The following is a 72,089-nucleotide window of genomic DNA, read 5'->3' as shown; positions in this document are numbered from 1 at the left end:
TACATAATCATTTATCAGTTCCTTACCTTAGAATGAAGTCTTCAATTTTTATACGTGTTGAATATTGAAACACTGATGGAGAACATATATATCAATGCATTATTGATGTATTTTATATGGATATGACACATTTTGTATTTTTATATGGATATGACACATTTTGTTTATCAACTCATCTACTGATCAAATTTTGGCTATTATAAGTAAATACTTTTTTAGACTGCTTCAACTCAGCACTTTTTATCTGCTACCTGTACCACTAACCTGTTCTACTTTATATTATTTTTTTATATGGAGTATCTCTTTCCCAAGGACCATGATCATCCAGCATCTGCCTCACTTGTAAGTAGAATTACTGATAAGAATCATTATATCTAGCTTGTCTTTTGAGATAAAGTCTTGTTAACTTTTTTCCTCAGATTGATCCTGAACCACAAACTTTCTATTTCCATTTCTAGTGTGCCCAGAATTATAGGAATCTACCACCATTAAGATTCCAATAATTAATGTTTAAATGTTTAATTGTAAATTTCAAATGAATATACACTTTCATGTGTTTTGAATTTCTGGGTCATATTATAACTCTTTATTTTTGTCAGTCGTGGGGCTCTGGGCTTGGGCACTGTCCCTCAGCTCTTCAGCTCAAGACTAGCGCTCTACCACTTGAGCCACAGTGCCACTTCCGGTTTTCTGAGCAGTTTATTGGAGATAAGAATCTCACGGACTTCCCTGCCTGGGTTGGTTTTGAACTGCGATCCTCAGATCTCAGCCTCCTGAGCCACCAGCGCCCAGCTATGATAACTCTTTAACAGTGTAAGAAGTGATGAATAATTCCACAAACTGGCTGTCTTGCTTTATAATTCTACCAGCAATATATGAGACTAAAGCTATGCAGTAATTTTTGTATGTGTGCATGTGTTATAGGTTTAGAGAAAATAGTAACTCACTACTATATGGTAAGAGAAAACACAGCAGCAAATCCTCATCCTGCAATTGATTGGATATTTCTGCTATCATATTATGAAAATAATGAATTAGTGAAAAAGAATTTTAAACTCACCACAGTTCCTCTATATTCTTTAATGTGTCTTTCTCTTCTTTAATCTACAGATGTATGATAGAAAATTAATAGAGAAAGATTGGACATTTCAAGCAACGTAAACTTCTAATCTACTTATTACACTTTTGCTTAGCTGTTCTAATCAAGGCTGGCATTCTACTTCTTGAGCCACATCTTCACTTCTGGCTTTTGGCTGGTAATTTAGAAATAAGAGACTCAGATTTGTTTGCCTGGGCTGGCTTCATGCCTTGCTCTTCAAATCTCAGCCTTCCGAGTAGCAGCATGTGATAAGCCATGAGACACTCATAATATTTTCATTTTAGACAGTAAGCTAGAAGGATAGAGGCATGTACTTATTGTTAATTTCCCTGTATAGAATTTCATTTACTTTATCTATATATCAAACAGTTATACATAGTCTTTTGTATGTTCTTCCCCCATGGTATAACCCCTGTTTTCCCAGTATTTGATTCTGGTGCCCTGCATCTTGTATATACATATATCTAATCTGGGGAGGAGAAAGGAAATAATAAAATACTGAAACAAGGATACAGGTTGACCCATTGTAACAATAAGATGTACAAGACACTATGTTGAAAACGAACTTTACAACTTCAGAGGGGGAGGGAAGAGTTGGAGAGGTAAGGAAGGAATGGATGGTAGGGGATAAACAAAGGAGCGGGTAACAATGCTCGATAGGAAATGTACTCATTACCTTACTCGTGTAACTATAACCCCTCTGTACAGTTTCTTTACAATAAAAATATATATTAAAAATAGTTATATATAGTCATCAAAGGCAACAATGAGCAAAGCCAATATGATCCATGTCCATTTCTTTGCAGTCTTAGTACAATTGTTAAAGTCCTGTTCCTGGAGATATGCTTGATAGTTAACAAATTTAACCTTAATAGTCTAATATAAATAGACAGGGAATCAATTATATAATGTGTGGACAAAACAGAGTAAGACAAAGAAACTCTCTCTTTAATCATTAAGTCTATTTATCATGAGACTGACCAATAAACAGGTATTTCTTCAAGTGTGGTAAGTATCTTGATATGGGTGATTATGTCTCCTTTCCAGTCAGCAGAAATGGAAACATTTAAGAGAAGACTTTATCAAGAAAGTACCGTCTGGAGCTGGGAAGGTGGCTCAGTGGTAGAGCGCTTGCCTTGCATGCTCGAGGCCCTGGGTTCGATTCCTCAGCACCACATAAGCAAAAAGAAAAAAGCCGGAAAGTGGCGCTATGGCTCAAGTGGTAGAGCGCTAGCTTTGAGCTGAAGAGCTGAGGGACAGCGTCCAGGCCCAGAGTTCAGGCCCCACGACCGGACCCAAAAAAAAAAAAAAAAAGAAAGTACCATCTATGTACAACTTCAACCACAGGTATTCAGAAGTTGAAAACGAAGCAAACTGAACTGAGCAAAGATGCATGTGGCTGAAAAGGTCTCCAGTGGCAGATGCAGGAAGATCCAGAGTTTGAAAGTCAGCTGAAACTTCTGTTTACACTGTCTTAAAAAAAAAAAAAACAAAGAAAGAAAGAAAGGAAGGAAGGAAGAAAGGAAGGAAGGAAGGAAGAAAGAAAGAAAGAAAGAAAGGAAGGAAGGAAGGAAGGAAGGAAGGAAGGAAGGAAGGAAAGAAAGAAAGAAAGAAAGAAAGAGAAAGAAAGGAAGGAAGGAAGGAAGAAAGAAAAGGGAAAGGAGGAGGAATGGGGAAACAGTAGGAGTAAGGGAAAGAAGAAGAAAAGAAAGGGAAAGGGGAAGAAGTAGAAAACAAAGAGAAGAAAGAGAGGGGAAATTTGGAAGATATATGAAAAACCTGAGCTGGTGCACAAAATTATGAGAGCATAACAGCCCTGTGAGCTTGTTTCCTGGAAGCCAGAAAAGACAATATAATCAATTTTGTCAAATATTCATGAGAATTCAGGGTGATGTCTGAGAATTGATCATCAGCCTTAGAAAACTGGACTTCACGCTTACATAGATTTTTTTTAAGTTTCTAGAAAGGAAAATAGGAGAAAAATTTAAAACATCCAAAAACATCATTGTTAAAGGACTTTTGTAAAAGACATGAGAGATGAGGAAAAGGAGAAATCCAGAAGGGAAAGTGGAGTCAAAAACAAGTTTTAAAAAAAACACAAACAACAACAACATGTTTATTTCCTGTGTGGATCATCCAGAGAAAGGAAATGTCTACGCAGCGCAAGAAGAAGAAATTGTAGCAGCCGTATTTAGAGTAGGTGAAAGAGGAACAGAATCCACTATACATGAAAATGGTTAGCCTTTTCTAGCTGTGTGGTGATAAAAGCCAAATAAATCAGTACATAAATAAGTTATATCGACCCAACAAGAATTTGTAGTAATTCTCTTCACTTTGATTCTCTTAGTTCAGTAGAAATGTTAACTGAGAACCTAGGATCAGGATGGAGAAAGTGATCATTAGAAATTGAGGCAAAAAGTTGTAAAATAATCATCCAAATCTTACAAAGAAACTACTCTGGGGTTGATATATACCATCTCACTTGAGGACAGTGATCCTATATTTAAGATGAAGCTGACATTGTTCTGTATTTTCCCCCAGCCACCTTAGGTTGCAAGTGGAAATGCACAGAGACAGTTAAGCAGTTTACTTTAATGTAAGCTTCTGTTTTCTAGCTGAACATGAGGAGTGGGTGCCATTTTCATGGAAGTGGTCATCACAGAATGTCTTTTGAAATCTATACCAGTTTGAAGCCTATATAATTGTAAACATCTAAAATCTAAGCAACCACTAAGTATTATGGTATTGCTTAACACTTCAGGAAAAAGTTTTATGGGAATCTATTCACTTTGAGTTCCACTGACAGCTGATTGTATTCTCTACTACTCTTTAAATAATTGTTTCATTTGAAAAATCAAACTATCAAAGTCTTCGAATATCAATAGAAGTATTGTGATACAGGTTGCTCCAGTCATGAGAAAAATCATTTTAAAAAACTAAACTAAAATCACACAACGCAGTAATGTTAAATTATCCCTGAGTGCACATTATTTAGTTCCTCATTAACTTAATTGTTTTCCAGTAAAAATGAAATGTGCAATATGCAAATTAAATAATATTATGTGTCAGAGTTTAAAAGAAATATTCATTTAACATTGGAAGAGTTTTTTTTTTCCTCCCAGGAAATCTTGTTCATTTATTCTACAAGAAGTTTTGTTTGTCTCTATTTGTTCAAAACATAATACAATTGTGAGACCCAGTGCCTGCTGGCAAAGTTGGAATAGCTGTCAGCAGGAAATGGCAAACTAATAATAAGTGCTGGAAAATATTTATATTATAGTTTACCGGGAAGCTGAATGTAGTTTTGTGTTTCATTAGTGCTTTAGGCAGCACATAGAAACATATTTGTGCCCCGTAAGAAGTGGCTAGAACTCTAAATACTATAGTAAGTTATCTTTCAGCTCTCTGCTGGAAGGGGGAGGGGGAATTAATAATAAAAAAGCCTTTTACAGTTGAAATTTAAGAAATTTTAAACGAGACCCATAGGGTAGTAATTAGCAGCATCTCACATTCAGTGTTATTGGACACTAGGCTCCTGGATCAACCACTTCTGTATGTGGCCTCATAATTTAGCTCTGGTTCATAATTTTCAATAACAGAGCCATTCAAGAGGGTGGGGTGGTCGTAAACCACCAGAGGACTCAGAAGTATAGTGATGTTCAAGTACAACGCTGTGTTTATGTACTCCCCAAAGTGTATCAAAGCTCAGATCCAGAGAAATAAAAGAGAAGTCAAACAAAACAAGCATTAGACTGCGTAAAATAAGGTATGGACAAGGGAAACAGGTGAGGCATTGTTTAGGTGGCTAAGGTAGATCAATATCTATTCTTGCAAGCCAGGAATCCTGCCTGCTTACCCCTGGTGCCCTGCAGATCATCTTACGGCTTGCAGACAGACTGTCGCCTAACCCCAACTGACAGACAACCTATTTCACCCCTGTAAAAAATCATACCCATCTTCTCTCTTTGTGATTCACTGAGGGGAGAAAAAACTATAACTGCCAAAATAAAGTCATGACAGATTGCTTTTACCACACTTTCTTGTCCCTTTTCATTAGCTTAATTTAAAAGAATCACTTCTAATTCCTCTTATGATTTTAACCTACTCAATAAAATGCAAATGTATTATGAAAATAACAATGTGTGTCAGAGTGTGCAGGAGGGTGTTTTGGAGGGTCCATGAGGAAGATTAGCACATTTAGCACTAATAGTAAATAAATGTAAAGTATCTGACACATAATAACCACTCAACAGTATAAATTAACATTAGTTTCCCTATCTGAATAACTTTTAAAACTTAGCAGAGAACCTTGCAAAGACACAATAGATACTGAATAGATGCTGACTTCCACCTCATAATTCATAGCAGAGAGAGGCAATATATCAACCATTTTACAAATGTGGCTGACATGCTGGTGATAGCTGAACTTTGACTAAATAACAGGAGGTCTGATTGTTCATATCTTAGGACATAATCACATGAATTTGCTTTATACTGATTATGTTCTCACCCAAACTTTTAATATTTTACTTTTCCTATGCAGAAAATGTTTTAATTCCAATGGAAAAATAAAAGCTGGAAGTTCTTCCTAAAGAAAGCTTTTTAATTATATCAAAAATAGCCAGTTATAAAACAAATAGCCAGTTATAAAGCTATCTTCAATTGGATTTAGATTGTGTAGACTTCCATGCATTCTATCATTCTATAAGTTTCAAGTTCACATATATAATTTTGTTATTTTTTTCACTTCACATGTTTAACTAAACATTTAAGAGAACACTTTTCCCTTATATAAGAAGAGTAGTAATTACCACAAACACAAAATCTCCACATAAAGAAGAAATTATCTCAAAGGCCAGAAATAAAACAAAAAACATTAAAAAAAAAAAAGAATCAGTTCTTCTAATTTTGCTTTGGTAAATGAGAATGATTACACACCTTCAGTTCTTTTCATATGCAAATAATAATTTATAGATATCAATTTGTTACATTTTCAAACAAAAGCTTTAATTTTTCTTGTCTGAAGCAATAAAACAATGACAGGTTAACTTATCATTAAATAAACCGCACTAAAAGCCAAGAATAAGAACTTTGTTTCAAACTTTGTTTCTTTAATCTTCAAAGTAGAAAGGTCATATTTTGTAGACTGGTGCCTACTCTATCTCTGTGTAATAAGAATATGTTTTTTCACTATGTGACAGTTTTCTGCCTACCTCTTTATGGTAGAAGAAATTGACTTGCTACATTGAAACGTTTGATATAACTCCTCCTGTCTTTTGAACAGGTTATTTCTGGATTATTTTATAAACAAGTGGAAGATTAAATTAATCAAATACATTTTCCTAACTGGACAAAAGTATGATTGTATTAATTTAAGATATGTAACTAGAATTTAAAGAAAATATACATCCCACTAACTTAAAATTGAGACACATGATTAGAATGTGAACAAAGTATTTGAAATTGCTCTCTTCAGGATACCAAAGAGAACTTTCTGTTCAGACTTAAAAGTAAGATTATTTTAAAAAAATAGTTTAGATTAGAATTTCTCCCTCAATGCACTCATCTACTTGCAAAGCTAAGTGTGAAAATTAATTGACAGTTTACTAGGATATTAAAAACGTACTTTAAGAATAAATCATTAGGGCTGGGAAGGTGGCTCAGTGGTAGAGCGCTTGCCTTGCATGCCTGAGGCCCTGGGTTTGATTCCTCAGCACTACATAAGCAAAAAGAAAAAACCTGCAAGTGGCACTGTGGTCAAGTGGTAGAGCGCTAGCCCTGAGCTGAAGAGCTAAGGGACAGCGCCCAGGCCAAGAGTTCAGGTAACACGACTGGACTCCCCCCCCCCAAAAAAAAGAATAAATAATTATAATTACACTAAGGGATTCATTTCACTTGTGACTTATTTTTCACAGTTCCAGGACAGCAGTTCTGAAATATTGTGAGCTCAACTCTAATAAGCAAAATACAATGAGAGCCAAGTGCCAGTGGCTCTTGCCTGTAATATTAACTACTCAGGAGGCTGAGATTTGAGAATTGTAGTTTGGAACCAACCTGAGCAAGAAAGTCTATGAGACTTTTTTTGGGGGGGGGGGGCGGTCACTCATGGAGCTTGAACTGGACATGGTCACTGTCCCGAGTTTTTCAGATCAAGGCTAGCGCTCCACCACTTAAGCCATAGAGCCATTTCCTGTTTTCTGGTGGTTAATTGGAGATAAGAGTCTTACGGACTTTCCTGCCCGGGCTGGCTTTGAACCACAATCCTCAGATCGCAGCCTCCTGAATTTCTAGGATTACAGGTGTGAGCCACAGGTGCCCAGCTTCTATGACACTTTTATCTCCAGTTAACCACGAAAAAGCTGGAAATGGAGCTGTGGCTCAAGTGATACAGTGCTAGCCTTGCACAAAACAGCTCAGGTTAGTATCCAGGCCCTGAGTTCAAGTCCTGGGACTGGCTGGCATGCACACACACACACACACAAACACAGACAAATACAATGAGGTAAATTCAATGTTATAAGTACACATATTATAATATTTAATATATATTTAATTACAATATTTAATAGATACAACCATTTGAATATCAAAGTTATCTCTTAACTTCACAATACAAAATATAGACTTGCTATAAATCCCTGGCCAATCAATTTTCACTAATTCGTAAGTACAAAAAAAAAATAAGCTGTTTGTTAAAGCATGCATTGTTAGTGTCCTTATTATCTCTGTTTGTGTTTGTTTAGTTAGATAAACAGATGAAACATTTCTTATCCAGATGTGGCAATTTCGTTGCTGTCAGTTACCTTTCAAGGATCATAGAAGTTTTGCTTTTAACACATTCCCTGGAGTACCTACATGTTTTCATTATAAACCAGTAGTTGAGAAAACATGTCAGATGCTAAATTCAAAACCCACCGTGAAGAAGACATGAAGAAATGTAACAAATGTTTTAGAAGAAAATGTCTTGAAGTCAACTTACATAAAATCTTAAATGACTTGCCAATGAATTTTAATGAACATTTATGTTGCACTCAAATGCTAAATAATTTCTGCTTAACAACTTTAGAACTGAAATTATTTTTGCCAAATATGCATAAAACCTTAAGCTAAAATGTCTATGTTCCACAATATAAAACTTGAGTGGTAAAACTGTGGAATTTGTAAAACTAATTCAGATATAAAAGCAAAGGAGCAAAAATGTCTCTAGAATACTTAACCTCTTTTAATACTTAGTGCATCATATGAAATCTCACACAGGCCTTGCATTACTCAACATAATTGTAGTTTACATGAATCCTCATTAGCTTGTATATCCAAATAGATGAAAAACTTTAAAAATTTGTAACTAGCTCACAGTTATTAGAGTACATGAAAATTTCAGGAGGTGATGTACAGGCTACAATAAGTCAAATTGTTTTCTCAGTAGATGTTTCCACATCTTTGTCAATTATTATTCTCAAATATCAAGAAGATTATTTATATGATACAAAAATGAAAGAAGATAAATAATGGGATAAGCATCTAATGGATAAGATCAAAAGAATTTCAGCATAGTGCTTATATAACTGCATAGTTAGTAAAGCATTTGTATTTGATGAAATAGAATTCTAATTTCTGTTGATTATGTGTGTGCATATATATATATATATGTGTATATATATATACATATATATATATATATATATATATATATATGGGGAGAGTGAGTGTGTGTTTCTTTTGTTTGGTACAACAAAAACTGGCTGTCTATCCCACACTGGCCTCAAATTCCAAATCTTCTTGTTTCAGCTTTTGGAGTGCTGAGATCATAGGCCAGACTACTTCTGCCTTTAATTCTACTTTATAACAATACATTTACTATCATTTTCTCATACATAACTGTTGAATTAGGAAATAAACACATTTCAAATTATAGAACTGATGAATATATAGACATTTAGTTCTGGAGACTTAGTAACTTAGTAAGGCAGGTGTTTACCTAGCAAACAAACTAAACTTATTATGTTATTTTGTACTAAATTCCTTTTATTCAGGTAAGTTTGTGAAATATATTTTAAATACATCAAAAGTAGAAACAATAAATATTGATTCTAAATATTATTAGTGTTTTGGTTATCAAAAGCAAGCATATAATGAATATATAATCATCTAGAAATGTTGGTCTTTCAATGTACTTAATAACTTAAGTGTCTTTAAATTTACTTAATAACTCAAGTGTCATTTATCCCAAGGTGTATCACAAATACTGAAGAACAGAAGTATTTCTTCACTTAGCCTCCATATTGACAATGAAACCCTGGGCCTTGAGTATGCTAGTCAAGTGTTCTACCACTTGAGCCATGCCACTGCCCTTTTGTTTGTTTTGTGATATAGGACCTCACTAACTTTGCCCATGATGACCTTGAACTCCAGATCTTCTTTCTTCCATCCCCCATGTAGCTGGGATCATAGGTTTGTACTTCATACTCGCTTTCAAATATTGCTTTTGATAAGAATGCAAAAGGATGGTTTGATCCCTATAAAAATATCAAAATATAACACCACTTTCACATATACATATTATGAGAAAAATGTAAGCATTAATTCATTACAAAAGAGAATCATATAATTGAAAATACTCAGTGGAGTATATGAATATAAATTATACCAATATATAAATTATATATATATAATTTATGTATGCATACATACAAATATATAACCAGTATCCAAGAGAATATTGGTATTAATTAAATATTTTATTTATTTATTTATTTTTGGTTGGTCATGGGGCTTGAACTCTGGGCTTGGTCACTATCCCTCAGCTCTTCAGCTCAAGGTGGGCACTCTACCGCCTGAGTCACAGCGCCACTTCCAGTTTTCTAGTAGTTTATTTGAGATAAGAGTCTCATGGACTTTGCTTGCCTGGGCTGGCTTTAAACTGTGATCCTCAGATCTCAGCCTCCTCAGTAACTAGGATTACAGGCATGAGCCACCGCCACCGGCGCCCAGCTTAATTAAATATCTTAATAGAATAATATTTCTTATCATTTATGTTGCGTTGGGTCAAGTTTAAAATAAGCAAAACATACAAATCATGTTCCTTAACAATAGTAACACCATCAAAACATTAAAAAGTCATTTGGAAAAGCACTGAGAATTCTTGTGCTTAATAATAATGCAGAAAACTTTCTCATCAGTGAAGTGTAACTTCTTTATGAAAAGATATATTTTGGAATATCATAGCAAAGCTTACAATGTGTACAAAGTTTGCTGTCACAGCAATTCGTTGTAGAAAAAAAGATGTACTTAAATCTATGGGTGTCAATCCACTTCTTTTCTAGTGTTATAGATACTTAGAAATAGCAGCTAAGTATAAAAAAAACTCTTAAAAGCATTGACTTTTGTACTTCACTCCAACAAAACAATTTGCTATTTGCTTATTTTACAGTTAATCTCCATGCTAAATCTGAAAGTGTGCTCTCAATAACAACTGTAACAAAAGAACGTTGGAGTAATGACACAAGATGATAAAAGCAAGGAAAAGGCTCATTTGAGGATTTCAGTGTATATGAGGTTTAAGTAGAAATGGAGATGGATAAGGGCTTCACAGAAAGTTACCAAAAGAATTCCTATGGAGCAAAATATATCAGTTTGTGGTAGACTCGAATCTCTCACAAGGACTTTCCAACATGAGCCATCTTCCCATGTAAAATGATGTGCAAATCAATTAGCTAGTCTAGTGTTTGTTAATCACTTTGAATTAACTGATGAAAACTTAGAGAAGAATTGTAAGACTAAGTTTTGCTGGTGGCCATCCTTGACTTATTAGCAAAACAGAGATCCTTGACTTATTAGCAAAACAGAGATCTTATGATGTGTTCAACAAATCCATTTCTTTTTACTTCCTGAATACACAGCTGAATACCATTCCCAAACTTTCTCTGAAGGTTGATGGCTTTACGGGATTTGTCTTCAAGGGCCTTCCATAAACATTCATCCTTCTGTACCAAGTAAGAGTGGACACAGTAGAATATTCCAGTAGGATAGAGTCCTTCTGCTATCCTTGAATGTCTGAATGGAATTGAATGGTGCCAAAACTCACTCCACCTCCATTCTCCATCTGACCTATATCTGTATTAAGCCAGTAATATTGGAGAAAGACTAGATGATTGTTATTCATTCACTTATTCCTCTGCTATTGTGAATAATAAAAACTTATGGAATAATAAAATCGAAGACTTGGAGAAAAGGGAAAGTGGCAATTGTGTTGAACATGAAAACGAGTAGGAATAGTGGCTAGAGCCTATACATTCTCAAGTACTCACCTTTTTGTTGAAGTCTTGCTTCCCCAATCAATACCGCATTTATATCATTTTACTACAATACATCATTGTTCATAAAGATGAATGCTTAAAGTATCTTTTTTCACTCATTTTCAAAATATTTTTTATTTTAATTGATATAGTATTTTACAGCTTTATGGTATACACTGTGACATTTACATGCATGTATACATGATCAGGGTAATTGGTATATCCACCCTGTCAGGATTTATGATTTTTTTTGTGTTGGGAACATTCAAAACCATCTTCAAACATACAATTAATTGTTGTCAATCACAGTTATCCTAGCAGGCTCTAAAATATCCCCACTGCACCTCTGAGAGTATTAAACATCTTCTTTCCATGTTCCTCCTCAAACATCCTTCCAACCCTCTGAAAACCTATATTTTGTTCTCTCCTTCCTTATGGAAAACCTAAAAATGAGAAAATGTAGCATTTGTCTTCCTGTATCTGAGTTCACCTAAAGTCCACCAGTTGTATTCCTAATGCCCAAAATGACAATTGCATCCATCCATGGACACTTAGATTGACTCCATATCTTGACTGTTGGGAATATGACTACCATAAATTTGTTCATACAGATAGTTCTTTGATAAACTGATTACACTTCCTTTGGATGCATGTCAGTAATAACAAGACTGGATCATATTGCAGTTCCTGGTCTCTATTTTTTTAGGAATCTCATTCAGTATTGATGTATACTTCTACGTGAGATTTCTCCTTTCTCTATAGTGCTGTTTGTTTCATTTTGGTCCTGTTTTTTGTTTTGTTTGCTCTTTTGATACTAGCTCATCTAACTGAGATAAGATATTTCATTTTGATTTGGATATCTTACCATGCTCTGGGCATAGTGCTAAGCACTTTATGTGTAATATTGCATTTAATTTTCTATAGGAGAGTTTTTTTTAACATGTTCATTATGTGAAAGAAGCTGATTCTTATGATAGTTAAGGTGATCTCACATTTAGTAAGTGGTGAGTCCAGGATTCACATGGTCTTTTCAACTCTGTATCCACCTTTTACTTCAGTGTAGGTGATAGTTGGTCCCAACAACTTAGTGTATGATCATTGGTGATTTTTTCCCATGACTTTCCTGTCACAAATAGAATTACAAAGTTGTGTGTGAAAGTCCCATGTCACAGGAAAGGCTGAGATGAAGCACTGAACTTGTCCAATATAACCTTGGATCTGGTTGTCATATTGGAAATTTTCCACCTTGATTTTTTGACAGAAAAATCCTCATTTTACTGACTGAAATGTTTGATTCTGAAATAAAATAGATCATTTATGAACAAAAAGAACTTCACTGGGATCAGATGTAGCAGTACACACCTGTAATCCCTGATACTTGGGAGAAAGAAGTAGAAGTATCATCATGGAGGCAAAGCCAGGTCAAAAATATGAATCATATCTTAAAATTAAATAAGAACAAAAAAGCAAGATGACTTAAATGGTAAAGAACTTCGTTGCAAAGAATTAATTGCAAAATCCCAGTATTTTGAAAACAAACAAAAACTTCACTGAATCACTGAAGGTCTAAGAAATTCCTTACTTAAAAGTAGCCTAGTTGGGTGCCTGTGCCTTACACCTATAATCCTAGCTATTCAGGATCTGAGGATCATGAAAGGCCATGAGACTCTTAACTCCAATAAACTACCAAAAAGAGCCAGAAGTGAAGCTATGACTCAAGTGATAGAGTGCTAATCTTGAGCAAAAGAAGATCAGAGAGGGGCTGGGAAAGTTGACTCAGTGGTAGAGTGTTTCCTTGCATGCATGAGAGCCTGGGTTCGAGTCCTCAGCACCACAAAAGCAGAAAAAAGCAAAGAGTTCAGTACCCACAACCGACAAAAAATATATATATATTTGGAATATATATATATATTTATATATATTATATATATATATAAATATATATATATATTTGGAATGGTAGGGGAAAAACAAAGGAAGAGGTAACAATACTTGATAGAAAATGTACTCATTACCTTACTCATGTAACTGTAACCCCTCTGTACAGTATTTTGACAATGTGGGGAAAAAAAGAAGCTCAGAGATAGTGCCGAGGCCCTAAGTGCAAGCCCCAGAACTGGCATGTGCATGCACACACGCGCGCACACACACACACACACACACACAGACCAATAACTGTATTTGAAATTTCTGTGATTAGTGTATTTTGTGAGATTGGATGTACTTTAAAACCAGATCATCAGAATATTATTTGAAATGTGTGGATTTAGAATGAAGATATCTTTATGGTAAGATTAGTTAGTAGCATATTGTTTATATTGCCTAAAATTCATTTTTCTATAGGGTTGGCCTTGTCACTGGGATTGAAGTCCAAATGAAATGAAATCCCTTCCCTTATTTCTGAACTATATTTTTATATTGCTTTTGACCTCACTTTATCTATTCTCATGCCTATTTTTTCTGTGGATATTTTACGATTTTCAGAGAAAACCTGCTGCAGAAGAACTAAGCTATTCTTTTAAGACAACTTTGTACATATTTGTTCTGATCTATGTCAGGTTCATCTTAAAGTTTAACCATCAAAATGTTGTTGTCTCTTGTTCTTTTTCTTTCAGATTTCATCTTTGTAACTCATGATTATCATCTAAACCAACTAACAAGAATGAAGACAAGACACAATTTCAGGATGAGATATTTCACACTGAAAAACCTTGGGTGTTTATGAGAAGTAAATGAGGATAAATAATAGCAGCTGTTTTCATTTTCATTCACTTTGAATGGAGGCATAAAGCCACAGGATTCCATTAATCACCTTAACACATATCTTGTTTGCTAGTGTAAAGCAAGTGTCCCAAGAGGCACCGTGTCTCTTTACAATGGTATCAAACTCCATACCAAACAAGAACTGTTGCTCTGGAAAGAGGTGTAGCCAGAACAAATAAATGGTGGCACACAGGTCAGGGTGAGATGGTGCTATACTACTTGCATACCATTAATGAAACCTCTGATGACGATGACATTTCCAGCTTTATGGTAATATAAAGCTGGAATGAGCATAATGAGTGAGCTCCAGGGCCCAGTCCACTTCTGGTGTTCCTTTTATCTGATGCCTAGGGGGTCACTAGTTCACACTGAGTTGGAAACAGGTATGGTAAATGACCAGGATGCTTGCTTCAAGACCAGAATGATTGAGACCTGAATAAATATTTTTATTCCTTTATTATTTTTCTTCTCTATTTGTAAGTTCTTAGAACTTATCATTTCAGGTTTGGAGGATACTATTTTTTAAGAGAGAGAGATTGACGAAGCAGCTTTTTCTGGAGACACATCATGAGCACTGGGAACGTTTCATCCTCCTGGGTGGTTTTCTGCTGGAAAACATCAGTTGATACCAGTGTAAGGATGAGTGGCTGTCCTTTCAAGCGTCCTGGATGTTTGTGCCTATGTTCATCATACTGCTCACTGAATACACCACTGCAAATGGCAATGTAAACAGAACATGAAAAAGATGATCAGTACAGAGAAGGCAAGAATACTTTATTTAATATTTGTACCAGTGTCAGGGCTTGAATTCAGGGACTTGGTGCTGTCCCCTTTTCTTACACTAGGTAGGTTCTTCACAACTTGAGCCACAGCCCCACTTCCAGCTTTTCAGTAGTTAATTGGAGATAAGATTGTCATGGACATTACTTCCCCTGCTGGCTTTGAATCATGACTCCTCAGATCTCAGCCTCCTGAATAGTGAGGATTACAGGAGTGAGCCACCAGCCTATGGCTGTAAAATGTCTTAAAAAGGAGAGAAGTAGGGATAAACAAAGAGGCTGGACACAAGTATCTGAAGCCTGAAATCCTAAATACTCAGGAGGGTAAGATCCAGAGGATCTTGAATCAAAGCCAGCCTTGACAGAAAAGTCCTCAAAACTCCACCTCCAAAAACAAGAAACAAAAAGCTAAGCTGGAGGCATAGCACAAGTGGTAATATGCCAACTGTGAAGAGCACAAGGTCCTGAGTATGGGCCTCCTCAATATGAGAGATGGGAAGAAAAGATAAACAAAAGACTGCACGAATAATTTAAAGTATATAAATATTTTGTTTGTGATATACTGAATTGTACTTTGTCTGCATGATTACATTCATCTCATTTTATTTTTATTAGTAAGACTAATTCAATCGACACTAAATGAAGAAAATTCCTTTAGGGTATGCAACATGTATGATGTCAATCTAAAAACTTGGTAAAATCTGAATACTCAATCTACTTTTTTAAAAATGCAAAACAAATGTGGACACTTTATTGTGCATCCTTGAGCTCAGGCAAAGTTACCATTCCCCAGCCTTCAAATCTGATGATCAAAGAAATTAAAGAAATCTCTTTCTTTAAAAAAAAAAGTGTCAAAAGAGTAATTTTGGAAGAAAATACCCCAAAACTCTAATTGTCTTGCTCTTCAATATTTAGCACTTGTGCAACTAAAAAAGATAAGAACAGTCAACCAAACTCACCAACCACCATGGATTTTGCTTAGTTTCTGAAAATAAACAATTTGCATCACCTTAACTAAGACAAGTCAGAAGAAATAAGGTCTCTAAAAAGAAACAATATATGTTATGGAGGAAAAAACCTGAAGAAATACTTATTAAGATATTTATAATAAGTGGTCATTGCTGTTAGGCAGAACTAATGAAGGGATAAAAGTCAAAGAAAAAGAATGAAAATTTAATTATGTCCCACTGAGTAACAGCTCAGAGTTCTGGCCCAAAAGCTGTACTTTTGGACATTGATATTTGGTTAGTGGTTTTTTGTTCATTTGTCTGTTTTGTTTTTTTCCAAACAGTAACTAAATATTGTGTACTGGTGGCTCACGCCTGTATTATTAGCTATTTAGGAGGTTGAGATCTGAGTCTAAGTTCGAAGCCAGCCTGGGCAGGAAAGCCCATCAGACTTACTTCCAATCAAGCACCAAAATGCTGGAAGCAGAACTATGGCTCAAGTGGTAGAGTGCTAGCTTTAAGCAAAAAAAAAAAAAAAGAAAGAAAGAAAAGAAAAAAAGCTCAAGGACAGTGCTCAAGGCCTTGAGTTCAAGCCCCAAGACCACTAATCGTCATCATCATCATCATCATCATCATCATCACCATCATCATCACCATCATCATCACAATCACACAACAACAACAAATGAGCTTTTCCTATGTTGCTTAAAATAATTATTATTTTCAAGAAGTAATCTCTCACTTGATTATAACACTGGAGGAAGTTACCCTCTCAAAACACATTTTACAAATCTTATGTAGGTATATTCTGAGAGACAAGATTTTACTTTTCAGTTTGAAAAATTTATTACCGTGTTAATTCTAGTCATAAAATTGCAATTTTGATTCTAAAATCGGTGTGTCAGAAAGAATGAAGTACTAATCAAAGTTAGGGGAAATATTGTACCTGTTGCTCATTATCTGAGTGGGATGATTGGTCTGTTTTCCTACACAAAGATGAAGGTTCTTTGAAGTTTTCAGAATTTTCCCAATGTGAATAAAAAGTCTTAACTTCCTGAATATCACCTGTCCAGTTCCACAGGACACACCTGTATTGCTGTTCCACACCTGTGGAAGCAGTGCATCAGACAACTGTTAATCAAGGATCACCTCCCTTCAAAGTGACAAATGCTTCACTGCTCACACAGCTTATAAAAATAGCATCTTCAAGAAGGTGTCTCCAGAGCTTCCAACTTATCTTGCCAGTCCTGTGGGTTTAACACACATTTTTGAAAACTAAATTTTCATTACCATATTTATAGGAAGGGCGTTAAAAAAGAGGTTAAGTAATCCATTCCAATTTAGAAATAAAATATTGGCTTTATTTCCACTTTGGTTACCAGGAATGTTAATGTCCAAGGCTGGCTTTTAAGACTATTAATGAGCCCTGGAAACATTTTTTAAAAAGGTATGGATTGGGTAGATGTAATGAGATATGATTAAAGGCAGAGGCACTGAAGAGGGTTGGAGAAATTCCTTTCAGAAAGAGTATAATTAGTGTCTGATAAAAAGTATTTAGTAGAGAAGACTATTTTAGGAAGAAAGGTTAAGGTAAACATATACTTTATGACAAACCTGCTTAATTTTCTCCCTTTGGTTCTCTTACATATTCAATATTATGTTGAAGTTTCATACATAAATAATGTTTGTCAAATACTTGTTTCAATTCTATCAGACAATTAAAGTGTTTTAATTGCCAGACCCAGAGAGCAGAAAATGTGTTGAAACATCAAGTTCTACTTTTCAGTGTACATTTCTTTGTTGATTTATGTAATGTAACTAATAATATGCAACTTACCCTGGTTTAAAACAAACAAATGAACTTCTGAAAAGCTTTCCATAAGTTGCTAAGCAACTCCAAAGGCACATTTTATTAATTTAACAAGTAACATTTAAATGACAAATCCTTCAAGACAAGTCCTAAATCCATTATATAAAAAGTAAAAAAAAAAAATCGAAGCAGATACCTTTCTGATTTTCCAATTCCAAGGATGCTCTAGGCAACCAGAGATATTGCCATTTTCAGAGTTACATTTGGCTCCTTAAGCCAAAACACAATTTCAATTGAAATGGTCACTATAATGTCCTGGGATCCATAGTGTAGCTTGAGAGAGTTAGAGAAGATCCAGCTTCAATCTCATGTTTGGAGATTTCCAACCTCAGCAGTACTGACAGTTTGGATAGGATAATTTGAAGTTGTGGGAGGCTAGCCACATCCATAAGTTCTTCCTACCACATGCTAGTGGTAAGTGGTCCATAAACAATTTGGCAGACATTGCCATGATGGTCACAGAGAATTGGGCGGGAGGGCAAAATCACCCCTAGTTTAAAACTACTGTAGCTGAATAGACTAAATGAAACCACAACAAAAGCAAAAACATGATGATACTTTGAGGTTAGTCACCACCAGTCAATATGTAATATCCTTAGCATTACCGATGATGAATAGGGGATGGTACAATTCCAGTGGTACTGCTGCTGTTGTTCTATTCAAAGCTCATTCCTGATTTCACCCTTTCAATAGAATTTCCAGGGTAGACAATTCGGAAAATGGGCATAATAATGACTCTAACTAGAACCGTTCTATAGCAATATCATATTACAGAACTGAACCCAAATCTTTGCTTCTGCCTCTTCTTACCTAATTTCCCCTACACTCAGTAACTAGTTCAAATGACTAAAAATAAATAAATAAATCTCAGTTTAAATCATGCCCTCATATCATAGAGCACCATAGGTCTTTGTCATACAGAATCTCCTTTGCACAATCTTTAAGGTTTTCTACAATATACCACCAACTAACTCCTCATTGAACATTTTTTTATGCTTCACTTTACACCACCTTTTTTGTCCTCCCACACAAACCACATGCATATTCCAATCTTCATACATGACATAGAAAGGACAAATTCATTTTCTCCTTGAAAGTTTTCCTAATTAATCCTTCCTTTACTTATCAGTATTATATTCCTGTTAAGAGAGTGACATGACTGCAAATTAATGTGAAGCAATCATTGACTGAGTGTCTTCAATCTGCCAGACACTGAACATTGCTTAGTAGCTGTTTCTATCAATTTACATTTCATTATTTATGCCCAACTAGATTGTAAGTTCCCAGAGGATAGGAACAGGTTTTATCTGTATCCCTCTGGCACCTTTTAATAATGATGCTAATAAATATGCTTTACATTTGATTAGCAATTATAACCTTTCAAATTACTTTCATGGTTATTAGCTTATTGGTTATATAATTTCACTATTTTACAATCAATGAAAGCGGGACATAAAATGCTCTAGAGAATAGTCTATGGGCTACACAATCCCCACTTAGTAGAAAAACACATTTAACATATGCTGATTTGTTGGATTCAGTATTATAATTTCTTTGAAGGCTACAAAAAAATTCTGAAGGGATTTTAAAATAAAATTAATGTAAGAGAAAAAATGGAATAATGCTGAATACAAGCACAAGTGAATTAAGGTTGTCAAGGGTTAAATTATAATACAGAACAGGAACGCAAAAAAGAAATGGCTTAGTTTTTGCCTCAAATTGGTTACAAGAGATTAACTTCATTTCATAAGGTCTTGACCTCTTCCCAGAAAGCAAAGCTGTTTTAAAAGACAGCAAAATGGAAAGGACAATCTTACATAAAGGTTAGCTTCCAAATCCTAAAAAATCACAGTATTTTGCCTCATATATATTAATGAGTTCAAGAAAATAGTTCCAACAATGATTAGGAACTCCTCCCACCACCAGTGTGCGGGAGGAGTAGCTACATATCAACGTGCCTTAAAAACATCATTTATTTATCAATCTCTCAAACTAAATGCAAGAGAGCAAAGTCACCTGATTGGAAGACACTAACCCTAAGCACCACGTGGCTAGAAGCTGTTTCATTCAAGTAGCACGCCTACTAAGGGCACCACTTGGGCCTCTGACCTTGTCCCTGCAAAGGGGAGGGGACCCTAAGACTAGGTTCCTGTCCCGAATTCGTGCAAGGCAGAGAGAAAAGTGTCCAGAAAAGAAAATTTAAAAATAAATAACTAAATAAAAAAGAAAACTTGGATCGGGACCTTTTCTTTTTGCCTCTAGCCCCTCTATTTCTAAATGTAAGGCGGGAAGAAATTATACTGAAAACAAAGACAAATAAAGGGAGCAAGTTAACCCCCCTCGACCCCGCAGCCACCCTGAAGGTGGGGCTCTGTCCTTCTATCACATGACCTCAGTGCTGGAAAGCCCGGGAAGGGACTCGGGACTTGTGTTGCTGGGCGCGGGGAGGGTCGTGTTCTCGCGGAGGAGGCCGGAAATTTGGGATCAACCCTCCGAGGTGGGAGTGTGGGGGGGAACTTGGTACATCACTGGACACCAGGCCCCAGAAGGCTTCTGAGGGTCCCCACCAAAACCAAGGTGGCAGCAGCGTGCAGACATGTGGCAAAATAAGAATTTCTTTTTTCCTAGTTGGGGTGCTGACAGCGACAGCGTTGGCTCGGGCGAAACGGGACCGACCGGAGGGGACAGGGAAGGGGGACTCCCCCCGTGCCAGCGCGCGACGCCCTGGGGGAAGAACACAGCCAGTGGATTCGATCCAAGCACCGGACCTCAGGAAGCGGGCACCGTGGCTCACCGGGCTCCGGCGGGGTGGGGGAGGAAGGCCGGGAAAATGCTGCAGAGAAGGGTAAGGGGGTGTCCTCGACGAGCTGTGGAGCCCTGATCCCCACGCCCTCCCTCCCCACGCCCGGACGCCGGCGGGCGGGGAGCCCGGCGCAGGGCTCCGGGGACTGCGGCAGGCGCCGGGCTGCTGCTGTGCTTTGTGAGCGCACGGCGTCTGGGGCCGGTCCCTGAGCTCCATTCAAATGAAATGGTCCCCAAGGTCTTTCTCCACCTCCGGTGTGGAGAGGAGTCGGCCAGGAGCACAGCATTGTCCCCATCTCCCCTTGCCCCGCCCCGAATTAATTCTGAACTTTAAAGCCAGCCCTTGGCAAAAACAAGGGCAAGAAGGAGCGCGCTGCTTTCGGGATCCTCTCCTCCCCCGTCCTCAGCTGAGTGGTCCTGGCCCTCGCCGACTGGACCCCATTCACTTGACTAGCACATCTCAGGGGTCCGTAACACGCATTCCCACTGCCCCCAACCCCACCCCCGCCCAAACACTGTAAAACCTCGGAGACTGCGTTTGTCAGCGTTGCGTGCCAAATAGAATCCGAATAGAAGTAGAGAGTTCCTTCCTGATGTTAATATAGAATGCACCGTTCCTCGCTGATCTCAATGTGGGCCCCCAATGCGTGGAAGGGGAAAGTTTCTGGCCTAGGCGCCAGTGATAAAGAGTTTGTCACATCCGCGTGGATTATAAAATGAGTTTTGGAATTGGCGCTGTGGCTCGAGTGGTAGAGCGCTCGCCTTGAGCTGAAGAGCTGAGGGACAGCGCCCAGGCCCAGAGTTCAAGTCCCACGACAGACAAATGTGTGTGTGTGTGTTTGTGTGTGTGTGTGAACTCTTCCGCCAAAATCAGACTGAGTATTCGGTTGTGAAAGGAAATGGCTCTCCAGGAAAAGAAAAATTACAACATGTTAAACTTCACCCTCTGTCTCTGGGCGGGTCCAAAGAGAAGATGGAAAATTTACATTAATTTCCAAAGGTCTAATGACCCAGAGCATCCCTCATAGGTTCATTCCTGCGTGCCCACACTGCCATCCTGGGAAAGAAGCCCGGGGATCAAGAGCTGCAAAACGGAGTGGCCTAACAACTAAAGACTGTTGATAGAGGAGAGAGGAGGGGGGAATGGAGAAGATGGAAAAGAAAAAAGGAGGAAAAAAATGTGTTCATTTACACATTTCCTGTGCCGAACAAAAAAAGTCCCATCATCAGCAAAAGAAGTCTCTTCCTCCAAAATAGCAGGCGAAGGGGGGGGGGATTAGAATATGCATAAAATTCCTTCATTTTCATTTGCAGAGAGCATGGTTTCCGGCAGATTTGTATTGAAATTGCTCGGTTAATTCCAATCTCTTAACTGTATTGTACTTTAATATCTTCTCAAAACTCACCTAAAGACTATTTCTATCCTCCCACTACCCTATTTCTGAGCTGCTTTTTCCCCCTGTTCTGTCTGGCAATGCGAATTTCATTGATGAGCTTGTAACTTTATTTTTTTATTTTTTTTTTTTTTTGCCCATCCATTTCTTTTTAGAACTGGACTACTACATAGAGCTCACACTTCAGTGCTGGCTGCTGGCTGTGAAGCTAGAATAGAGTATGTTTTTTTAAATGTGTACATAAAAGAAAATAAACTTGGTAGGACCACTAGACTTCAGAGTCCTTTCCCACTCAGCTCAGCTGATACACTTTCTCCATTAGCAATCACTAACATCCATTCCTGAACCAGCCACCCTTGAACACCCCCTCCCCTTAAGACTCGTGATAAATAATCACACAACTTATTCAGGTGACTATTACTGTTCACAAATATTCAGAGAAGCAGTCCATTAAATCCTTCTACAGACCATTACTAAACTATTCCTTTTGTCCCTCCTACAATAAATCTGGTTGTATTTACCTTGAAATAGTCTTTGTTGGGAAAAAAAAAAAAGTTACTATCACTTAAAACCATTCCTTTTCTGAAATATCATATCTTGACTTGGGCTTACCTTTCACATTTTAGAAACTGTATATATTTCCTTTATTTAATGACAGAATGTAAATATTTTTGAAGAATGAAATTTCTATATCATGGCTTAAAAAGGCATATAATTCAAAATCCATTGAACTCTGAATTCCTTCCTATTACATATCCTATTGCATACAGAAAGAGAACATGTATCTGCTTCCTAATACAATCTAAACAGATTACAGTGATTCTAGATTTCCTTAAGTGTTTGAAGATTGCAAGTAAAGCTCAATTTTTGTTGGTTAAAAGGTTAGAAATGGTGGTATTTTTTGACTTTTAGGGTTTTCATATTATTAAATATGGCATGGTGTATTATTATATACCTGGGATTTGTTATTCAGACACCAGGCTATAGAAACTTCTTAACTTTGTTAAATGAATACATAAACTTTTCCTATTCCTGAGTGTGCAAATGACTACTTTCATTATTTCCTTACTTCCTGTATCTTCATTACAAAAGCATTAAACTTTTCTTCTTTTAGTTATGAATCTGTTGTCAGGTTCTCATTCATATGCAATTAAAACCAAAGTATTAGAAATAAGTTCTTAAAACCTATACTTGGAGGGCATGTAACAGAATCGAGGGTCCCATTTAGAGGCAATGCTGACTTCCTTGGATTTCTTTTTTGAAACAAATGATAGTTTGTTTCTATATGAAAGGGACAATTCAAACAAATAAGAAACAATCACAACTGTGTATGATTCCCTGTAAATATCATATAATTGGAATTAAGTTGTATGGTGGAAGTCCTATTTTAAGTTGCAGATGTATATTTCAGTTAGAGTTAGAGTGAATTAAGTAGGTGTTATTAAACACAAGGCTTGGGAAGAACCTGGGATAGGAAGAAGGAGTAGCTCAATATAAAAAGTGCCCAAGGTAGACTTAGAAAGAGAGGTAAGACTGAAAATCACTGTGGTGAATTTCTCTCCAGAAATGAAAGTTTCTTGCTGTTTGTTCACCTTTAGAGAAACAATGTTCTCTAAAAGTTTCATTTCTTTGGATATGAGAAGACTAGAGAGAAGTGGATGAAAGGAATGTTCAACCCCTCAACTATGGAAATATTGTTCTGAAGCAGAGAAGTTGTCCTCTCCTTCCACCCTCTCTTGTTTAGCTCAACTATAGTTTGATTTCATGTTAGGGGCTGTGTGTTTTTGCGGGTGTGAAGACAATATCTAATAAAAAAAATGATTCTTCTGCAAGGACAACTTGGTTGTTGATCTGTATGCCTTCGTTTTTTGTATTTCAAAGTGTGCAGAGCTACATTTCTTAAACATTTTTTCAGAACATTAATCTGCAGGAAGGCAAAGCAAAGCACACTTCAACACTTCCTTTATCCAAAAACTATCTTCCATTGGTAAGGTCCTTCTCCTATTTGTCCCAAGTCAATGGCCTGCCAAGGAATTTTTATCTCAGTCTCTGCTCTCCTCTCCTATAATTGTCCTTCTTCCCCTAACCAGCTTTCTTGTCCTTGCACAAATGAAGGTAATTATCAAACAACCTACTTTAACCCTAACATCTGCCTGATAAATATTGAGTCTAATTTCCTCTCCACCATTCTTCTTATTTTGTTTTATTTCTCATGGGGGTGGGGAACTGGTTGCTTCTGTTCGGCTAAGGAGGGAATTGAATTGCTGAAGATAGAGATTCGTGGCAGATTCTTTCCACTCCAGTCCCAAGAGCTAGTGGCAGTTTTCTCACCTAGAATAATAAACCTTGGTAGGCTTACAACAGGCTTCACAACAGGCTTTGCTTTCCTTGCTAAACCTCCAATCTGCTCTTCTCACTTTATTCTATTTCATGTCTTCATTATATCTCCCAGATCATATAAGATAAAAAAAAAAAGATTCATTCTGAGGTGGCCTGGACATTCATTTTCATGTTCTGTTCTATAGGGCAAATATGATTCAGATCTTTAGATTGATGATCTCTTTGCACTCACAAGAATATCAGTTACTCTACCTTTCTTAACCAATCCAGTCTAGTAGACATGCTTCCACATTAATATGGTAACTTGCTAGCTCACCTCTATCCTGAAGTCACACCATCACTGTACCTTAGAGTCTACCTTCTCATGTCTGCCTGTTCTCCTTTTCTTTACAGGTTGATTTATTTAGGAATGGAATATTCAAGGGAACTTGTCCATACAATGAAGGGAAGTAATACAAAAATAGCTAGATCTACCACATTACACCAAGGGAATGTCTATTTGGAAACTTGAATTGAAATGATAAAGGAATAAAGGAATCATCCATTTATCCAGCAAAACAGGAAGTCAGAAACTGACATGTATTCTATCTTCATCCTGTCAACTAGAGAAAATATTTTAAGGTTGTTTCTGCTATTTTTATTTGCAGTAGTATTAATGTGAACAGGTTTTTTTTACATTATTGTTGAAGTTTCTTTTCATTTTGTTGTTGTTGAAGCTATTATACTATTCAACAGAAGTTTAGGAAGATTAGTCAGATTAATTAGTTTATTGGTAATTTAAAGCTGAAAACTAGTAATTAAGCCAAAAACTATAAATGATCAGGGATGATTCATATCAATGTAGGATTTGGAAAGAAGAAACCCTAAATTTTGGATATAAAATTTGGCAGCTGTGAAATAAATAGGTTTGAGAATCAAAATATGATCCATTTTTTTTTTAGTCACTGAGCCACTTCCCTTCCCTCAAATTCAGCTGAGAGCCTTCTGTGGATTTGCTTTGTAAATGAAAAAAAATAATTTGGGGAAGAGCAAAAAACAAAGATCTTATGCAAGGTCTTTATGTTAAATGCTGTTTCACCTGGATTTTTTTGGGGGGGTGCATGTAGGGCCATCCTGGAACTATAACATCACTTCCCTTCAAGCCTTCCTCCTTCATCTCCTGGCTCTTCTTTTCCTCTCTGAGGACAGTATAACCTCTCTCCCAGAGAGATTCTATGGAATATAAATTCAATAATGCAATTCTCTCTACTACAAGCTTTCTTTGCTCTCCTTCAAATATAATTAATATTTTGATAGTGTGGTTATTTAACTACACACACACACACACACACACACACACACAGAGAGACACACACACACAGGCCTACCCTCTAGCTTTTGCTGTTTGCGCATCTGAAATAGAAATGGATGCAGCTTTCAGTGGTTCCTAAAATTCTTCAGCTCAGTCAGCTCACAGAGAAGAACTCTGTTTTTAGGTAATAATTGCAGCCTATTGGGCCTGAAAATATTTTAAAACAATTGAAGAATGCATGTCACTGGTTTCTAGTGGCTATGTCTTTTGTGAAGTTTCCTAGAAAACAAGGGATATTCTGAGCTGATACTCTAATATATGTACTAGATAACAGTCAAAAATCAACGAAAGTACTGTTCTAAACCCTTGGTTGTCTTTCCCAGTTTTTGATAAAGGAAACAAAATTTGTTTTCTACTTTATCCAATTGGGACTAAAGGGACACAGATATTAAAAACTGATCTCACACCCATAATAACAAAACTATAGTGATTTATATGAGGAATCTTTTACTCCATCAAACAAATCAGCTCTCTGCATTTGAGTGATTTAATTCACTTAGTTGCTATTGGTTGTTTATAGTCATATTCATATGTAAAATAGGTGGTCCAAAATACATACAGATATGTAGATGGGCATATAGGAGTTAATTGAGCAGATGCTCAATTTCCATACTTAAGTGTACTACATTCCTATCATTTTATTTCTGAAAATTGATTAACATTTTAAGAGGACAAATAACCTCACAGCTTGTAAGGCCATCATATGTTTCCTGTGCTTAATAAATAAAATACACAATATTCAATCCAGCAAAACTTATCAACTTTGGTCTCCCTATGATATTATCAATAGGAAGAAGCTAGATATGTGCAACAAATCCATTGATTTCCAAAGACCACAGCCATTTCTATAAATATGTGAATATAGATAAGATGCTGGCAGGAAGAAGTTGTTACACATTTCTTCACATTTTTAGTTTTTAGAGGTATGTGTTGAAGATGTACATACGTATGTATACATATATACATATACATACATATATTAAAAAATCTTTTGAAGTTTTACTCTCTTTTCTCTCCATTTATTGTTTGGAATTGTGGGGGGGAAAGTATAAGAATGAACAAGAAAGGGAGTCCATGTGGCTGATCTCAAGTACATCTTTTGGTGAGAAATAAAATCATGTCCCCCATGCAAATCTGCAATAAAAAAAGGGAGGATGTGACTCTCAAAGAACTCACCCATTTTTCCCCATTGTTTTAGATGGTCAGAGGTCCCTTTCTCACAATTCTCTAACTTTTTTCTTTGAAAGCATAAATTTGAGACGCACAGAGTAGCACACAGTACTAAAATTTAGTTAAATTCCCAACAGAGAAGGATCCTTATAGTTCTTCAGCTTCAGTCTTAGTGTGGGGCTAAGTTACCATCCCAGTAGTTTTGACACAGGAAACTAGATATTTCCCTCTAGTGAGCAATAAACGTATAGATAAAGGTAAGTTTTTGTAAGAATATTATTCACCAATGATGTGTGAGCTTTCAAAGAGAAAATTTCCCAAGAGCTTTCCTATCTGTTCCGGTTTTTTCTTGCGTTTTTTCTTTTCTTTTTCTTTCTTTTTTTTTTTTTTTTAATAAAAGAGAGACACTACTAATTCTCTTATTCTCAAATAAGGTTTTGTTTGGCTCAGATTAATATTAAAGAAGATCACACACACGGCTGAAAAATATTGTTATTTTTCTTTAATGGGGAAAATTGGAGTCCCGCGTGTCAGATCTGTGGATTTCCGAAAGGCAATGGAAATGGTACTGACATCACTTTGCGCTTTAACAATCGGATTTGGTCCGGGTACAAGTTGTTTGTTTAACCCGACAGCTCTGTGCACCCCATCGCACGCTTTGCACACTCATTAAAACGATTATTCACGACCTGTCGAGTGTTTTCGGGTTCATTCACAGGAAAGGCTTGGAGCGAGGGAGAGCAATTCAAGTCCACCCTGTCCACTATTCGGATGCACGTGAGGACAGCCGAGCTGGTGCGTGTGTAGAAAGGCATGGGGAGGGGAGGTACACACGACTCAACTACAAATCCTGTTCATCCCAGGGCTCCGGAGGAAGCTCAATCTGCACCGAATGCCAAAAGTGCTCTTACGCACCATTTTGCTATGCTCACTTCAAGGGCTTGACACAGGACAGAAAAATAAAATAAAACAAAGAATTCCTCCTGCTGCTCCTCCCTTCAACTTCCTGCAAAACTTTAAATCCATCCCTGCCCACCTTCTGTCTGCAGCCTTACTTCTCACAGCAGACTAAGTCATTTCAGGAACACTCCACCAGGATAAAGGGATTTATTCCTTTTCCATCTCCGCAAGTCCTTCCTTCTCAAAAAGAGTTGATTAAACTTGTTCTTCTTTACTTTTTTTTCAATAAGGGGGGGGCGGCAGAGGCAAAAAAAATGACTGCTAGACACATTTGGTGCATGTATTCTCAACTATCAAGGTGGAAAGGAAACAGCTTACATCCTTAAAGAAAAATCTTTTGGAATAAGAATTCAATAGCTACTGATAATCTTTATTTTTGTTTTCCTTTATCTATATTTTCCTTTTTTAAAGTGAAAATGATAGGTGAGTTTATTACGAAAGGATTACACTTTAGACTAAGGTGTGTCCTCTCTTGGATGAGACAAACCTTTTCAATTTTCAAGTAACCTTTCAGTATTTTGTAATTAATTGCAATATAAGAAGCCAAACAGGAACACATCTTACTCTTCCAGTGCTTATAAAAGGCTCTAGGTCTCCTATTTGTTCAAAGGTGTCGTGGTATATCCCAGTTACACATGCCTAACTTCATATAGTTATCATGACAAATCACATAATAGAATATATGAGTATATGTATGTGTTTAATATATGGTAAGAAACTCCAGAATGTCTTGTCCAGCATTAAGGACAGAATTCATATTTAACAGTTGTGTTTAAACCAGTGCTATATAACTATATTTAAATGACTGCTCCTTGATTTTTTTTTCTCTTCAGCAGCACCAGTAAACCCAATGACTAGCATATTGTCAAGAGGGTAACCTAGACATGCCAACTGCAAAAGACCTCTCATACACTCTTTCCATTCTATTATGTCTGCCACCGTAAAAATCAATTTGTTTCTGTTTTATTGAAAAAACACCTATACAACGTGTGAATTCAAGAATGGAAGTCTTCAAGCAGCATGGGATTCTAATCAGAACCAGTTTTCTAATTACTAAAAAGCAAGAATGACTAAATAATTTTGCAAACTGGTTAGGGTGCTATAATTCACTATCAGGTTTACTTTAAATGGATCTGTCAGGTGTGTTTTGCTTCCTATATAAGCTCCTTCATTAAAAGCAACCGGTGATAATAATCATGAGGCAGATGCTGAAATATGTAAGCAAATAACTGAAAGCCCCTGCATAAGTAAACACAAATCAATGTAGTAATAGACAACACTATTGACATGGGAATGATCGATTTTAGTCTTTCCAGTCTGCAAACAGAGCTTCTAACATATATTTAGAAGTACATATTTCAACTCAACTAATACTAAGTGGAAAATAGATAAACAATGCCTGCTGCCAGTTATACCTGATTCCACTTGATTATTTCTAGAGTATTTTTGACAGAGTAAGAATACTCAGGTTTTCTCCCTCTAAGAAAGCTTTGCCAACCTTTAAAACTACATCATTAATTATAGAAATTATCAAAGTTCAAATAATAAAATTACCACCTTATTCTTGCTCTGAATTTTTCAACCTTCATCCAGCCTCTAATTATTCATTCAGCAGATTTTAATAGGAAAAACACATAATAGTGCTCATTATGGTTTTTTTAACATTTAAAAAATAGTATAGGACTATTGGGTTTAGAAATTCTTTGGGCCTTTTCTTAGAATAAATGAGAAAGATGTCATTTTCTCAATATTCCATGAAAGCTCGTTCACCTATGCCTCAGTGGGTAAGCTTTATGAAATAAGCAGGAGGAAATCTTTATTATTTAAAGTTTGCCTCAGGTAATAATTGTAAAATAGACAAGTGTCTGACGCAAAAGAAATAATATTTTGGATTTCTAGAAATTTACACCAAAAACAATATTTCAGATTTTTGCTAAAAGTTCAATTCTGTCTATATCTCTCTCTTTTTTAGAATATTTATCCCTGGAGGTCAGGATGGATTTAGATTATTAGCAAGCACGAGTTTGAGTAATTTAGCTTTGAGGAGAGTAATGGAAATTGTGTTTCAATATTTCCTGCACCAACCCGAGGTGCTTCTTTACATTCATCTTTGAGTCTAGATTGCTGGAGCGTAAGATTTTTAAGATAGAATTCCATATTTTTGAAGTTAAATGACTTAGTAATGTTGCTGCACATAAATACTGTGTTTGGTTATTCTTATTGCAGCTCAGAACCAAGTATCATACCTGATGTCTCTCATTCCCACCCAAGGCAACCGGAGTCAAAAGAAAAAACATCATCAGTTATTGTTTAGGGCTAATTTAACAGATAATTTAACTTCAAACAACAATGATCAGGTCATTAAATTTTGGAGCAATGAGAAAATGAAAGAACCTAGAGACAAGTCTCTAACCCCATTATAGTTTTTAGTGTCCCCCCTTAATCAAGAGAGGCACACACATCTGTGCAGCGAGATATGATAGCACCTTAAAGGCTCTATCCAAAGAATGGCGCAAAAGAAGATAAACAGGGAGAAGAATCAAAGAGGAGAGCGAGGGAGACCGCCGCTGAATGCTAGCGGTGCAGGAAAATTCACCTGCTGCAGAAAATGAATGTCCAAACGGGTGGTACCTGAACTTGCGCTTATATCCGAGAGGGAATCTGCAAACGCGCCACCAGCCTTTGTGGTCTCTCCCCCCCCCACCCCCGGGCAAAGGACAGGGTTCTCTAGGATAGCTTCCCCCGCCCCTGAAAAGACGGGGACAGCTCCCCTTACATCTCCCCACACACATCATTTCGTGAGTTATTTGTTATTATTTAACATGCCTTTTTTTCTGATCACATTTTCAGAATTCCTGTCTACTTTTAAGTCTTGGTGGAGAAACTTGGGAATTGGGAGCGCGGGCGGACGAAGGGAGGGGTCTGTCCCGCACTCCCTTTTCCTTCCAGGGGTCTTTGCCAGACAGTAGAGGATGGCTAAGAGACACAACGGTCTGCTCACAGGAACCCCGGATCTTTTGTCTCCCCAAGACAGGGTCCTCCCCGTCCTAAGGAACTCTCTCTCGGAGAATCGGCTCGCTGTGGCCGCAATGGCCAGTACTAGCCCTCGGCCTTGGGCCCATACGGCTTGGACCAAGAAGAGAGATGGGGGTAAAAAGATAATATGGAGAGAAGGTGTCCATGTAGAAGAAACCACTTTCCTCAACTAGCGTATCAATGCTGAGATCTGAAACTGCACCGAGTAAACAAAAAGAAAACAACTTTCAGAGGCCTCGGGGGGTGGGGGTGGGGGTGGCTCGGAGGCTCAGAAGAAAAGAAACAGGTTGGGACTCCAGCCAGCCCGGCTCGGCAGTCCAATTTTCCTGGCAACAGACGAAGTGAGCTACCAAAGTCAAGGCAAGAGCGCCCTCGCGTTGCTGCACCCAGCGCAGCGCCCGCTTCGCCCTCGGTAGGACCCCCGGCCCCAAACCTCCCCGGCCGCGCCAGGAGCTCCGCCAGCCACCGGACAGCTTGCGCCGGCCCGGAGCGGCAGCCTAAATCTCTTCTCTGCATCAGTCCAATAAAAAAAACCGAGAACACCACGCTGCGAGGTTCCAGCCGCACGACCTGCAGTCCCGCCATCGTGTGCACCCTTCTCCACATTCACCCAGCAGTCACTGGGGCGCGGGGAACCACCGCACGGTCGCAGCCCGAGCCCCAAATTCGCTTCCGGTCGAGACCACCTAAGTTCTGGCGCGCGACGCCTTGCGCGCAGCCACTCGGGGACAAGCCCAGCTCTCGAGCGTACGCCGCCGGTTCCTAAGTGTGTGCATTAAGAATCAATTATTTGCTTGAGATTTCCAAAGCCGGGAACTGAGCTATTCCCACGAGAGACAAAGTCAAGCCCAGAACAGTGCTCTTTTCCCTACGCTTTAGAAGAGGCAGAATGGAGAAATCTTGTACGCCAGTCAGGCAGCGTCTTCAACCTAGACCCACAAACCGAGTAAACCGTGCAGGGACCTTCCTTCGCCGGACCAGGCCAAAGAGCTGGGAACCCAGGCCAGATTTGGGGGGAGGGGGAGACTGGCAATATTAGGAAATAGACGGATGAATTAGCTTTCAGGGGAAAAGGAAGGAGGAAAGGAAGGAAGGAAGGAAGGAAGGAAGGAAGGAAGGAAGGAAGGAAGGAAGGAAGGAAGGAAGGAAGGAAGGAAGAAAGGAAGGAAGGAAGGAAGGAAAAGGAAAAGAGGAGGAGAGTAAACAGAAAAAAGGAGGAGTGTGAAGAGGAGGCAGAGGAAGAGGAGAGTTTCCTTAAGGGAACATTTTTAGCTGTCTATGGAGCAAAGAGCTTTATTTCGAATAGAGACAGGAAACAAGCCGGGCTTTGAAACGTCAAGAAACTCGAGTTCCTTGCAACAGCCATAAGACTAAAAAATTATATTTCCATGAACAAAATTACATTTTAGGACATATCTTTAATCTCCCATTTCCATCCCATTAAAAAAAAAGCTATGTTTTTTTTCCCCCTTTCCATCCTATTTGACAAAGCTATACCATATTTACCTTGAGGTCTACCATGATTTCTGACACCTGTATTTTTTTTTTAATCATGCATTCTTCTACCTACGACTGTTGGTGTCGCACTCACTGGGAACAATTTCCAAGGGGGGGAAAAAGACACTTAAGCCCAAGAACCCAGAGGGGCGGTTTAAAGCTCGGTCAAAAGCAAGACCGCAGACAGCCAGACACACTCCCCAAGTCACACGTGCCCTCAGAGAAGCACTTTCACTTACCAATCCGGGGGTAAAAAGGCTCTCAATCTTCAAAGCTTTTTCCTCGGCCTTCTTCTGACAACCGCAGGCAGGGCCTTGGGTGGAAGAAAAACACAGATAGGAATCGGGAGAGAGAAAAAATTAAAAAAATAAAAAGACCCCCCCCCCCAAAACATTATTTAACAGCACATCCTCTATTCGCCAGCTCCAGCTCCAAACTCCCGCATTGGCCTATATAGGGACAGGGTGGGAACAGGATCTGTTCTGGGGAGAAAACTCAAGAGATGGTTTACTTTAACTGCTGGTGGCTGGCAGAAGGGGTCATGATGGGAATTGGGGGGGGGGGGAAGAATGCCTTAAAATGTGCTTAAAAGAAAATTGACAGTGGAGTGTTCACTGAAAGATGGCTAATTCATCTTAACTCTTACAGGTAGTAAGAGCATAGGCCTATGTGCAGGAAAGAGAATCTAGATGACCTCCCCATTCTTTCCCCATCTCTAGGATCTGGCCTTTAGGAGAAACACAAAACAATGAGGAGGGAAGTTTGAATTCAAGTTTCACCTACCCTGCTTGTTGGAAAGGCTGCGCAGATTTTCCCGTTGGAGAGTTCCATCTGTCTGGCAGAAGCTGGAGTGGTGTTGGGGGCAGATTATCTGAAGTAGGAATGTACAGGAACCCCGCCCTCTAGGCACAGTTACACAACCCCAGCATCCCATCTCTCCAGCTCTAAAAACCCTAGTGATCTTCACCTTCACCCTTTGTTAGCTAACTTCTCCGATCGGCTTTTTGTTTCAAATACAACCAGCCACTTTAGCTATTTATAGAATTTCTCAAAAGTAAAATCATGTCAATGCATGCAAATTCCTCAACAATGATGTAGAAGATGCACTTTCTAAAAACCACATATTATAGAGAGTTTTAAATACCTATCTATGGGATGAAAATATACCAACTTAAATGTAATAATTAAAATTAATACACCAGCTCATTTTGGGCATCTCTATCCTTGATTTGATAGTCATAGAAACCACGTGGCAACCATGACCGTAAGAACCTCTGTGTTAAATATCCTTAGTTCTATGTTTTGTGTTCACTCTACTTCCAATTGTGTATCGCATTTGGAAGGAACACATTTGGAAGAATTCCTTCACTGCTCTCATTTACATAATTGTTTCAGTGTTTTTATATACTAGTAATTTTTATTAGCTCTATACTGTACAAATCCAAATAAGATACTTTATAAATAAACTGTAATTTGGGATTTCAAGTTTCAAGTTGCTAGGTTTTTCATTCCCAGAATTTTAAAGGCCAACTGCTATCTCCTTGGGGAAAACAAAAACAAAAACAAAACAAAAAGCAGCATTAAGTTTGAAAGAACATAATCTTCAAAAAGTTTTGAGGTGTTTTCCTGGCATGAACTAATTGTAACTGGCAAAGTTGACAGCAAATAAAGTGACAATACAACTGATCTGAAACAAAAATGTATTAAATTTATGCCATGCCAGATTGTCATGTGCTTTTTTTTTGCGGGGGGGGGGGTGTGAGTAGTTTAAAGGATGATAGCATTAGATCAAGGTAAATAAAATGTTCCATTGGGCCTTAGGAGGCCTTCATCAAAGTCTATTTCTCTTTATCTAAATATATCTAATAAACAAAGTTCTAATCATATCTACTATAAATATAATTTGGACATATGCCAAAACATAACTCCTCCAAAATTTAGTCTTGCAAGTGCAAAGAAGTCACTTTTCTGGTCGACTTCATTGAAGAAAATTTTCCATTGAAATTCTGTTTTTCTACCATCCAAATCAACACTTATAATCACAAAGAAGTATAGATAATTATTTGATTTAACCAGAGGAAGAATAATACCCATGAAGAAAATCCTTCTTCTATATCCCTTCACTTCAGTATAGGAATTCAACTTTCTTTTCCAACTTTTCACAGGCAATATACATTTCCTCTGTGGTAAGAACATATTCATGCCAAAAATAAAAACCATGGAAAAAGCACACAATAAACCATCACCTTTCTTGAGCCTAAACACATGCCTTTCTTGGCAATATTTTCTTCTACTAATGTGTAATGGGGTATTTTCCTTTTCCTAGTCCCACTAGTTTGTACAGGATTTAAATATTTTTTATCAGCAATAAGTTTGATTTATAAACTACTTTGTTGCCACTTCTCTTTTATGCTTCTTTGAAGAACTGTTAGATTTCAAGACAGATCTCTGAGGAATCTGTTATCCTACCAAGAAAATGAAATCATATTTAATCTCCTTACAAGAGATAAAGTAGCTGTCTCTAATTTTGCCTCTTGTTTTCTGTGCATTTGATTCCAGCTCCTTTAATTTTCCTGGTCTCTCTGTCTCTCAATCTCCCTCTCTCTCTCTCTACTCCACAGGATCCAAGGATCCTCATTTGTCCAATATTAACTATTCTGCCTTTCAGTTTCAAAAAGACTTTAGTCAGTCAATCTGTTTCACCTCTAGCTTTTCCTCCCTCTCCCCCCTCCAAAAAAAAAAAAAAAAGCAACTCTCTTAAGTGTTTGCTAATAGCTTCTTAGGGACAGATTATTTTTCATTGGTCCCATTGTAAGAAGTAGCCAGTTTACTGCATTACTGTAGAACACATTTCAGATCATACAATTGCAACAAATGAACATGTTGTCCTGGACAACTGTGAACTAAGATTTTTCTAATTATTCTCTGAAATTGTAACCGTTAAGTTACCTAAAACAACTCAAAAACTGTCTTCATTTTTGTTTCATATATGCATATATGTATACATATGCATACTGCAAGATCAAACAAAATTATAGTTTGTTCTAAGCAAAAGAAACAACTGTAGGTTAAATTATACAGACATATATAAAAGAGAATGAAATAAATACCTCTGTGTTGTAAAAATGGGAGGAAAAAGGAGAAAGAGGCATATTACTTCTGAATATTTCAAACTTTAAGTGGTTATAATTTAAAATATCAACATCGATCTACAAGTCATTACAACAGGTGATCACTTCAGCAAAATCTATATTGCAACTTCAGCACATCTTTATTAGAACTCTTTCATTGTGGGTAAACAGCCACAAAAATAAATGCTGACTTAGAAAGTATAAATACAAATATTTAAACAAAAATGTGTGCAGCAGTCATAGCACAAATTGTACCTTGAACTGAAGGGCTGCAGATTTATATAAGTTACATGTGTTCATTATTTACTTCTAGCTAACCATATACATATAATTATTTATACTTTGCCAAGTGCTATAAACAAGATACCTGAAACAAAAAATATATATAAAAAACATTCTATTAGCTGGTTTTTGAAATAAGCACAGAGTAAACAGCTATGCACATAAAATTAAATATATCTTTTTTGCTGTATATCCACAAAAACTTAAAAGATATCAGCTGGAAAGCCTATAGTTTTGTTTAAAGCTAGTGTTTATTAAAGAGCCTGCTCCTGGTAAAACTGACCCACAAAGGGAGAAAAAAATTACTCTTTTCATTTGTTAGAGTCTCAGTTCAAATTAAAGGAGCAGTTCAGATCTCAGTTTGGCTTTGAATTCCCTATAAATGGAATGGCCTTTTAAAAATTAGCTCTACTTAATAAAAGAGACAAAAGTATCAAGATATATATGAATTTAGCCTATTTTTTATTTCTGTGTGTTCATAGTAAACATTTTTGTAAGTGACAAACACGGGCATATGACCACAGTATCACAATCAAGAAATCTTTAAGACAACATTAACAATCACTCAAATTTATGCGGCATTTGCGCAACACAGGTTACATATTTGCAAGGTTTACCTATAAGTACAATAGGCATTAACATTTCACTACATTTAGAAAAAAATAAAAGTGACCTGTTAGTGACCACATACATCAAAATATACACAACACAAACTGAAGGCAATCATTAATTTTGTCCCCTTCCGATTCAATTAAATGGGCAGTGTTGCCAACTAAAACAACTTTCCTTTTTTTTTTAAAATGTCTTGTTTCGTTTGCTTGTTTTAATAATACTTAGTATACCAAGTGCATTTGCTAGACTCCAATCTTTGGTCTAAAAGTAAACAAAAGAAAAAAAAACAGTTCTTTAAAGAAAAGGACAAAACAATAAATGGCCAAAATTATTTCTTGGGCACCTTTACTACGAATGCTTTTTAAATACAAATTACAGTTTAACATTTTAAAAACTCTCCCCATAATTTAGGTTGTTCTCAAGGTCTGTGTCCACCAGACAGATCCATGATAACTTATAATACTGCAACACATGGACTTCTGGCAGCTCTTCGAGATAGACTTGTCAGGTCTGAATGAAATGGTAAAGCAGTCACTATTTAGATACACGTTCTACTATCATTTTTTGACTTCCAAATCTTATATTCTACAATGTATTCTCCCCACATTGCACCTCGCTGACACTCCACACCTTGTTAGAATAATAAACAACCCTAAAGACTGAACAAACGTACAGAAATGGGGGGGGGGGTGAGGGTGGGAGAAAGGGGGGGGATGGGCTTAATAAAAAATACCTGGACTTATTTTTAATTATCATTTACAATGCAAATGTGTGTATGTATGTGTGTGTGTGTATATGTGTGTGTGTGTGTGTGTGTGTGTGTGTAAAAGTTCACTTACAGTCTGGGTCCCGGGGACGTTAATGTATTAAAGGGTTAGAAGAAGACCCCTGATTTTGATGCGTGAAATAATCAGACAGTCCCCCGGACAGTCCCGTCGTAAAACTTGGCAAAGAGGGTCTTAACGACTCACAAGGCAGGGTAGAGGGGGCCTGCGGCGACGTGGAGGAGGAGGCGGCCCGGGCGCTCATGGAGGTGCTGCTCTGCGAAGTCATTGACGGGTGGGGGACGTGGGGGAAAAAGTAACTGGTCTGTCCCGCCAGCAGGTTGACGGAGCAGGGGTTGAGAGAGTAGGTCCCCGAGCAGGGCACCGACAGGCCGCAGGGCACCGAGGCGGCCAAGGCGGCGGCCGTCAGGTGATGGGTGGCGTAGGGGATCTCCCCGTTGACCAGCCGGTCCACGCTCAGCCCGTTGGCCGTGGAGAAGGAATGGTTGTTGCCCAGCGAGTTCTGAGTCAACACGGAGCTGTAGGGCATGGGGTGGCTGGGGTAGGCCGACGTGGTGCCGTTGTAACTCAAAGTGCTGCTGGCGCGGGGGTGGTGCAGGGACAGGAAGGGCGACATGGGCCAGTAGAGGGAGCCGGCGCGGTCCATGAAGGTGAGGCCGGTGGAGGTGAGCCGCGCCCCGCGCTTGAAGGCCAGCTTGGCCCGCGACGTGGTGGAGCGGCGCCGCAGCTTGCCCGTGGTGCCCCCGATGAAGACGTCGTCGCTCGATGGGTCCAGCATCCAGTAGTTGCCCTTTCCCGGGTCGTCGTAGTGGCGCGGCACCTTCACGAAGCACTTGTTGAGGGACAGGTTGTGGCGGATGGAGTTCTGCCAGCCCTGCTTGTTCTCCCGGTAGTACGGGAAGTTCTTCATGATGAACTCGTAGATGCCGTTGAGGGTCAGCCGCTTCTCCGGGCTCTGCCGGATGGCCATCATGATGAGCGCGTTGTAGCTGAACGGTGGCTTCTCGTACTTGCCGTTCTTCTTCTCGCCCTCCTTGCCCCCCTCCCCGTCCTTGCCGCCCTCGCCCGCCCCCTTCTTCTCCTCCCCCCCAGCACCGGTCCCCTTCTCCTTCTCGTCCGGCCCGACGGGCGCCAGCTCCCCGGGCGCAGCGCCTGGATCGCCTTTGCCCACCAGCCCGTCCGCCTTGGTCCCGTCCAGGGCGGCGGCCGAGGGCGGCGGCGGCGGCGGCGGCGGCGGGAGCAGCAGTTGTTGGGGACCCTTGTCGTCGTCCGAGGCGGCCGGGGCGCCTCGTGCCTGGGGGGGCTGCGGTGCCGGGGGAGGCGGCGGCGGCGGCTGCTGGGGCTGGGGCGGCGGCGGCGGTTGCGGGGCGGGCGGCGGCGGGTGGTGGTGATGATGGTGGTGGTGGTGGTGATGTTGGGGGTGGTGGCTGTTGTGGTGGCCGTGGCTGGCGTGGTGGTTGTCGTTCTGGACCGCTTCGGGTACCAGGCTGTTGATGCTGAACGAAGACTTGGGGATCATTTTCACCTCTTTCCTATCTCCCATGTCCAACATCACCCAGTCGTCGAGGGGAAACGGCGGCGGCGGCGGCGGCGGCGCGGGAGCCGGGCTGCGGCGGCGGCGGCGTGGCGGGAGGCGATGGTGACCGGTGGGCGCCGGGCGGAGCGCGGGGGGCGCGGGCGGCGGCGGCGGCGGCGGCAGCGCGGAGCGCACCCGCAGCAGTGCAGTTGGACCGCAGGCTCGGGCGCTGGCAAGTCATGTAGCAAAAGCAGCAGCCACCCCTCAGGAATTAGAAAAAAAAAAAAAAGGGAGAAGAGGAAGAGGGGGAAAGAAAAAAGAGGGGAAAAAAGAAGGAAAAAAAAAAAAGAAACCACCACCCCGGGGGTGAAGCTCCCTAGCTCCCAACTCTACTTCTTGGTCTTCCCCCCCACCCCCCCGCTCCCCCCCCTCAGGCTGCTTCCTCCTCCTCCTCCTCCTTTCCTCCTCCTCCTCCTCCTCCTCCTCCTCCTCCTCCTCCTCCTCCTCCCCCTCCTCCCTCTCCTCCTCCTCCTCCTCCCCCTCTTCCTCCTCCTCCTCCTCCTTCTCCTCCTCCTCCTCCTCCTCCTCCTCCTCTCGCAGCAGCAGTCACAGCAGCAGCAGCAGCCCAAAGGGGGGGAGAGCCGGGCGGCGGGCGGGCGGGCGGGCGCGTCCCGGAGCGGCCGCGGCGAGGCTCGGGGAGACAGCGATCGAGGCGGCTATAGCCACAATTAATTTTCCGAGCTACAGGCGCACACTAGGGCTGTAAAAAAATTTTTGGTTTAACCTTTCCTACCGCTGAGCCAATCAGAGCCGGCGGCGTGCCGGAGCGTCTCTCTTCCCGTGGGCCAATCGGAGAAGCCAGACCCCCCCTCTCCTCCTCCCCCCCCCCCACGGCCCCGCGTCCCGTCCCACCCCACCCCTTAGCTCCCGCCCCCCTCGGGGCGTCCGCCTCCCCCACCCCCTCTCCGCGGGCCTCGGACCTCGCGGCCGCGCCGCGCCGCGCCGCGCCGCGCGCAGGGATACGCCAGCGGGAGCACGCTGCGCCGCGGCCCTGTTCGGCGCCCCCTCCACCCCGCGCGCCCGCGCGCCCGCGCGTGCCCGGAGCCACCCAAACCCCCTCTCCTAGGGCCAATACCCCCCACCCCCGGCCTCCTGCTCCTTGTAACGGGTCTTTTTCGTTTGCGCGTCAATATTTATCCTTATTGATTAAAGTTTGTATCCCGTCTTATTTTTGAAAAGCGGGGGTGGGGGTGGCCGAGGGAAACGAGTGGGAGGGCAGGCAGAGGAAGCGAGGAGAGGGCAGGAAATGGAGGAGGAAGGAGCCAGGCACTACTTTCCGCCGGGTCGGCCCAGCAGGCCTGGGTTGGGTATTTCGGAGCCCGTGGAAAAATTGTGCTCCTGGTAGGGAAAATAATCTAGCGATGCCGTGAGCGGTGGTGGTGTGGGAGGGGGGCACCCTGGGCTTGGGGTCCTGGGCCTCGGGGGAGGCGGGCGTGGAGAGGGCTGCGACGGCGGGATGGGGCGCGGGACCGGGGCAGGCGCACTCGCGGCCGGAGGGGGGGTGACTTACTCGGTTGGTGCGACCTCCTCCCTCGGCGACTGGGAACTCGGGGCTCCGGGCGCCTCGGGGAGCCGGGCTTGAGCTTCGGGGCGGCAAGGGCGGCTTAGGGGTGGGCGCCTCCGATGGCCTTGAGAAATGAGAGGTGCCCGGAGGAAACACTGTTCCAAACAATCTTGAAATAAACCAGGTAACACATGCTCTCTCCTGTGTCTCTTCTCCCCCCCTCCTCCCTCTCTTTTCTTTCTGTCTCTTCCGACCTTCTCTCGGGGTCGTTTTCTCCCCGCAGCTCCAGCTTCTCCTTAGGCTTCTGATCAGAATTGGAAGCCGCGACCGATCACCCTGGAAATATTTTCATTTTTGTTTGTTGACATTGAAAGGGAAAGAAGGGTGGGCGGCTCTTTCTTTGCGATTTTTTTTTTTTAGATCTTCCCAGTTTTCATTTTTTTCTCTCTCCATGTCTCAAACTGTGTTACGCTGTAACGATTTCAACCCTGAAGTACCCATACGCCGCCGCCGCAGTCCGCTCTTGTCCTGCTCTGCCCCTGGGTGCTGTGTCTAAGGAGCCTTAGGAATGGGGGTGTGTGTGTGTGGGGGGTCGCAGTGATCCCAGCTCCCTAGGGTTTGGGATTGGAAAGGTTCGGATGAAGGATGTTGGAATGAGTGCGAAGACTGTGATTCCGAGGCTTTAAAAGGATCCCGCGGCCAGGGGCAGGACTAAGGCCCAGCATTTCCCAGGGATTGGAATTTAGTGCAGAGCACAACCATCAAAGACTGGTTCGTCCCATGTGGACTTGAAACCGACCCACGTCTCACGGAGACTCTATAACCCGATGGAGAGGCGTACATGAAATACACCTTTCCCCTCCCCATACGACATCTTAATTTGGATGAACTCTCAGTTCAGTTATCTGGCGGATTTGGTATCCAGGAAGTGTGCCTTATGAGTGCTTTAAAGTTAACTTCTAACAAAAAAATTTCAGTAGAATACTCGGAAGAATAATGAGTTAGTCTACTCTATCCATCCACCCCTCCTAACCTGAAGAGGAGAGAGAAATATATATATATATATATATATATATATATATATATATATATGAATATATACGTATGTTTGTGAGAATATCTTTGTAGAGACTAATAGGTAATTACAAGTAGCTATCATCTATTAGGGATAGATGATAACCCCAAGTATCCTTCCGCTGTCTATACGTATCTCCTATGTCTACACATCTCATGGATTGTAACAAACTATATATTCACACAGGAGAACCCCAGATTTCCAGCAATCAAAGTTGATAGTGACATGGCCCCCAGGTTGATTTCTAAGCCCAGGATATTCCCCAAAGCCCAGTAAGGCAATGGGCTTTGGCTAACCGGGCTGGAGAGATCTGTGGGCCATCTCAGTTCGCCCCCATCCACTATTCTCTCCTGCGCAGGCCTGCTCTTCCTACTTTTCCACTAACTCTCTTTCCTCCCTCCTCCCCCTCTTTCTCCTTCCTTCCCCTCCTTCCCCCATCCCTTCCCCCTCCCTCCATTCCTCCACCTACTCCTCCCCACCCCCCCCACAGCCCCCCTCTTTTCACCACCACATATAATGGCACACGGGGCTCCCTCTGAGGTGGACGGCCCGGTACGTTTTCGTAGTCGGTCTAGCGTGAAATGATTCGGTGTAACCGGATTCTTGGGAAAGGACAGGTTACGTAAACATTTACTGATGTGGAGTAACTATACTATTTGTACTCTGATATGCAGGAAGGAAAGTGTTGATTAACACAGAAGAAAAAAAAAAGCGAAATTAGCTGATTGCATGCTCATAAGTGCAAGCTGTCATTGAACTGCTTTTAAAATAGACACAGCTGGGTGTTTGTGTTGAAAAATTTCTTGTGTTTTTGCTAATACTGAAATAAGCATGATTTTGTATACCAAACATTTTCAGATCATTAAAATTTGTAATCTGTGCTGGTTTTAAACACAAAGAAAAGAAACAGAATCATTTCGATGTAAAATTTGCTGATATTATATTAACTCAATCAGGTCTGTACAAATTGTGCATTGTGTCTCCTAAAATCTGTTTGATCAATTTAATACACAAAGTGCCAAACGTGGGTATTGTTTGTTAACATTGGACATTTTATTCAAATCTGAGCTCAGCAGCAAACTGGAGGAGCCATTCCTTGAATACAACACCAGCTATTACAGATGAATTTTTAATGTTTTAAGGTGTTTCTTAAGTCAAAGCTGAGTATGCATTGCTTTGTAAGGCTGCATAAAATTTTAGCAAGGAAAATAAGTTTCTTTTCTGTTTACTTTCAGATAGCAAAAACTGGACTCCTCAATGAGTGTTGCAGGAATCTGATTTTATATGACAGAAGCTCACACTGACCAGGGAAAATGTTTTGCATACAAGCGAAGAATGTGTGATATTATTTTAAAGATTGAATGCATTCAAGTCTCTCCAAATAGGATATTTCTTATAGGAATCAATAGGATATAGTTTAACCTAATAATTTTAGAAATATATTCCCCTAATACATGGATTATCTGTAATTTCTAGGAAGTGACTTCCAGCTCTTTATAGTAATTTTAATTACACTTTATGATGAGATTGGGATATGTATATCAGGGTATACTCATATCCATTAGGCTTGTTATACAAAACATGCTCAGTGGTTTGTGGTTGTATTAGCAATGACTTCTTAAAAACAACAACAACAACAAACTGTTACTAGCCAAAATAGATGGGGGAGGGGGTGTTTCCTGGCCAGAGCACCCTGCAAGTTGAACGTGTGGGGATGGGTTTGTGCATATACAACAGGCCAATTTGGGTGCAAATTGGACTGGAAAGCGTGACCACGTCTACCAGGCCTCTTCTTTTCTCCCTATTTACAGCAGCCTCAGTGTCTGTGTTACCTTCAGAAGATGGGGCTAACTAGTTGTCTCAGACTGGAAACAAATTCTCCACCATTCTCATTCTGTTCTTGTCATCAATTCAACCTCGATCTCTCACACCGAGACATCTACAAAAGTTCACCCCACTCTTAAATAGATTTAGAAGTCAGAGTCATTTTCCAGTAGAGTAATACATTTCGCAGTCCCCAGGCCTTAATCTCCTCCACCACCCTTCCTCTCCTCCCTCTCCCCCAAAATAGTGAGTGCAAGATTTGTAGAGTGAGCAGTCTGAATGCAGGAATTTTGCTTGGGGGAAATGAATCAGATTATTCATTCTCGAGCTTTAATTAATAATCAAGACGACAGCATACTTAACGTGAGGAAAGAGCAGCACATTTCGCTTCTCCTTTTGACTGTGTTACATTGCCATTCTTAGGGCCAGTTCTCTGCTGTGGGTCCTTCCCTTCCCTTCTCCCCAATACCTGCAGGTAAAAGAGAGTGGGCCATATTTACCGAATATCCACTCCTCCGCTCTCCACCCCTGGCCAGGATGTTCTCTGAGCTGAGCTCCGGCGCTGCACCAGAATCTAGCTAAAGCTCTCTTCCCGCAGCTGCACAGGCTGCTTCTGACCCCGTGACGTTGGGGAGGGGGAAGGAGGGAGGGAGGCAGCGGATCCCATTGCGGAGACATTCAGGTATTTGCAGAGACAAGCGAAGTGTGCCCTCCCAGAGCCAACTTGTCTGTAATCTCTTCCTAACAGCAGGTAATGGTGCTAACATTTAGTGATTAGAAGTTACTCTTTAGCGTGGCGTATCCTTGTATCCTTGTTCTGTGGGTTTTGGTTACAGGTTATACGATTAGGTTGGCGAGAACAGTAGTGAACTAAACTTCCCAGTAAGAGGTCTTCACACCAGGGAAGTGTTACTTTGCTACAGCAGCCCTGCCTCGTCACTCATTAGGGAGCTGCAGGCTGTCAGCGGCTGCTCTCCGTGCGGGCCGTGCACGCACCCTTACCGTCCCCCGGGGGCGCGCGCGCGCACGAGTGCGCGCAGCCTATTCTCTCTCTCTTTCTCTCTTTCCCTCTCTTACACACACATGCACGCACGCACGCACACACACACACACACACACACACACACACATACACACAAAGCACTAAAACTAAATTAAGAAGCCGATGATTAAGACAAGCGTCTACTAGGCCTGTCATTTCAGCATCATTCCATCATAACATTGTGGCACCGGCAATTTTGCTTGAGAACCTCAAGGAAAAAAAAATCTATGGGAGAGCCTTCCTATTTGATAGTGGAGATGTTTAACTTGTAGAAGCTAGGGAACCACTCTAGAAGGCAGAAAATCCAAAACAGGAGGAAGGTGATCTACACAGAAAACCTTGGATTCCCCCCCCTCACCCCCAGGCTCTGTAACTGGTAGGGGCCTGGCTCCTGGACATTGAATGCAAATGTACTCAAGGGGTGGGGGGAGGTAGGGGTCTTTAGCAAAATATGGACAGAAGTTGCTCCCCCTCCCATCACACAGAGAAGAACTCGAAAATATTACCACCTGAGGGCCCAGGGCTCTGTAGTTTGTCTGAATAACTTCTCAGGAAAATACTCTGCACGTCACTTTTTAATATGATACACTCACTGCTTTTTAAATTTGTTTCCTATTGTTTGCCAATAACGTGGGACTACAAAAGATAATGATTTCCAGGAGGTTTACAGTAGAGTTCCAACTGTAGATCAGATCCAGTTGGGAGGTCCCTTTCTCCTAGGGCAAGTTTGCCCTGACAGACCAATTTCTAATTTTCTTCCTTTGCCCCAGGAAATTGTGCAGTCCATCTTTCATAGGACAAAAAAAGACAAAAGAATTTATTTAGTCGGTTGGGGAGTTTGAACATGGGGCCTGGCCCTTGGCTCTGAGCTCTTTTGTTAAAGGCTAGCACTTTACCACTTTGAACCAAGCTCCACTTCCGGCTTTTGAATTGGAGGTAAGAGTCTCACAGGGACTTTTCTGCCTGGGCTGGCTTTGAACTGCCATCCTCAGATCTCAGCCTCCTAAGTAGCTAGGATTACAGGTGTGAGCCACTGATGCCCCCGCCCACCCCACCAAGACAAGTAATTTTAAGGATGGTCCTGAACTAGTAGTGGAAGATAAGTCTCGATCCATTGAACTAGGGTTAGTTAAAGCTTTCTGAAAAGGAAAAAAGTAAGACAAAAATCCAGCACACACATCTATTATCTTGGCTATCTTGCCTTTTCCATCAATGGGACTCTGAAAGAGAAAAAAAAAAAAAACCTGTACATCTCTCTTAGGATGAAACAAAAGCTCATAGGCCTCAAAACCTGACATCCTAAGAGGAAGAACACCTAACTGTATATTACTCTATGGAATTATTTTGAGCTTTAATGTGATGTCCAGTAGAAGCCTCAATCTTCTACTTTGAAATCCATATGAGACCCTTCAGAGAGTAGGGACATTAAGTCTTCAGCTTGGAATCCTCTTTCCAAATGGTCCTGTCAACTCCAGTTATCAGGAAAGATGGAAAGTGTGGCTCAGTTGTAACTTTCAGGTAGTCAGCTCAGAATAGTCACTCACCTCTCAATAGTCAAATGTCCACAGAAGGCAATGAAAAGCCAAGGTCCTCTTATGACATTGATAAATATGATCTAGAAGAATGCTTGCACCCACTGAAAGCCTCTGGAGGAATAATGGAAAGTGAATGCTGAGAGAATGGGAGTGAGCAAGGAGGTAATACCCTGAGCCCCTTCCCTCCCAGTTTTCCCAAGTCTGAGAAAAATCATAAGAGAAAAAGGATGCTATTTCCTAATTAGCTACACACCTGTTTTTCTTTTTAAATATCATACCTGGTTAAACCAATGGTCCCATTAAAAAAATAAGTTTTTCACAAAATTCCTAACCACTTTCCCACCTCTCACCCAACCAGAAGCCATGAAAACTCAGTTGGGGCAATATTACCCAAAATGTCTTGACCTTTTTTTCTCCCTATCTGCTCTCTTATGGCTGTTAGTGTTTTTGGTTCTCTGCACATCCGGGTGGAGGAGAAAGGAGAGACTCAGTCCTGCGCCCTTCTACAGCCTGCTCCTCCCCTGCGTACTTGCCCGGCAGTGCTTTGCTGCTTTGCCAAGTGCAAGCAAGCGGGAGAGAGACCTTCCCAGTAGCTTTCATCTCCACACACCCCTCCTTCCCCTCCCGAACAAGCAACTTTGCAGCCTAGATGATTCCTCCTCCTCCTCTTCCTCTTCCTCCTTCCTTTTCTTTTTCTTTTTCTTTTTCTTTTTCTTTTTCTCCTCCTCCTCCTCCTCCTCCTCCTCCTCCTCCTCCTCCTCCTCCTCCTCCTCCTCCTCCTCCTCCTCCTCCTTCTCCTTTCTCCCCATTTCTTCTTTTTTGCACAGCAGAGTGGAAACTGGCAGAAACAGATGAATACTTTTAGGCTTTCAGGTCTTCTGCAACGGGTTCACAGGGGAGGGGGAAAGGCAGGGAAACAGTTACAGGTTTTAAGCTTATATTGGCATAGCTCACAATTCAGAGCTAAAATACCCATGCGTGCTGGTGAACTTAATTCGAATATTCAATTACATCCGAGGAGTATAGAACGCAGTGGGGGAGAGCAGTTACACCCCTAGTTCCTTCTTGCCTCTAGCTTAGAGCCAAATACAGGAAGTAGAGGTCCGGACAGGTTGAGCTAGAGATAGGAAGAAAAGGCGCCAGGAACAAGTTACCGCTATCATGTGAAAATAAGACCATCCAACTCCTTTTCAGAATCAACAACAAAAGTGGAGGTCATTTTTTATTGATAACACAACCCTGGAAAGATCCCACTCTATCAAATTCAGTAACTTTTTAATGGATTTTGTCTTAAAGCACGTAGGAAAGAAAGCATCGTTCAAGAAGACTGCGCAGTCGGCAAGTTTGAACTCTGAATCGCTACCGTGAAAAGATCTTCCTCCCCTTCCCTCCCTCCCTCCTTCCCTCCCTCCCTCCCTCTCTTCCTTTCTCCCTTCCGTCCTTCTTTCTTTCCTTCCTCCCTCCCTCCCTTCCTTCCTTCCTTCCTTCCTTCCTTCCTTCCTTCCTTCCTTCCTTCCTTCCTTCCTTCCTTCCTCCCTCCCTTCCTCCCTCCCTCCCTTCCTCCGATGCTTCTTCTTCTTCTTCTTCTCTTCTTCTTCTTCTTCTTCTTCTTCTTCTTCTTCTTCTTCTTCTTCTTCTTCTTCTTCTTCTTCTTCTTCTTCTTCTTCTTCGTCCTCCTCCTCCTCCTCCTCCTCCTCCTCCTCCTCCTCCTCCTCCTCCTCCTCCTCCTCCTCCTCCTCCTCCTCCTCCTCCTCCTCCTCCTCCTCCTCCTCCTCCTCCTCCTCCTCCTCCTCCTCCTCCTCCTCCTCCTCCTCCTCTTCTCATCCTTCTTCCTTCTTCGTCCCCTTTTCTTTTCTCCCAGAGCATGAACTTGTTACAAAAGAAAGATGACGCTGGGAAGAAACGGAAATGCTGAGAAGGAAAACCCAGCTCCTGACCGGCCGGGTTGGCAGCCAGCGCCGAGCTTTGGGTCCCTGCGGTGAGGACCTGGTGTTGCTCCCGCGGGGTCCCAACTGCAGCCTCCTTGGCCACCCGCGGGGCTAGACACCGCCCTCAAACAAGTTACCCTTTGGCCTTAGAATAAACATCCCCCCATAGATTGCACATAGTTCCCCCCCACCCACGCATTAAACTAAGTACATATCCACCGACACGCAACACAAAACTGGGCCCGAAGACTTTTCCTAGAGGAAATCCTTAGTCTGGATCACAAAATAATGGGTGGGAGTTTTAAGGAGGTGTGGAAATACAAACAAAATGTTATTGTTCTAATTAATTAAAAGTAATTCTCTTTATATGCATGTACACGCTATTGATTATGCCCCTGTTTACTTGGGGAAAAAAAACCCTGCTTCCGTGTCTTTAGTACCTACTACTCATTCTTTGTCTCCACGAACATTTACAGTTGATGGTGTGGCTGGGTGGAGATCAATTAGCAGTGGATTTTGCCCCAAGATCGCTCCCTAGGGCGGACAAATAAAGCCAGCTCATCTCCAGTGACTTTTTCTTTTCCCGCCCTAGTGCTTATTCTCACCAGGGCTCCTGGAGAGGAAACACACACACACACACACACACACACACACACACACACACACACACATACACACACACCCCACATCCTTGGTTTCATTCGATTTAGTTGTTGTTGTTGTTGATAAATATTGGGTCGCACACAAGCCAGGAGTCACAATCTTTGGCTCTTCTGAAAGTTCCTAGCAGGCCTTTTTTGAGTCCTGTCCTAGAAAATGGAAAGGTTTGGGGGGTGGGGTAGGGAGGAGAACCACACATTCTGTGCTTACTCCTTCCTTTTGGGAAGAAGGACCCTTGAGATTATAGTCCCGCCTTTCTACTGCCAGTCTTGCTTCTTAATCTGTTCCGATATGTGAGCACCAAGTAGATATGTTTCCTCATTTAAAAATTACAATGATCCAAAAAGGGGGGAGAGGGGAAGAGAGGAAGAGAGGGGAGGAGAACAGTTGACCCCAGGCTTATAAGAATATCTGAAACCAAAAGAACACAGGCAAATCGATAATTGTAATTATAGGGGTGTGGAGAGAATTGGTAGATAGGGCATGAGGGGTTATGTAATTGGAGTAGTATATATAGTTTATCTTCAAGCTGCACTGTGTGTATCTCTCCCTTGATACATATTATACATGAGCTGAACCTGTAGTCTGCTTGTCTTGGCATGTTTGAAGTCCCTGACACCTAACAGTATCATTACAGGAAAGAGAGGAAGCCCCAAAAAGACTTCAGACAGGGGCTGTCTGGGAAGGGGTGAGTTTATCTTGGCACTGAACTTTTGTGGGAAGTGCACCCACTGACTCAGACTCCCCTCACTGAACGTAGTTCAGGTCTTCCCCACGTAGGTGTATGGAAAGGGGGGAAAACCCCCACCCAACAGCTGATTTTCGCCATTTCAAAAGAGACTCTATTTATCAGTGTTACCAAAGTGTACGTTACTGGAAAAACAACAAAACAAGCACAGAGCTGCAATTTTCAAGAAAATAGGATCCCCAAATATAAAAATAAAAAAGTAGCAGATAAGATGTATAATTCAATCAAATTACACAAAATTGCTTGAGAATCCAGAACAGTAGCGATCCATTATGCCTCTGTTTTATTAGTGACAAGTACAATTACTCTAAAATAAAGAACACTGGTGAATATATAATTGGCTGTAATCATGTTAGTGTTTGAATAAAAATGACAGGAACATTTAACACTTTGACAACAAAATGTTCAGAAATAACTTATTTATTCAAACAGTTTTTATTTTCCACCAAGTGAAGGAGAAACACAGTTTGCTTAGGAAAAATCAATGACTTTTCCCTGTAATAAATAAATATCCAAAAGAGGAAAAAAAACCCAGCCCCGCACGTCTATATTATTACTATTATTATTTTTAACTAGCAAGAGCTTAATCCTGTGTGAAATCACCACCTCGGCTTAGCGGAGGTTTGGTACCAAAGTCCGCCACCTAGAGGAAGAAATCTGCAACTACACTCAGTCCAAATCCCTTTTTCCCCTGCGGTAACCTCGGAAATCAAAGTTAATATTCCTTTGTAAATTGCTGTCCAAACTAATTCCCCCACTCCACCCCTTCCTATCCACTTCCTCCCTGCAATATCGTCACAATATTTTCTTAGTAATTGCTCGGCTCAGTTGTCAAAAGCCCCGAGTCTCCGGTAGTGCTTTGCTCTCCCAAGAAAGCGCCAGGCTCGCAGTAGAGGAAAGGAAGGTCAGGCGATTCACGTTCAGGAGAGAATCCGCTTTCTCCCAAAGATCGCCCAGGGCAGACTGATCTAGGGTCTTCTAAGGTGAGGGGTGGTGACAGAATCTGTGTTCCGGTGCCATTTTTATTTTATTTTATTTTCAGACTTCGGTTAGAGAAAAGAGCTCGGATCCCTGGATCGAGCCAGTGAACACGGTCAGGGCTGTTCTTACGGGCGTGATCCACATCATGCTCCCGTACAACAGGTAGAGGTGCGACCCTGGCCTCCTCTCTCTCCTTCAGTGGGGTCCTCTGACTGTCCCGGGTGGATTGCTTGAAATCCCGAGTAGTTAACGAAGGCCGTGTTGGGTTGTATACTCAAGAAGATCCTCCCAACAGAAACCTTCGATTTTTTTTTTTTTTTTTTTTTTTTTTACGCTGAGTCCTGGAGTTTCAAGAAACTTCTGAAGTACGCAGGAGAATTTGGGGTTGGAAGCAAAAGAGCGGCGGTGTGTGAATGGTGCATTTTACATTTTAAGCTTGATGAATCCCGTGGGTTCTTCAGATACACGAATCCATCCTTATTCTCTGATCTTGCCTAGCTGCTCTAAAGCAAATACTGGGGCAGGAAGAAGCTACTGAAGGGTGAATGTGCATCCCGGGTTGCTGTGTGTTTCGGTAATATCGACCCAAAAATCCATCTTGAGCTCTGTGCCAGACCCCGAGGCACTTCTACCCACTCCATCCGTCCCGAGTTTTGTTTTATTGTGCCTTAAGGTATTTAGAACGGTGTTCAAATGGATGGTTTGCTACTAAGGCGGGGAAGGAACGAGAGCACTGATTTCGTTTCGAAAAAAAAATAACTGTAATAAATAATGAGACTTCATTGGGGGTTATATTTCCTTCCTCTTGTCCTATCTCACTTTGCCACTTCTTTTCTGCGTTCTCTCCTTTATTGTCTCCTTCCTACAATCAGTCCTTCCTTCCTAGAGTCCTTCCGTGATTTTCACTTTCCTCGCTCATCCCTACTTTCCTTTTTTTTTCTTTCTTTTTTTCCTCCCCCCCCTCTTGTTCCTTAACTATGAGAAAAGAATCAAGAGTGGTGGAGATGGTGGTCAAGGAGATGAACATTTTTATTCTTAGATTCAGAAGCTCTTTAATTGCCAGTAGTCAATTTTCCATCATACCAACTTCAGTTTGAAAGACATATCTAAAAGGCTATATATTTTCTTCCATCCCTTCCCCTTTAAGGACAGAACTTAGAATTCTGGAATGATAAGCCATTTTCATATGATAGAAATCAATTGCAAGGCAGATGAAATAAACATGTATTAAAATGACAGAAGCCTAAAACGACATCATGGAACATGCCCAGTTTATGGAGGATAAGGTATGTGTGTCCCAAACGTCTCCACCCAATCCCCTGGGAGTCTGCATTCTCAAAACTGCTTCACTTTGTGTTCTGCAAAACTAGCTCTCCACCCTCCCCTCACAGGTCTGCCATTCCCTTCCTGCATTAAATTAACAGCAATGCTAGTCTTCCTCTACGTGTTTAGGCTGCTAATGCTGGCCACTTAGTGCAACAAAAATGCTCATCTGTGGAGATTTTCCCAAGGCTTGCAGTGATCTTGGCTCCTTTTACTTTCTTTTCAGAGCATGTCCATTCCTACCGCCCCCTTCATTTTTTTTTTTTGTCTTGACATGGGGCCTGGAAAAGGGGTCCAACAACTTTGAGTGTGTGAAGCTCCCTTCCCTTTCTCCTGCCTGCAAGGCTACAGATCTAGAGAAGTGATGAATTTTGAGTTTTCCCCTCCAGAACAGCTTCAGATATAGCATTCGACTGCCTCTAGCAGTAAACTTTAATTCATTTTTCCTTCATGCCTGCCTTTCTTCTCTTCACCTCTTTAGAGAGTTTCAGGATAGCTCACACAAATTACCTGTGCAGAATGCTCAGCCCCAACCATTTAAAATGCTTTTCCTTTTCTGTTGTCTGGGAAGCTGGGTTGGAGATATTCTTTGTATCAGACTCTTTAGATGTGTTATTTGGGTTTGTCTACTTTTAACAACTTTGGACTAGACTCTATTGGACTTGCTAGAATTCTCTCCAGCTTGGGAACAGCTTGAGGAAGGAATCACCTAAATGTTTGGCCAGACCTTATTTACTCTTCCATGTTAGTCTTTCCTGAGAAAGTTGTGTGTCCTTAGGATACTTATGTCCAGTTTCCAAGGAGAAGGACACAAGGCCAAAAGCAAAGGAAAAGTATATATATAACAAACACTATCTTGTGGCTTGGGTTTAAAGTTTGATAATAGCCTTTATTATTGGTAACTGAAATCTCATTTATTAAAAGCTGGTGATAAGAGGATTTGGAAGCTATATCCATTCAAATGTGGCTCTCCTGCTCTTCTTATGTATGGATCTTCAGGAATTTCCTTAACCTTTCCTGCTCTTTCTTCATCTGGAAAACAAGTGCTCCATAGTTGTTAATATATAAAATGCCAACGAGTTCCAACAAATGACTCCAGAATGATTAAAAAAAAAAAAAAAAAGCTAAAAATCTTTAGAATTAAACAATACAGAACGGAAAATTTTCATTCACACGACAGCAGCGCCATCTAGTGACCACAATGTTCTATGCAGTGATGGGCGTGTGGAAGTTCAGGTTAGCAAAGGATAGAGCTTTGAGGGTGTTTTCTAATAAAAGTGTTGTCTTGGCACTTGCATATGCATGTTCTTTGCTGCAATATTCACAATAGCCAGTTATGGAAACAGCCCAGATGACCTTCAATAGATGAGTGTGTTAATAAAATATGGTACATATACACAATGGAATTTTACCCATCCATTACAAAGAATAAGCTTATGCTATTTGCTAGGAACTAGGTGGACCTAGAACAAATCATGCTAAGTGAGGTAAGCCAAGCTCAGAGAGACAAATGGCACATGTTTTCTCTTACATTTGGAAGCCAGATCTAAAATATAACTGGACAGGGTAACCTATACAGGACTCTAGGCATTCAAGCACCAACATTCAGACTAAAGGAAGACACCTTCAGGCAAGAAATCCAAAGGTGTAACTTCTTGGGGAAATGGAAAAATAGATTGTTTGGTTATTGTTGTTGTTCTTGATGTTGTTGTTGTTGTTGGGGTTTGTTTTGCTTTTGGGTCTTATGTGGGGAGGGCAAAGGAGGAGCACAGAAATAGAGGAAGGGTTAAGAGATGCATTATTGTTATTCAGTATACATGATGTGGAAAGTGAACTATATAACTCGTGGGAAGGGAAAGCAACGGCAGGAGTGACATCATTCAAAAAAGAATTGTACTCATTACCTGGTTTGTGAAATTTCAACTACCTTGTACAGCACCTTAATGATAGCAATACATTATGTTTTTAAAAAATGCAGTTGATGTAATCCTAGCTACTCATGAGGCTGAGATCTGAGAATCAGGGTTCAAAGCCAGCCTGGGCAGAAAAGTCCCCATGCTAGTCTTAGGTCCAATTACTCTAAAACCAGAAATGGTGCTCTGTCTCAAGTGGTAGAGCACTAGCCTTGAGCACAAAGAGGTTCAGGGACAGTGCCCAGGCCCTGAGTTCAAGCCCACAAACCTACAAAAGAAAAAAGTTGTAATATCTCTTTCTCCTTCTTTCCTCCCTCCCTCCCTCCCTCCCCTCCTTCCTCCCTCCCTCCCTCCCTCTGTTCCTTCCTTCCTCCCTCCCTTCCTTCCTCCCTTCCTTCCTTCCTTCCTTCCTTCCTTCCTTCCTTCCTTCCTTCTTTCCTTCTTTCCTTCCTTCTTTCCTTTTTTTCCTCTTTCATTTCTTAGCTCCCAGGTCTTGAACTCAGGGCTTGGGCACTGTCCCTGAGGCTCTTTGTACTTTACCACTTGTGTCACAGCGTCATTTCTGGCTTTTTTTTAGTGTTTTTTTTTTTTAAATTTATTTATTGGAGATAAGTGTCTTAAGGGCTTTTCTTCCCTGGGCTGACTTCAAACCAGGATCCTCAGATCTTAGCTTCCTTCATAGGGTTACAGGCCTAAGCTACCAGCGCTGGACTGAAAGGGTACTTCTTTAAAAGGTGAGACCAGAGCACAAAAATATAGGAAGGAAATGATCACTTCAAGTCTGCACATCAGGCAATTCATGCTGGCAAGAATACTTTCCCTGTCCCGCCGGGTCCGCAGCGCCATTCAATCAGCCATGAGCTCCATGCAGTTGAACAAAGAAGGGTCAGAGGATGGGATGACCCTATTCACACCCATGAACAAGGTGCAGCGGCTGTGTCCAGGATCCACCGCCCATGCAACACTGGCACTAGCCAGAAAACATCCTCAGCTGCATCAAGGCCATGGTCAACTACGGAAGGCCGTCCCGTGGCCCAGTTCGAGAGTGGGAATGTGACACAGGCTAGGGTGTCGCTTCTCGTGTTGGCAGGGAAGGCCTGGGGGTTGGGCCCGCGAAGCTTTGACGATACCACCCTGAAGGCCGGCCAGCGCGTCACCAGGCTGCACTTGGGCACCGACCCACGTGCCAGCCGGCCGGGTATGACGGCCTTCGCCATCAGGCAACATCTCTACGACCCTGCCATGCATGGACCCCTCTACTGCCAGCCTCCAGATGGGCGTGGAGAAGTGTGTGAGTCCCGTGGGCCTGGCAGCGACCCATCTATGACACTACGCTGGGGAGTGGTGTCACACGCAGTGTGACAGTGCCTTTATGTCTCTGCAGATGGGGCACACACAGGGCGGCAATCAGAGCGGCCCCAGATAAACTGCCCCAAGGAGTGCCCACGAGGCTCTGGGGAGGTGCTTTCCCACTTGAGCCACAGCGCCACGTCCGGTTTTCTGGTGGTTTACTGGAGATAAGAGTCTCACGGACTTTCCTGCCCGGGCTTCCTTTGTGCCAGAATCCTCAGATCTCAGCCTCCTAAGTAGCTAGGACACGTGGCATGAGACACAGGCGCCCACTTCTCCTTCGAGACCCCTCTCCCGTTAGGAGAATGGAGTAAGGTTAATAGAGAGGGATGCTGGGTCTTTGATCCCCTGAACGGGAGAAGCCCAAAATATAATAGGTATCCTGAGGACGAGGGATGGGGTTTCCCTAGAACTCTTAGCTGGACAGCCCTGACCTGTCCCAGCAGTGTAGCCCAGATAGCCTTGTAGAGTTCTGAGTGTTTCAAAGCATGCCGCGCCTCGCTTCTCACAGCTGCTTCCTCCACCTCCTCAAGTCTTCTCGTTCTGAGTGTGACCAGCTCCGCTCCTCTCTTCCTGCTCAATCTGCCCTACTGCTCTGCTTCCCCACACCTAACCCAGCCCAGGGGCCTTGGACTGCAAGATAATGTGAAATACTGAGTGTGTGCCAAAAACAATAAAGATCTCCATCAAAAAAAGAATATTCTTCCAGTGCTTTAGATTTCAGGCTCAGACACAAATTCCAAAAGTAATATATAGGTTGTGTTTAAATTTGTGAATTATTGACAAGTGTGCTTACACACATATTTAACAGAATTGAAAAAGAAATTTCTGATATTTCTTTTTGTCTGAACCGGTCATCTCATGATTTGAGATTGCTGTCTAGAAAGTATCAGGGAATGTACTGGCTTAAATAACAGCATTTATGCTCTGTCTTTGCTCAAAAGGTTTTAAATTCAAATGACCAGAATTCCTATGCTTGAATGGACTTCATCTCCTTTTTGTTTTTTGTTTTTTTGCAGAAAAGATTATAAATGGGATATAATTAAAGACAAGTTCAGCCTTTGCCATGGCAGATGTTGGAGTTCAAGACTTTTCAGCATAAGAACTTCACCATTTGCTTGGCATTTAGGACTTTAGACTGCAGTAGTAGAACAATTCATCTCGCACCTGTGACTGTGCATGCTGGTCGTGTGTGTGTGTGTATGTGGGGGGTACATTTGTGTATGCACTTGTTGAAGTGTATCTTTATTTTCCTATCAGAAAAGTAGCTAGTGACTTGTGATATTTATGGGTCCCTGTTTTGTAACTTTAATAGCAGTTTTATTGCACTTTATTGTAGCCAGAATTTTCTGTGCTCTATGGAATTTGCCCACCAACTGACACACTAACTAGTTGTAGCATTTGATAACATATTAGCTGTTAATGTCTAAAGAAATTTGAACTAGTCACACTAATTCTTTAGTTTCCTTATACTCAAACTGGAGAAGTCAAATCTCTCAACTGGTCACTCAACCCCCCAAACTTATGAATCCATAAACCACCATTTTACTTGAGAAGATCCTCTTCTATGCCAGCATTTGCAACTTTTATTTCCTTGAAAGTGGGAGCTGAACATCAGTTCTGAATTCTCCAGTTAGGAGTCTCATTAGAAACAAGAAGATAAACCATTTTTCTCCATCTTCCACCAACTCCTCTCCCATTCTCTGTTTAAAAATAGCAAAAAGATCTTACGGACTCCAGTTCATGTTACTAACTCATTGGCATGCACTTGGCTTTCCCTTCCTGTCCATCCAGAAAAATCACCCTCTGAGATGACGATTAGACTGAACACGAAGCCAAAGCAGCTGTATTTGAGTTCCTCTAATGTGTTCCTCTCATGGTGGTGATTAATTATTATTATTATTAATATTTTTAGGATTCAGAAGCAAAGCATTCTGGCTGCAAACAGCCCACATTTCTCCCTGCCTCTGTGGCCCTGTGAATAAATTCTTTCAGGAGGTGGTAGCAAAATGTCTCCAAAACCATCTGACTAGGAATGTTATTATACACACTTAGCTGGGGGTGTGTGTGTGGGGGGACTTCATGGAAGTCAAGGTCCGAGTGAGGTTGAGAATATATACAGTTTAACTGAGGACATATATAGCCTCACTGTATATACACACAGAGTATCATTCCTACCTTGACCTGTACACAGGGTTCATTATGAGGAAATTTCTGAGTCTGTCAGAAGTGTTTTACCTACCTACCTTTTCTCTTTTAGCCGAACTGGGGATTGAACTCAGGAGTTCATGCTTGCCAGGCAGTTGCTCTACCACTTGAGTTCTGCTTCTAGGTCTCACCTGGCTTCTGATTGTTTCCTAGATACTTTTCTGCAATTCCTGATGCAAGGACTGGTAATTAAAATATTTTATACTGTCATAGATTGTCCCTTATCCAAAATGCTTTATTCTGGATTCCTTCCCAATTTTGGAATATTTACACAGCCTTTACTATTCAATGATCTCAAATCTTAGAACTCTGATAAGAAACCCCAAACTATTGAATGTCATGCTGATGCTTAAAGAGTTTCAGACTTAATTACATTCAGGTTTCACAGTTTTGGATTAGAGATGCCCAACATATAGCATACAATGCATATGCTCTATAAACTCTTTACAGACACCACAAAGTCAGGCATTATTTTATTTTACAACCAAGAAGACTGATCAAAGGGTTAGATGTTTCTCCTAAGGTCCTACAAGTAGGAAAATAAGGAAAATGAAGACAAATACTGACTTCAGGGTGGGCATTGCTTGAGGTTGGTCATCCTTAGAGAGAGGGCCTTCACAGGAGGAACTGAAAATACCTCATACTAATAACTTTATCTTATTTTCCCAAGATGGATTATCCTTGTAAACTTCTTGGGAACTCAATCAAGAGGTAGAAGGATTCTAAGACATTATGTGATTCAGCAGCTCTGGAGAGTGACAAAGGACTTTGGGAATCAGACACTCACTTATTTTTAATGTGCTGGTGTTGCTTCCTGCTGGTTTCCCTGGCCTCTCAGCTTCCTGACTTTACAGACTTGGTTATTCCATTCTTGCCAGCCATCTAGTGGCCTGGTTTACCAAATAGGCTCTTTCCTGCAGCATGTTGTGGATTTGGCGAAGCATCTGGTTCTCAGCTGAGAGCTGTTAAGTCTTCTTGGATGTATTTTCTCCCAGGTAGCTCTCTGCTGCCCTCACCTGGTGATCAGCCTTTACAACGAGCTAGCTTTCTGTATTCTGGCTAATCCACTGTAGTGAGATATGGGAACATTATTAACCACTTCCTATGCGGCTTTTATACACCAGGAAAAAAAATTAACCTTCGTGCCAGCTTATATTCTATTTTCTCACCTCCTATATTTTATTTAGGTGCTAAGAAAAAGATTCTGTATTTTTCTATTTTTCAAGTATTCATGCCAGAGAATTTGGGAGGACTATTTAACTTCTAAGTTGAGATACATTTCAGTCGAGATTTCTGAAATTGCCTTAATTAGTCATAAGTAATACTAAGCACTTTATTTTTAGTGTTATAAAGAAATTCTAAATTATTGAGGACCATGATAATATGTAAACATTCTCATATAGTCAAGAAATATATACTGGACACATACTAATATACTCAGGCCATAGTTTTGGTGCTGAGACTATAGTCTTTGGAGGAAAAAAAATAGGCAAAATTTTGCTCCTCTGACTTTATTTACTTTTAGTTTTATTTTTTATTAAACATAACTCAAGACACTGTACAATGTAATATGGTTTATTACCTTGAAGCCATGTATATGATCAAAACAGGTTTTTTTTTCACCAACTAGGAAACTGATTCCTTAATTAACGCTCTCCAAACCTTTGGCAATGTACTTTTGACTAACTTCAAAAATATGCCTATCTCCTTCCATTAAAGTCCACTGATAGGGAAATGGGAAACCCTTTTTTCCTTCCTTGCCTCTCTTAGTAATCTTGTAGAAAAATGGGCTAGGGTGAGGAAGAGCAGGCACATGTCTACAATGCCAAGAGGAGGAAGAATCTGGAAGTACATTTAACAAGTGTTAGCTAAAATCACCCTCCTCATCTGTTCCTTAGAGGGACTGGGGTTGGGCCCTTTCTGCCTTGATTGATTGTGCTCCCTGTTAGGGAAGATAGTGCTGTAGTTTGTTCTTGCAATGTCTCCCAAAGGCACTTATGTATGAGGATTGTGCCTAGATGCTACTGGGACTTGGACATGGTGGAAATTTTAGGGAGTGTGGCCTTGGGGGAGGGAGTAGTTCACTGGAAGAAATCCTGAGATGCTTTCTTGCCACCATGAGAGGGGCAGGTTACCTTTCAATGGCAGTAGCCATGATATTTCTGCCTTGTTATAGGCCTTAAATTCAGCCGAGCCAAGTGACCAGAGTCTGAAGTCTCCAAGACCGTGAACCAACCTAAATCAATTTTCCTTCCTTTAAGTCGATTATTTTTAAGTATTTTATCATGGTGAGGACAAATCCACTAACACAATTAGCAAATAAATAACCAAAATGTGACAGTCTTCTATGTAATTTCTTCTATAACTACATTGTAGTGGCTAAGGTTAAGGGAGGCATACCCAGAAGTTAGAGACTATGTATACCATAGAATAGTAATATGTTATTTGTTTATTCATTTCTGAATCCAAGCACTGTGAATAGAGTAGAAGTATGTAAAAGCAGTTGATTCTGATGAATGTGTAAATCCTCCAGCAGTAGGAATGTATTATTATTATTATTATTGTGTGTGTGTGTTTGTGTGTGTGTGTGTGTGAGTGTGTGTGTGTGTGTGATTGTGTTCTGGTCCTGCTTGAGCTTGAACTTGGGACTAGGTGCTCTCCCTAAGCTTTTTTGCTGAAGGTTATGCTCTACCACTTGAGCCACAGCTCCTCTTCCTTTTTCTTTCTTTCTTTCTCTTTCTCTCTCTCTTTCTTTCTTTTCATTTTTGGTAGTTAGTTAGAGATAAACATCTCATGGGCTTCTCTGCCCTGGGTGGCTTAGAATGCTTTGATTTATTAATGATCTTCTGTTGAAATGCCTGGTGGATTGTAAACCTTTTACTTTTTAATTAGTTAAAAATTTTTAATGGGCTGTTATTTGTTCCCTACTATAGTAGCTGCAATGTGTCTTCCAGGTGCTGCCATCAGTGATATTATGTTGTTATTTCTTCTTTGCTTTGCTTTTCATTCTATTTTCCTTTTTTTCATTCTATTTTCTTTCGGTGTCGTTTGCTTTTGCTTTAGATAGGCTGATAGATTATTGAGTGACTGGAACAAGTGTGGCAGCACCAGAAAAGAACATAGTTGCCCAGTCTTCTCTATCAGTCTGTTTGACTCTAATATTTGTCCTGAATTAAATTTGATTGGTTTGTTGGGGGAAAGAAAAATAACAAATCAGCAATGGCATTACTTAGAGACACAGGGCATCAAAAAGCATACTTTTGTACTGAAAGAAAAATAGTTTAAATACTGATAAAAAGATTCTATGATAGGAAATGGATTGTGGGTTGCTAGATAAGATACTTTACCTCTCCCTTGGAGGATCTTTTGGTGAGAAACTTTCCATTTTTGTTTCAATGGTGTGGTTTTCTTGTAGGTAGCCTGCCCACCATCTTACTGCACCATGAGGATCAGAGTAACAGGAATACATAAATATATACATATAACATTAGAGCTCAGCCTCCTGAGTAGCTAGGCTTACCACTGACACCAAGCTCTTATTCCGTCTTTTAGTCCTGTATCTAGCAATAACTATTTGTTGATATAACCAAAATTTAAACTGCTTTTTGCCAATAATTAGAATTAAACAAAATAGTGAACAAGACATATGAAAAGCTTTCTTCTTATGAAGCTTCCATTCCATTTTGGAGACACAATAAATAAGGATAAAGCAGGATAAAGGATAAAGCCTTAAAAACTTTCCTAATCAGGCTGGCTTTGGACCTTGATCCTCAGATCTTAGCCTCCTAAGTAGCTGGGATTACAGGCATGAGCCATTGGCATCTGTCTTTCAAGCTTTGTTTTTAATCTATGAGAGACTAAAACATTTCTTACAATTTTTTTTTTTGTTGGTCGTGAGGCTTGAACTCTGGGCCTGGGCACTATGCCTCAGCTCTTCAGCCAAGGTGAGCACTCTACCACTTGAGCCACAGCGCCACTTCTGGGTTTTTCTAGTAGTTTATTGGAGATAACAGTCTCACACTTTCCTGCCTGAGCTGGCTTTGAACTGTAATCCTCAGATCTCAGGCTCCTGAGTAACTAGGATTACAGGTGTGAGCCACCACCGCCTGGCCATTACTTACAGTATTAATAGCTGTCTTGTATTGAGTTCACTGTGATAATTATTATATTGTTTCTTCATATGTATAACACTCATGAATTATAGGGTTTTATAATTCTTTTTTGTTTTATTTTTTTAATGAACTGTAACAAATACATGTTGATCAGTTAATGGATGTTCACAAAATGAGTACCGGGAAGCTGAAACATGTTTTGTCTGAGGGAGATGAGGCTGAAGTATAGGTAAGAGAATGAATAGACGGAGGAATGGTGGGCAAATAAAGTTATCATTACTTTAAACTATCACCTAGACTACAGGTGCGAAAAAAAGAATCTATATAACCAGATAACCCAAGCAAGATCAAACAGCTGGTGGGTAATGGAGCAAGATGTCAGAGTGGGTCTTCATACTCTAGGAGTTGGTTATTGTCTCATTACATTCACATCTTGCTATAACCTGCCATCTTTTGGTTGACAGTGCAGTTTCTGGATTCTCTGGGCATTAAGGAACACTAGGCTGCCTTTCTTTTTGCCTTTGCTTTCCCATTGTACTTTCTGTTCCAAACCTTCAATCAGTCCACCCTGCTGCTATTCAATCACTGGAGTCACATCTCAGTATGGCTAGTGTATGTATTAAAGGTGTCACATTGTCTGCCCTCAAACATTATGTGGCTGGATGTTTTGAATCTGTCTGCTGACATGATAGAAAGAATTGCTTATTGTTTTTTTTAACCAGGAATCTTCTTGTTTCTGTTACCCTATCCTTTATTAAAAATAGCTTTAAGTAGTTGTACAAAGGTGTTTCAATTCAACATGTTGGGTGGTGAGTACAATATATCTTGATCAATGTTACTCCTTTTATCATTCTCCCCCCTCCCTCATCCAACCCTACCAACCCCCTCAAGTTACCTTCATTTTCACACAGACACACAGACACACAGACACACAGACACAGACACAGACACAGAGTATGACTACTTTTTCCCACCCTTCCTCTCTTCATTTGTCTACTCTCTTTCCCTTGAGCTTACCCTCCTGACACCTTATTTTTAGCATTGCTACCAGTAAGATCTTCATTATGGGAGAAAGGAAAACACATTTTCTTTCATGCTTACCCGTTTTCTTCAGTTAATTATCCCTTGGATGCAGAGAAGCATCTGTTCTTATTGCTTGCCATACATGGCCTGTACTTTTATGTGTTTCGAATGCATTGGTTTGTCCACACTGAGGAATGAGCACAGTGCAGATTCTTATTTGTCTGGAATGGGGTCTATGAATTTTAGGGTACCTGAACTTCTTTTGTCAAAGGTACTGAAAATGCAAAGATACTCATTAGCTTACATCCTAGTGTGAAACACTGATTTTGTTTTGTTTTCTTCTCATGCTTCTACAATTCTGTTTGAAATGCTCTAGGATAAGTAAAATATAGTCACTCACAACACAATAATGTTTTGGTGAACAAAGGAACATATCGATGGTGGTGGTGTCTTGAAATGACAATGGATCTCTTAGTGAGCGTGTAGGTGAAGAGATAATAAAACAGCAGGTAGAGGGGAAGCAAAGGAACTCTCAAAACCTTCATAGTGAAGGGTTGAACAGACTTTCACAGACCTCAACAATCTCACTTGGAAGTTTGAAAATATTGACTCCACTAGCAAAAAGTTTTCAATAGAAATACTCATGGTAGAGCCAGGCACCGGTGGCTCATACTTGTAATCCTACCTACTCTGGAGGCTGAGATCTGAGGATCGCAGGTCAAAGCCAGTGTAGGCAGGAAAAAAAAATCCATGAACATCTATCTCCAATAAACTACAGCCAGAAATAGAGCTCACATGGTTGAGCACTAGCCTTGAGCAAAAGAAACTTAGGGATAACAGCCAAACCATGAGTTCAAGCTTCAGGATTGGCCATAAAAACAAAACAAAAGCAAAAGCAAAAACAAAAACATCCCTCATGGTGAATTATCCACTTACATACAAACATAGGAGAAAAAAGTAAGAGCCTCCAGCAGGTCCTCAGGAAAAAAATCTAGAAGACATTGCTTCATCAGAACCCAAGACAGCTCTATGTGTACTCTGGTGATATCCATGGTCTTGGCTATGTGCAGGTCTAGGGGAATGCATATGTGTGTGTGACTTAACTTTTAACAAAAGAATTCCAAAAATAAAAACCAAACAAGCAAAGCATTAAAAATAGAAAAAAAAGATGGATACCACTGTCTCCTAAATACTCAGAAGATAATACTTAGGAGACTGAAAACTGAGGCTTGAGGCTCAAATTCAGCCAGGAGACAAAAATCTATGAAACTCTTATCTCCAATTAGTCAGCAAAAAGCTGGAAGTAGAGGTGTGGCTCAAGTGGTGTTAACACTGTGCTTGAGTGAAAAAGCCAAGCAAGAGCTTTAGGTCCTATATACCTATACTGGGCTCGAGCCCAGTATTGGTATGTACACACACACACACACACACACACACACACACACACACACACACACACACACACACACACACACACACACACCTTGTAGAATAAGGCTATATAAGGAAGAAATTTTTTGTATATCTGTAAAATCTATTGGTGTTTTAAACTAAATGTTTTCATAAAATAGTCAAATGTTAAAATTAATTAAAAAGTACAAGATTAAAAAATAGTAAGCTATGGGCTGGGAAGTTGGCTCAGTGGTAGAGCACTTGCCTTGCATGCCTGAGGCCCTGGGTTCGATTCCTCAGTACCATATAAGCAAAAAGAAAAAAAACGGAAGTGGCGCTGTGGCTCAAGTGGTAGAGAGCTAGCCTTGAGCTGAAGAGCTGATGGACAGCGCTCAGGCCCAGCATTCAGGCTCCATGACTGGACCCCCCCCCCCAAAAAAAAATAGTAAGCTAGGATTCATCTGTTACTAAAGAAAGAACATTCTTTTTGAGAATTATTATTATAAGGGTAATGTACAGAGGGGTTACAGTTACATGAGTCAGGTAATGAGTACTATGAACATTCTTCTTTTCTGAAGTCCCACATTTTCAGTTAGCATTATTTAATTTTATAAGGTGATTTTAGTTTGACATGTCCATGTATGTACCTTCTCTCCTCTTCCTTCCCAAGCCAAGCACCAACAAGCTTCACTGTTCCAATTTCACTCATGTTCTAAAGTCATTTGACTGCGTTCAACTCTTCACCTTCTCCATTACTGTCCCCACTCACTGAACAGCCCCCCCAGACAGGACCTGTTTTACATTTCTGTCATTCACTTGTTTAAAATTATAGGCTAATTGTTCCAAAGGATTTCACCTTGTTATTTCATATGTGCATATGCAGGGTGTCAATCAGATTGACTTCTTACTCCCCATTTGTTTCATCTATTAAAAAATAAATGGAGTGTAGGTTGCTATAGTGTTTACAGTAATGATATTGAGCTCTATATTCACATTCCTCACTCACTCATTCACTTACACACTCATTCACTCACTCACTCATTCACTTACCCACTTATTCACTCACTCACTCATTCACTCATTCATTCATTCACTCACTCATTCACTCACTTGCTCACTCATTCACCAATTTATTCACTTACTCATTTACTCATTCACTCACTCTTCATTCACTCACTCATTCACTACTCATATATTCACTCACTCACTCATTCACTCATTCATTCACACATTCACTCACTCACTCACTCACTCACTCACTCACTCACTCACTCACTCACTCACTCACTCAGTGACTTCCAGTCTTGCAAGCTCCATTCCTGATGTATAAATAAACTTTATGCTAGCACACCATGTTTAGGACCAATATTTTAATACATATATAGCAATCTTGTAATAAGATCTTGACTTTTTTCTGTTTCTTTTCCTTCCTTCCTTCCTTCCTTCCTTCCTTCCTTCCTTCCTTCCTTCCTTCCTTCCTTCCTTCCTTCCTTCCTTCCTGCCTGCCTTCCTGCCTGCCTTCCTTCCTGCCTTCCTTCCTTCCTTTCTTTCTTTCTTTCTTTCTTTCTTTCTTTCTTTCTTTCTTTCTTTCTTTCTTTCTTTCTTTCTTTCTTTCTTTCTTTCTTTCTTTCTTTCTTTCCTTTTTAAAGTAAGGGAAATGAAAGAGGAAAAGATGTTTAAAATATGCTAGTGTGCCATTTTTATGTCTTTTTTGTGGTATTGATGATTAACTTCAGGGCTGTTTATGCTAGGCAAATGCTCTACCACATCGAGTAATATCTCCAGTGCTTTTGTGTTTGTATTTCATATAGGCTCTTATTACCTTTGCCTTAGCTGTCCTCAAATTTATAATCTTTTTGTCTCTACCTTCTTAGTAGGCTGGATTACAGGTGTGGCCACCATACCCATTGGTTATCTTTTATACCACATTTTAAAGCTTTTTATGTATTCACATATATTTTGATATACAAACACCACCCTGTTACAGTTGCCTGCAGTAGTCAGTAGAGTGATATGACATACAAGTCCCCTAGGAGCAAGGAGATGTATAATGCAATCCAGGTATAATAGGAAGTTATACCATTTGGAGCAAGCACATGCTACAATGTAAATGCTTCATGATTTATCAGAATGTAAGCCTGTCATTTAGTGATGACTCATGATCCAAAACTCTTTTGAAGAGATGTAACAATGACTAAATGAAACACATTCCATGAAAAGACATATCAGCTTCTTATATTTTAAAGTAACAGAGAATTTCATTTTCATTTCCTCATATTGTTCAAACTGATCATTTAAAACCTACAGACACAGTAGGCAGCCTTCCAAATGTAGATTATAAAAATATATGTTTCTTAAACTTCTTTCATTCCCTATTAGAACTCATTATCACTGCTAACTGCTTTATTGCATAATACTAGACAGTTCTATGCATTTCATGTGAGGCTTCTCTCAATTCTCCAATTTACTGTACTTGTGGTGATTCATCTCTTGGGAATGATGGTGATTAAAAAATGTTGGTTTTGATATGGCTTATCCCAGGTTTATGGATTTTACCAAATAACTCCTAAGGTAGACTCAATCATATGTGTATTTTTTGAAAAGGCCTAGGGAGCAATGTAGTAGAAAACCCTTAAATACAAGAAGATTCAAATTTGAGCCTTAATTCTATTATATAGTCTTTATTTCATGCTGAGATACTCTTTCTATCCTTTCTCATGATCCTTTATCTGAAATGCAGTTCAAACTGGGTGTGGTAGAGTACAGCTGTACCAAAAACTTGAGAAGCTGAGGCAAAAACACATGAGCCCAGGAGTTGATGGTCAGACTGGGTCTTCACCATAGTGAGACTCCAGCTTAAAAAATACAGTTCAAAACACCTGCCAAATCTTCCTCTGAAATTTATTCTGAAGAGCAAGTGAAATGTAAGTGATGGAAATCTATAAATAGCAAATGGAAGATTCTAATTTTATTTTGGAATTTGGTTTATGTTGGGACTCACACAAACCCTCCCAAAGCCAAGAATATTCATTGGCACTGACTACTTGATTTCAAGTCCACATGCATTTTTCAAAAGCTGACTGAAATTCTTGCTTAAATATTATATTTTCCTTAAGTATTGAAGAAAATAAAATTTACCAAAGCATCTTCTCAATTTAAAAAAATGGTATCTGCTTGATACAGAGTTTAAAACTTTTCATGCATTTTAATGAAAGTGAGTCATTTTTTATTAGGTTTTGGTATAAATCCAGCACCAACTTGAAAGCACAGTTCTAATGTAGCTTCTGTATATTTTCTTCACAGCTTATTGGCAGTGCCATTAGTCATTGTTAGTTCTATTAGTCAGATGTTGCAAATCTATAATGAGACTCATTTGTGGTTGTCATTTTTAGTAATTATTTTTTTAAAATGTTGACGTACAATTCAGTGTGTTGAAATTCAGTTTTACTCACAGATATCTCCTGTTCTTTTGCAAATCAACTCAGCTAATCTCCAAACAACAGTGCCCCCTCTACATTTGCAGCCCTTTAGATGTGTCATCATATTAATTTCTTGCCCTTTCCTATGTCAATTAATTAATTTTGCCCTTTAACTTTTACTGATCAATGTGTTCTAAATTGTAATTGCAGCATCTCTGTGAAATAATACTGAAGTAAGGCTGATAGTGGCATGCTGTGCTAGTGAGTGATATTAACATTTTTGAAACAGTATGCTGATTAAAAACCACATAGACTTCAAACCAATTTTGGATTATTGTTTAAATTCTAGGTGTGAAGACTTCTGAATTTTATTATCCAAATTTACCTAGAGCATGTGACAAAATGTTGGTAATTTGCAAACAATGAAGCTTTGCATTGTATCTATTATTTGATTTCACTGCTATTAGAAAGTGAAGAAAAAATCAACTATCTCATAAATGTTTGCATTACTTTCCATAAACATATTGACAAATTAGCTTTAATATAGATTACTCATATGGTTGATTATTTACTTATTCATTATATGTATAATCATTACCTACTTTGCACCAGGTCATGAGGTTGGCCGATGAATAATTCTAAGTCTCTACTTCAATATATGTCAGAATTTGGAGGGACACTGACTTTGGTTATTTTAGAGTTATTTATGATTTTATTACACTTACAGGTTACTTTCGTGATAATAGCAAATGTGGTTACATTATTATGATATTATCATGCATATTATTTTCTACCTTCTTTCCTTGATCACTTTCTATTTATATTCTTTTAATTTTTTCAAAATTTCTATCATTTGTAATTTGACAGGAAACTGCAATCAAATCTTTTCCTCTATTTCCATAAAGTGGTGCAAAATATACATTTTTCTGTTGTCCTGGGTTGCATACTTTTCTATGGTAGAATTTATTTCTTTTTGTACTATTAATTGCTTAAAATTATTCTGAAATTTATTTTCTCCACATTTGAAATAATGACTTTTAGTGAAGCTTTTGTCGTCTATTTTCTTTGGGTGACAATGAACTTGTCTTTCATGTGTTAAAGTAAACAATATGTTCTCTTATTACATTTTCACATATTTTCCCTATGGAGTCTCAAAATGGCTTGTCCCCACAAACGCTTTCCTTATGGCATATCCGTTCTCCATCGCTAATCCAAATCATTTTTGCTTTGGGATTTCTAAATAGTGCTTTCTAGGAACTTCTGAATTGCTTTCCTGAGTGGATTCACCTGAACTGAATCCATTGTCTCCCCCTCCACTTCCTCCACTTCTTTCTCTTCCTCTTTATGTTCTTTTTTTTTCTTTTTTAGCTCATTTTTTTTTAAACTGTGAAAATACCGTACAGAGGAGTTACAATTACATGGGCAAGATAATGAGTACATTCCTTATCAAGCATTGTTGCCTCCTTCTTTGTTTCCCCTTCCTATCTTTTTAAAAAAAAATTAGTTTTCTGAGGAACCTCCATACTGCTTTCCAAAGTGGTTGAACAAGTTTACATTCCCACCAACAATGAAGTAAGGTTCCTTTCTGTCCACATCCCCTCCAGCATCTGTTGTTGTTAGAGTTCTTGATTTTTGCTGTTCTAACTGGAGTGAGGTGATATCTCAATGTTGTTTTGATTTGCATTTCTTTTATGGCTAGGGATGTTGAACATTTCTTCATGTGTCTATTGGCCATCCTTGTTTCTTCTTCAGAGAAGCTTCTCTTTAAGTCTTTCGCCCACTTATTTATTGGGCAGTTGATTCTTTGAGGATTTGTTGTTGGGTGGTTTAATTTTTTGAGTTCCAAGTATATTTTAGATATGAGACCCTTGTCCGTTGTATGGCTAGTAAAGATCTTCTCCCAATCGGTGGGCTTTCTATTGATCTTGCCAGCTATGTCATTTGCCCTGCAGAAGCTCTGCAATCTTATGCAATCCCATTTGTCCAACCTTTCTTTGATTTGTTGTGCTTCCGGGTCTCTATTCAGAAAATTTCGACCTGAGCCAAGGAGACCTAGGGTTTCTCCTATTCCATCCTGTAATGTTTTCAGAGTGTCTGCTTTGAGTTCAAGGTCTTTGATCCATTTGGAGTTGATTCTGGTGCAGGGTGATATATAAGGATCTAGTTTTAGTTTTCTACATGTAGTTAACCAATTTTGCCAGCACCATTTACTGAAGAGGCTGTCTTTCTTCCATTCTATTGTTTTAGCTTCCTTATCGAAGATTAGATGGCTATAGGTCTGTAGGTTCATTTCTGGGTTTTCAATTCTATTCCATTGGTCCTGAGGTCTGTTCTTATGCCAATACCAAGCTGTTTTGATTACTATGGCTTTATAGTAGAGTTTGAAATTTGGTATTGATATTCCTCCAGCAGTGTTCTTTCCGTTGAGGAGCGTTTTTGCTATTCGGGGTCTTTTATTGTTCCATATGAATTTTTGGATTGCCTCCTCTATTTCCTTGAAGAATGAGGGTGGAATTTTGATAGGGATCGCGTTGAATTTGTAGATAGCCTTGGGAAGTATTGCCATTTTCACGATGTTAATCTTGCCAATCCAGGAGCATGGGAGGTTTTGCCATTTTTTAAGTTCTGTGTTGATTTCCAGATCTCCCCTATGATCCAGCAATCCCACTTTTGGGCATTTACCCAAATGTTTACAAACAAGACTACACTAAAGCTACCAGCACAACTATGTTTATTGCAGCATTATTTACCATAGCTAAGATATGGAACCAACCCAGATGCCCCTCAGTAGATGAATGGATCAAGAAAATGTGGTATATATACACAATGGAATTCTATGCCTCCATCAGAAAGAATGACATTTCCCCATTTGTTAGGAAATGGAAAGGTTTGGAAAAAATTATATTAAGTGAAGTAAGCCAGGCCCAAAGAAGCATAGGTCCCATGGTTTCCCTTATTTGCAATATCTAGTATAGGTATGAGTCAAGCGGAAAAGGTCAGATAATGTGATGTTAGGAAAATGAACCCTTAAATATGTATTTTAATGTTTTCGTTTCTTTCATGCATGTGTTTCTAACGCATTTATAAGATTATTTCTTTGTTGCTTTGTATGTCCCTCCCCCACAGTGTAACCCCCGCTTTCACTATATTTGATGTCAGTATAACATGTGGAGGAGATGGGGACAAACAAGTCGTTTAAGGTTTCAGGTGGACCTGTTGCAACAATGAGAAGTACAAAATGTCATGTCAAAACCAGCTTTACAATGTCGGTGTGGGGGGGGGGAGGGGGGTATAATTGGGTGGGGGGAGGGGGGTAAAATTGGGTGGGGGGAGGGGGGAGGCGGGGAAGGGAAGTGAAGGGTAAACAAAGGAGGAGGCTGCAATGCTTGGTAAGAAATGTATGCATTATCCTGCCCATGTAATTGTAGCCCCCCTGTACAGTATGTTCTCAAATAAAATAAAATACAATTAAAAAAAAAAAAAAAGCAGAACTGGGTAGGAAAGTATGTGATACTCTACTCCAGTTAACCACTCCCAAACCAGAAATGGTGCTGTGGCTACAAATGGTAGAGCACCAGCTTTGAACAGAAGAGCTCAGGGAAAGAATATAGGTCCCTAGTTCAAGCCTCATGACTGATTAAAAAGAAAGGAAGAAAACAATATTTAGTTAAATATTGTAATTTCAATATTCTGAAGCTCTTTCTACATTATATTTCATGAAGTAATCTTTTCAGTTGCTCCCACTAAAAATAAACTAATCTTAGAAGAAAAAAAAAAATAAATAAAAAAAAATTAGTTTTGTGCATTTTTTTTTTGTTGGTCGTAGGGCCTGAACTCTGGGCCTAGGTGCTATCCCTAGCTCTTCAGCTCAAAGCTAGCGCTCTACCACTGAGCCACAGTGCCACTTCCTGCTTTTTTTGCTTATGTGGTACTGAGGAATCGAACTCAGGGCCTCATGCATGCATTGAGCCACCTTCCCAGCCCTGTACTTTATTTTTATAGGGGGAATGGAAAAAAAGCTTTTCAGAAAAGGAGATGTGGTAAATACCAAATTAGAAGATTATTTTGCTTTTTCACTGCTAGTATTGTACATGCATGTGTACTGTGTGTATGTTACATGTATTGGGTACATGTGTAATATGTAGCACGTGTATTGGGTGTTGCATATGTGTGGTGTACAGTGTGCATGTGTGTTATATGTATTATCTCTGTTGGATGTAGTATATGATGTATATGAATATATTGCATATGCACATGCATTGTGTCTATTTGTTATGTGTGATAGTGTGTATGTGTTATGTATATATCTTTATGTTATATATGTGTCGGTGTGCTTCATGTAATATGTTAAGTGTGTTTATGGGTTGTGTGCATGATTGCTTTTTGCATGTATGTGTCTTTGTTTCTGAGTGTTACTGTGATATCATTATGGAGTAGAAAAATTTTCAGGTTAACTCAAAGTGTTAGTGATAAATATGTGTCAAATCATTTTCATTCTATTTTAGACAGCCTGTTTTTATTCTTGCAAGTTTTTGCAATTGTTCTACATATGGATCTTAATTACATTTATTCCATTTGCATTTTCCACTTTAAACACCCATATTATTTATTCCTACTCATTTTTATCATATAATATTTGGGTAGTTTCATTGTGATATTTCCAAATGTTCATAAAGAATGCTTTGGCCAAATTTATCTCTTCTATTATTCTCTTTTATGCCTCCTCCACTTTTCCTACAATATTACTAGAATTTATTATTCATTATTCTATTCATATATGCATTTAAATGACTTCAATTTTATTTGTGCTCTTTCTTCCCACTGGTTCCTCTCAAAAAGTTCATCCCTAGCTGGGCACCAGAGAATTATGCCTGTGATCTGAGCTACTTACGAATCTGAGATCTGAGAATCATGGTTGAAAGCTAGCCTGGGCAGGTAAGTCTGTGAGACTCTTATCTCCAACTAACCAACAAAAAGCCTGACATGGAGACATGATTTAAGCAGCAGAGTGCTAATCTTGGGCACAAATAATCAGGAACATAGAGTGCTCAGGCTCTGTGTTCAAGCTGTAGGACCAGCACACACACACACACACACACACACACACACACACACACACACACATCCTTACTTGATGCATTTTAAAGACATTATTGTTTAAAATGATGTCTAATGCTTCATTTTATAAGTTTATGAGTTCAATGCATCATGATCAATGTCACTTCTCCCATTTTCCCCACCCTCACCTATCTCTTCAAGTTATCTAGTTCCATTTTTATATTAAACCTACATTTTGCAAATGAGAGAAAATGTGATATTTCTTTCGTGTCTAGCTTATATTACTTAAGATAATGATCTCCAGT

The 72,089-nt window shown here is 40.1% G+C and overlaps 1 protein-coding gene, 2 long non-coding RNA genes and 1 pseudogene across 5 annotated transcripts; 2 read left to right on the top strand and 2 right to left on the bottom strand.

Moving 5' to 3' along the window:
• Window positions 1–14,785: 14,785 nt before the first annotated feature.
• LOC138829656 (uncharacterized) lies at window positions 14,786–33,100 on the bottom strand. Of its 2 annotated transcripts, none has more exons than XR_011372683.1 (3): window positions 33,087–33,100; window positions 32,543–32,616; window positions 14,786–14,868 (listed from the first exon to the last, which is right to left on the bottom strand). It is a non-coding gene; the product is annotated as an uncharacterized lncRNA (long non-coding RNA). The 2 variants fall into 2 exon arrangements; XR_011372688.1 differs by lacking the exon at window positions 33,087–33,100 and adding an exon at window positions 32,950–33,053.
• Window positions 33,101–36,157: 3,057 nt separating this feature from the next.
• Foxg1 (forkhead box G1) lies at window positions 36,158–40,288 on the bottom strand. Of its 2 annotated transcripts, none has more exons than XM_070026119.1 (2): window positions 40,200–40,255; window positions 36,158–38,892 (listed from the first exon to the last, which is right to left on the bottom strand). In XM_070026119.1, the coding sequence occupies exon 2, from the start codon at window positions 38,663–38,665 to the stop codon at window positions 37,187–37,189; it is 1,479 nt and encodes a 492-aa protein (XP_069882220.1). In that variant the 5' UTR covers window positions 38,666–38,892; window positions 40,200–40,255; the 3' UTR covers window positions 36,158–37,186. The 2 variants fall into 2 exon arrangements, 1 of the variants encoding a protein (XP_069882220.1); XR_011372679.1 differs by lacking the exon at window positions 36,158–38,892 and adding an exon at window positions 39,240–39,389 and having other exon boundaries at window positions 40,200–40,288.
• Window positions 40,289–43,769: 3,481 nt separating this feature from the next.
• On the top strand, window positions 43,770–47,916 carry LOC138829665 (uncharacterized). Its single transcript, XR_011372690.1, has 3 exons — window positions 43,770–43,843; window positions 46,966–47,007; window positions 47,531–47,916. It is a non-coding gene; the product is annotated as an uncharacterized lncRNA (long non-coding RNA).
• Window positions 47,917–54,178: 6,262 nt separating this feature from the next.
• LOC138823220 (calponin-2 pseudogene) lies at window positions 54,179–54,648 on the top strand (annotated as a pseudogene).
• Window positions 54,649–72,089: the final 17,441 nt, after the last annotated feature.

The sequence above is a fragment of the Dipodomys merriami genome, unplaced genomic scaffold, assembly GCF_024711535.1.
Source record: "Dipodomys merriami isolate MVZ:Mamm:240054 unplaced genomic scaffold, mDipMer1.0.p SCAF_1, whole genome shotgun sequence".
Lineage (NCBI taxonomy): Eukaryota > Metazoa > Chordata > Mammalia > Rodentia > Heteromyidae > Dipodomys > Dipodomys merriami.
This window is presented reverse-complemented; position numbering and strand designations above follow the sequence as displayed.

Bases quoted from the DNA above. Each gene is read 5' to 3' on its own strand.
- Foxg1 (XM_070026119.1), bottom strand. From the start codon at position 38,665: ATGTTGGACATGGGAGATAGGAAAGAGGTGAAAATGATCCCCAAGTCT.